At 41.2% G+C, this 58664-nt stretch overlaps 1 protein-coding gene across 1 annotated transcript; it reads left to right on the top strand.

Moving 5' to 3' along the window:
* The first annotated feature begins 33060 nt into the window (after positions 1 to 33060).
* Positions 33061 to 44249, top strand: FGF6 (fibroblast growth factor 6). Its single transcript, XM_016150137.2, has 3 exons — positions 33061 to 33659; positions 34634 to 34737; positions 43580 to 44249. Exons 1-3 carry the CDS (start codon positions 33314 to 33316, stop codon positions 43754 to 43756), a joined length of 627 nt encoding a protein of 208 aa, XP_016005623.1. The 5' UTR covers positions 33061 to 33313; the 3' UTR covers positions 43757 to 44249.
* Positions 44250 to 58664: the final 14415 nt, after the last annotated feature.

The following is a 58664-nucleotide window of genomic DNA, read 5'->3' as shown; positions in this document are numbered from 1 at the left end:
TGGTTTCTTGTTATCAGGAAATCTATGCTCAAAACTCTTGACAGTACAACATCAGAGATGGAGAGCACAGTCCTTAGACAAACTGATTCAAGTACAGCCTCCCTGATTTATTCACTATGGCTGTTACATTGGGCATATTACTTACCCCTCCTAAGCATGTTTCCTCATCTGTAAACCAGAAAAACTTAATAATAGTATCTACTTCACTCGGTAGTTGGAAAGATTAAACAAGAAAGTACACACTACCTGGCATACAGTCATTCTATAAATATTTGCCGGTGTTATCCTTCCTTCCCTCTTTCCTTCCTGTCTCCCCTTCCTTCCTTCCCTCCTTCCTGTCTGACCTTTCTCCTTCTTTCCTTCTTTCCTTTCACTAGATAGTAAAGATACTGAGTTGCTTAAAACACTGCGTCCTTAAGGAGTTTACAGCCTAATTGAATTGGGAAAAGAACACATTGCAACTCGCAGCACCAGCCAGCATATAATAAGGGTGTACAGTTGTACAGAATAAGGTGGCCATAGAGTGCTGTGGAAGTCAAAATAGAAATATGAGCAGTGCATTGGGCCAAGAGGGATGTGAACCCCTTGAGAACAGACTGCTTAGCCCTGCCTTTCTCTGGCACTGAGTGGGTATCCCCTGAGAGCCCTTGTCATTCTCAGTAGGTCAAGCACAAATCTTCCTGTCGGAAAGACGGCAAGTAGCAGTGACTTCAGACAGAAACGACAGGACAGGTTAGAACGCCAGGAGGAAGTCACGAGGTAGGTGACTAACCCTGTATTTGAGTGGAGCAGGATGGACTATCACATTTTTATCAGATGAATCTATATTTTAGACAAAACAATAGTATAAAGTAGCTGTGAAATTTAAAATCTCCTTCCCCATGTAGAAGCTATATAGAATTCATCCTTGTAATGCATCCCTAGCTCATCTCTTGTGACTCTTGTTAGTAAGCTGATTAGATGCTTACTATTCTTACAAATGACTAAGGCTAGAGGATTAAATGCTTGGAAGGTACATGGAAGATATCCTGGGGATGAGAGAAGAGGATTAGAACTCAAATCACTCGTCTACTTAGTCTGCTGTGTGCACGTCATGTGTGTGTGTCAGGGGAGGGCCGGGGGTGGGGGGTAGCAGTGAGAGGGGAAGGAGTAATAGGAAAAGTACGTCTTTTTGTTTTTTAAAATCATTTTGGCTGTCTTGTCTAGAGTAGCACATTGATGCATTTATTATTCTGTCTGAATTTTCTTTTATTGTGAAATACTTCAAACATACAGAAAAGTTAGGAGGATTATATAACAAGCATCTATCCACTACCTATACTTGTTAAGTTTTAACATTATGCTATATTTGCTTCAAGTCTCTATTTTTTTTAAGACATAAAACATCAAAGCTATAGTTGAATCCTCCCTTCGTCCCTCCCCAGTTCTGTTCACTCTCCTTGTATCAACTATTTCTGAGTAATAAACCACTCTAAAACAGTGGCTGAAACAGTAAGCATTTATTATTCGTCATGACTCTATGAGTTGCCTCAGCAGTTTTTCTAGTCTTACCTGAGCTCATTCGTGAGTCTTTAGATCTACATTAGTAGGCTACGTAGGTGGCTCTGATGATCTTGGCTAGTCTCTTTTACCTGTTTGGGATTCGGACTAGGATAATCTCAGCTAGGACACCTGGACTTTCCTTCACTACTTCTCAACCTCCAGAGTAGCATCAATGTGCTGCTCTAGACAACCTCCAGGAGAGTAGCCCAGACATGTTCATATGGCGGGAGCAGGGTTGGAAAAGAGAAAGTGGAATCGTGCAATGCCTCTTGAGACCTAGACTCAGAATTGACCACCTGCCATTCCATGTTCAAGAAGTGTGGTAATAGACTCCACATTTTGATGAGAAGTGCTGCAAAAGTCACATTGCAAAAAGAATGGACACAGTATGGGGAGAAGAATTGGGAATATTTTTGTGATCAATCTATTATACTCTCCTCAGCAGTAACTACTATCTTAATTTTGTTGTTCTTTATTCTCATGGGTTTATTTATAGTTTCAGTGCATACCTATATAGTGTATACCTATATATAGTATAGCCATAAAATGTGTCATATTGAAATGTGCCATAAGTGTCACATTGAAAGCATTCTTTTCTACATATAATTTAACAACTTCTTTTTGAAAATTCAGTACCATACTTTTAAGAGTTAACTATGTTGATATAGATAGAGCTAGTTCATTAATTTTATGTTAAATATTATTTCGAATACTCTGAATTTATATATATATATATGTTTGTGTGTGTATATACTCATATATACACACACAAACATATATATAAATTAGGATATATATGTGTGTGTGTATATATATACATGCACGCACGCGTGCGCGCGCGCGCACACACACACACACACACATATATATATATCCCAACTTATTGATGGACAATGAGGTTACTTTCCCTTTTGTGCCATTTTATACTGTGCTACAACAACCACATTCTCATAAATGCATCATTGTGCACATATGTTAGAGTTTCTCTAGCATATATCTATGAGTGTAATTTGATAGTTTCAAATTTAACTGCAAAGTGGTTGTACCAAATTCCCCTTCAACTGGCAGTATATGAACACTCCTTTTTCTCCATATCCTCATATAAACTAGGCAAAAACTTTTAGAAATTTAAATTTTGCCATTCTAATAGGTATGATACAGTAGTATCTCACTGCTGTTTTGTTTCACATTTCTGTTGTTACTGGTGATGTCAAGAAACACAGAATATAGTGGCCATTTTGCTTTTCCTTTTCATGAATTCTCTGAATCCTTTGTCTGTTTTTTTTTTCTGTTGGGTTGTTTGTCTTTTTCATATTGATTTGTAGACATTCTTTCCACATTCTTGCACGTCTCTTTCCCCAGTTTATAGTTTACCTTTCATTTTTTGTTATGTTTTATTTTTCACAGAGGTGTTAAATTTCAATTTAATACAGTTTATCACTCTGAAATCTGAGCAGGGAAGCAAAAATAAGACAACACTGAGACCCTTCATAGTAAAATTGCAGAACATCAAAAACAAAGATAAAATTCTTCAAAAAACTTATTTTTTTAATCAAGCAAAGACAGATTTGAATTACAATTTCAAAGACAGCAGAATTCTCGACACCAACAACATATGTCCAAAAATGCTGAGAAAATAATTGCCAACTTATATTTTATATCCAACAAAGTATCGTTCAAGCCATAAACACACACATTTAATTTAAAGGAGATGTTTTTAACTAACAGAAGTCACTTAAAGATCTTTCCAAAGATTAACCTCAAAGGAAGAGAGGATGTCTCAGGTGAAAGAACATGTGATTAATTCATGCAGAACAGTAAAAAGCCGAGAGAGAGTTAACCAGGGCATCAGTGAAAATGTTTAATTATTTATGGATTTTCTGAAATACCTAAAGATTTTAGTAATGGAGCACACATGGCATACTACCTCCATGTAATGCCTGCTGGTATCCTTCTATTGGCACATCCATGTTAGCTAAATCAAGATTGTATCATTTCCCTCATCAGAATTTCTCGGTCTCTAAACCTTTATGTCATATTTTCTGTTTATGTTACTTTCTAATTCAATGTCTTTTATCTACAGTTCACTGTCCCTCTGAACTTGTATCTAATTTGCTATTTAATTCCAATTCCATTTTACTTCAGTGTCAAGGACCATATTTTTCATCTAGAAATTCTATTATATAAATTCTGTTATTTTCACTTCTAGAAATTCTTTTTAAATCTACCTGGTCTTATCCCATAGTGTCTTATTCTTTTCTTATCATTTATAGTCCTTTGACTTTAATCATTTAAGGTACATTTATTATATTAGACCATTAAATTATCTTTTTAATTTTTTTGGTAGTAACATGTAAGTTCAACTCTCTTAGCAAATTTTAGTTAAATAATACAGTGTTATCAACTATAGTCACTATCTTTTACATTACATCCTCGAACCTTACTCATTCTATAGTTGACAGTTTGTCTCATTTTACCAACCTTTCCTGATTTTCCCCAACCCCCAGCCCCTGGCAACCACTTTTTTTACTCTCTGTTTCTATGAGTTTTATTTTTTAAAAAATATTTCACATGTCAGTGATACCATAGTGTCTTATTCTTTTCTTATTTATAGTCCTTTGACTTTAATCATTTAAGGTACATTTATTATATATACACACAATGAAATATATATCACAATGTGATATAGTTATCTCACATTTTTAAGTTTCCATTTCTTGGCTGTTGTGAATAATGCTGCAATGAACATGGGAGTGCAGATATCTCGTTAATATCCTGTTTTCATTTTCTTTGAGTACACACACACACACACACACACCCGAAGTGGGATTTCTGGATCATATGGTAGTTCTATTTTTAATATTTTGAGGAACTTTTATGCTCCTTTTCATAGTGGCTATACTAACTTACATTCTGACAATGCACACTGTTTCCTTTTTCCACATTTTCACCAATACTTATTATCTCTTGTCTTTTTGATGAAAGCCATTCTAAGAGATGTAAGGTGGTATCTCATTGTGGTTTTAATTTGCATTTCTCTAATGATTAATGATGTCGAGCACTTTTTTAATGTACCTATTGGCCATTTGTATGTCTTCTTTGGGAAAAAATGTCTACTTAAGTCCTCTATTCATTTTTAAATTACATTGTTTTGTTGTTGTTGTTGTTGTGTTGTATGGGTCCTTTATGTATTTTGGATATTAATCCTTTATCAGATATCAGGACCCATTTGGTAGGTAGTCTTTTAATATGTTGATGGTTTTCTTTGCTTTGCAGATTTTTTTTAGTTTGATTTAGTCTCACTTATTGATTTTTGCTTTCATTGACTTTGCTTCTGGTGTCAAATCTAGAAAATTATTGCCAAGAGCAATGTCAAGGAGCTTACACCATAAAAGGTTTTTTTCTAGGAGTGTTATGGTTTCAGGTCTTACATTCAAGTCTTTAACGCATTTTGAGTTGATTTTTGCGACTGATGGAAGACAAGGGTCTAGTCTCATTCTTTTGCATTTGGCTGTCCAGTTTTCCCAACCATTTATTGAACAGACTTTCTTTTCCCCATTATATATTCTTGACAACTTTGTCATAAATTAATTGACCATTTATGTGTGGGCTCTATTTTTGCCATAGATCTATGTATTTGTTTTTATGCCACTACCATAGCGTTTTGATTACTACGACTTTGTAATATCACTTGAAATTAGGAAGTGTGATGCCTCCAGGTTTTTTGTTCTTTCGCAAGATTGCTTTTTCTATTTGAAGACTTTTGTGGTTTCATACAAATTTTAGGATTATTTTTTTCTATTTCTGTGAAAAATACTATTGGAACTTAGATAGGGATTGAACTGAATCTGTCAGTTACTTTCAGTAGTAAGGACATGTTAACAGTATTAATCCTTCCAATCCATGAGCATGGAATATCTTTTCATTTATGTGAGTCGTCTTCAGTTTCTTTCATCAGTGTCTTATAGTTTTTAAGGTGGAGATCTTTTACCTTCTTAGTTAAATTCTTTCTCAAGTATTTTATTTTATTTAATGCAATTGCAAATTGTTTTCCTAATTTCTCTTTCTGATAGTTTGTTGTATAGAGATGTAACTGTTTATAGAGATGCAAGTGATTTTTACATACTGATTTTGTGTCCTGCAACTTTACTGAATTTATCTATTAGTTCTGACAGTTTTTTGCTGGAGTCTTTATGGTTTTCTATGTATAATCTCATGTCATCTGAAAATAAAGACAATTTTACTTCTTCCTTTCTGATTTAGATTCTCTCTCTCTCTCTCTTTCTCTCTTGTTACCTAACTGCTGTAACTAGGACTTCTGGTACTATTTTGAATAAAAATGGCAAGAGTGGGCATCCTTATCTTGCCCTGGATCTTAGAGGAAAAGCTATCAGCTTTTCACCATTGAGGATGGTGTTAGCTGTGCACTTGTCATGTATGGTCTTTATTGAGAGATGTTGTCTCTATACCCAGTTTGCTGAGAGTTTTTATATGAATGAATGTTTAATTTTGTCAAATGCTTTTTCTGCATCTATTGAGATAATCATATGGTTCTTATCCTTCATTTTGTTATTGTAGTGTATCACATTGTTTTGTGGATGTTGAACTATCTCTGCAATAAATGCCACTTGATCATGGTATATGATCTTTTTAATGTTTCATTGAATTTGGTTTGCTAATAATTGGTTGAGGATTTTGTATCTATGTTCAAGGATATTGGCCTGTAAATATCTTTTCTTGTAGTTTTCTTTTCTGGCTTGGCATCAGGGTAATTCTGGTCTCATAAAATGAGTTTTAAAGTATTCCCTTCTCTCTCTCTCTCTCTCTCTCTCTCTCTCTCTCTCTCTCTCTCTCTCTCTCTCTCTCTCTCTCTCTCTCTGTGTGTGTGTGTGTGTGTGTGTGTGTGTGTGTGTGTGTGTGTCCAGAAGAGTTTGAGAAGAATTGGTATTCGTTCCTCTTTAAAAGTTTGGTAGAATTCACCAGTAAACCCATCTGGTCCTGGACTTTTCTTTGTTGGGAGATTTTTGATTGCTGATTTAACCTCCTTAATAATAATTTGTCTGTTCAGGTTTTCTATTTCTTAATGATTCAGTCTTGGTAGAATGTATTTTTCTAGGAATTTATCGTTTTTTTTAGGTTGTCCATTTTTTGGTATATTGTTCACAGTAGTCACTTATGATCTTTTCTTTGTGTTTGTTTGGTATCAGTTGTAATGTCTCCTCTTAATTTCTAATTTTATTTCCATTCTTGTTAAGTCTAGTTAAATGTTTATTTTGTTTATCTCTTTTAAAAACCAGGTTTTTGTCTCTATTTCATCTATAGTGACTCTCATCTTTATTTCCTTCTACTAACTTTGGGCTTAGTTCTTATTTTTCTAGTCTCTTAACGAGTAAAGTTCAGTTGTTGGTTTGAGCTCTCTTTCTTAATGTAGGCATGTAAGACCATTTAATCTTCTGAAGTTCTTTGGAACCTCTTCTATTTCTATAGTCTGCAGTACACAGTAGATAGTGTTCTTGTTTACTTTGTAATTTTTTATTATGAGGTTAAGTTCATTCAATCTTTCTAATAAATCTATATAATCTGAGTTGAAAGTATGTCCCTCCAGCAAGGTTTAAGATATGTTTCTTTTAAGCTTTCTAAGGGTGTTCTTGGCTTAGTACCAAATTTTATGTTAATTTGTTAAAATTGGCCATTTCCAAAACACATGGATAGTATAAATTTGAACTCTAAACTTACACATGGCATGAACTCCCCCACCCACACACACACACACATACATTGATCTTAAGCTATATTTATGTTAATGGATCAGGTTTTAACAGTTACATGCAGGTGAATACTTACCAGTATAATTAAATACTTATACTCTTCTAAGTCCTATGCTCTTGACCTACTGCATAAATTTAGGATGCGGGTTCAACTTCTGTAACCAAGTCTCAAAATTACATTGGTGAAAGTATCATAAAATTTTAAAATTCAAGTCCAAGGTAAAATGTCAGCTCTACTCTGAAAAGGTATTAGGGTTCCAGAATTCTATCTTTTGTTTAACCATCATTGAGATATTGCTATCATTTCATAATCTGAGATGTCCTGCCACTATATCTGCATTCCAGTCAATAAGAAGGGGAAAATGAGAATAGGACACAATCTAAAATTTGTATACATCAGTACCACTCACACTCCATTGGGCTAGAACATAAGTTATATGTTCACACCTGGCTGCAAAAGAGGCAGAGAGATGGAGTCTCTTTTCTGGGTTCCATGTCTCAGCTGAAAACTAGTGTTCCTATGTCTAGAGAAAAAGAGGAGAACAAATATTAAAGGCAACTAGCAGATTGCCATGCCCGCATTATATCATTTTAATCTTTACAGCAAGTCTATGAAATAGATCAAAGGAAAAGCAATTTGCCCAGGGTATTACAGTTAGTAGAGAGGAGTTAAGACTCAAAGACAGATCTCTGTGGCTCCAAAATTTATCAGAACACTGTTGAAGATGAGATCTAAATGCATAACGTGGTTACAGTTATTCAGAGCTCTCTGTCAAAGTAGTAAAGAAGACTTTGGACTCAGACAGATCTTAAATGAACCACCAGTAGGGCCAAGCCTAAGAAGAGGGAAATGAGATGCCAAGAATGTGACATTTAAGAAGGCATTCACTCTCAGGGTTGTGCAAACATTTACAACCCTGAGAGTAAGTACCTCCTTAAATTTTGCTCTCTATGCAACTCACTTGCTTCACCCTACTGCCATCCCTACCCGTTACCTTCATTACTAACTAGCTATGAGCTTGGACAAATTATTTTATTTCTTTGACTCTCAGTTTACTTGTCTATACAGTATGATTAATACCATTTTCCTCTCAATTTCATAGAATCAGGCAGGAAAAAAAATGAGATATGAGCATGATTTACAAATTATAAAATTACAAAAAGATAAGATTTAATTTCATTCTTAAAAGTCAGGGCTATATTTGGATATGAAGGTCATATTTCGGAAGGATGAGGAAGGACATGGATGGGTAGGTAGGTAAAGAGAAGGTGAAATTATCCATTAAATATTATTGAGTATCTGTTGTGTGCCATATTCTATTTTAGATACTAGAAATTTACATAATGGTGAACAAGAGAAATATTATTCCACCTCCTGCCTAGTAGGAGAGATGTATTAAATCAGTAAACAAATTCATATGTAATTATGATGGCTCCTATGGGGCAATAACAAGGAGAATATAATTGATATGAGAATACAGGGAGGCTTTTAGGAGGAAATGATATTTAAGATAAGACTGAAAAATTAATTAAAATTAACTAGACAAAGAGTTGAGGAAGGTGTTTTCCCAGGCCAAGGAAATAAAAAACAAACAAAAAGTTTTATAAACAGCAGTATTAACAAGTACACAACCCAATGGAGAAACTAAAGCCCCAGATTTCTGGCTAGAAGACCAAAAATGGGAGGCACAGGGAAAGTACTAGGGAAATCATAAAAAAGGAGAGCTTGAAAGCTATCCTATAAAGTTGTTTACAGACTACTTGGTTTACTCCAGAGATGTGTCAGTATGGATCTGATCCTAAATATGCTAAAATCTTTGAGACCTGAACTATAAGATAGACCACCCCCCAGATTCTGGACTGTCTACTAAATAGCATACATGTGAGAAAAATTCAAATAGCATGGCAAAAACTTTGACAATGGATCTGACATTGAAGTCATAACCCATAAATAGTTGGTGTGAACTCGTGGCCTAAAAGAAAATGGATTGATTGCCAGCTAAGAGAATATTATCAGCATTCTCCATAGGATTTTAACAAAATCTAGAATCTCATAATATTTTTAATTCTTGGATACAGTCTAAAAATATTTGTTACACACAGAACAAGAAAAATCTCAACTCCCAAAAGACAATCAACAGAAGCCATTTCTGAGATTGTTCAATGCTGGGATTATTTAACAACTTTAAAACAGTTATTATAAAAATGCTTCATGAAATAAGTATAGACTCTCTTGAATAGAAAGAATTCTTAGCAAAGAACTAGATATAAAGGAGAACTACATGGAAATTTTGGAGAGAAAAAATGCAATTACTAAAATAAAAAAAAAATTATTAGATAGGATCAGAAGCAGAATGGAGATGACAAAGGGAAGAGTCAGGGAACCTGAAATAGATCAATAGACATTCTCCATGCTAAACAACAGAGAGAAAAAAGATTGAAAAAAAAATTGAGCCTCAGGACCTGTAGGAAAATACCAAAAGCTCTGACATTTGTGTTATCGAAGTCCAAGGAAGAGAAAGAATACGGTGCTGAAACAATATTTGAAGAAATATTAGCTGAAAACTACTCAAATTTAGTGAGTGATATAAACTAATAGATTCAAGAAGTTCAACAAATTCCAAAAAGTAAAACTCCATGAAATCTATACCCAGACATTATAATCAAACTACTGAAAACTAAAGACAAAGAAAAAACTTTTGAAAGCAGCCAGAGAAAATCAATGTATAACCCATAGGGAAACACCAATTTGAAAGACAGGTTTCTTATTAGAAACCTTTTGGAGGCCAAAAAGAAGTAGAACAACTTGTTTAAAGTGCTAAAAGAAAATGCTATTAACCCAGAATTCTATATCAAATATAATGAAAATATATTCAGGAATAAAGGTGAAATAAAGACCTTCTCTAATGAAGGAAGACTAAGAGAATTTGTTACCAGCAAACATGCTTCAAACGTATTGCTAAAGGAAGTTTTTCAGATTTTAGAAAAATAACTTTTAAGAGGAAACTTGGAATATCAAGAATGAAGGAAGAGCAAAAGAAATGGTAAATGTCTGAGTAAATATAATAGGCTATTTTCCTCTTGAGTTCTTTAAAGTATATTCGACAGTTTAAAGCAAAAGTTATAACATAATCTAATGAGGTTTTTAACGTATGTAGCTGGAATGCACAAAACAACTACGACATAAAGAGAGATAGGTAAAGGGGCCTGTATGGTGATAGTTTTCTACATTCCACTGAAGTGGTAATATGGAGTCTAGACTGTGTAAACAAGCAAACATAAACAAAAATCCTGAGACAAGAAATTTGTCTGATGCATTCAAGTAAATAAGAAGTCAAAATGTACCAAAGGGCTATTGGGTCATGACTGTTTCTTCCTCATCTTAGAAAAATTCCAAATGAAAATTTGTCTTCTGGCCTATCCCTCTCACACACTCCTACATCTAAACAATTTTCAAATACTTTTTATTCATTTCGAATTGGTCTATTTCTCTCCAACCCTCCAGTGCCTTCATAATCCAGGGCATCATTTCTTCTCTACATAAACTCCCCCCCAGCTCGTATCCCTAACTCCAGTTTTGCATCTTTTGCTATCTTCATCCCACTCCAGTGATCTAAAAATCAAATATCATCATGTTGTGTTCCTGCTTAAAACACACCAGTTACTCCCTTCTTGTTTTTTAAAATAAAGTGTAAACTTCTTAGCCTGGTTACAAGACCTTTCATAGTCTGCTTCCTGATTACCTCACTAGCTTCATTTCTTGCCACTCTCCAATCCTTTCCTCCTAACTCTGTTCTTTACACCTGCATAGTAAATATTTTAGGCTTCGAGGGCTATATATCCTCTGTTGCAGCTACTCACCTCTATAGTTGTAGCACAAAGCAAACAGACAATGTGTAAATAAATATTGGAACTATGTGCAGATAAAACTTTAATTACAAAAACAGGTGGCTGGCTTGTTATGGCCCATGGGCCATTATGTGGTGACCCCTGCTTTACACAAGTGTACAACCTACATATCTGGACATGGCATTTTCTTACATCTCTTGAGTATTGAACAATCTACTGTCTGTTTTAAATGCCTCTCTCTGTTGTCTGGCTGCCTTCAGTTCATCACCAGGTCTCCACCTGGTTACAACTACTTCAAAGACTCTTTTCTTGGATTCCCTATTCCTCTACTTCCATTGTTGCACTTACCACTAACGTATTTACCTGATAATGTATTTACCTATTTACTCATCTTTCTTCTTCCACTTGTATACAAGCGTCTGGAGGGGAGAAACTACGTCACGTCCACACTTTAATTCCTAATGCCTAGTCGAGTACTTGGCATGTATAACCATGCAATAAAACTTTTATTCTTTCCATTGAGTGAATGGAAGGCCAGTAGCCCCCGGCTGTCCAGTCCCAGTCTTAAAACTTGAAGACTGAGAAAATGTTGCCTGACTAGGTGATTGTATCTCTGCGGAAGCTGTGACCTGTTTTGGGCAAGTGGTCCCTTTCCTTTGGCCTGGCTTCTCCTTCCAGGGAAGCAGAGGTCCAAATTAAGGACCAACCACTGTATCGCCTCTCAGGCAGCACCCATCCTATCCACCAGGCAGCTCAGAGCTGTCTGACCCCTCTTCCGGCAGGCATTCTGAGCCACTGATTTTAAAAATAAGCCCTGAGGGGGAAATTGCTACATCTCTTTCCAAAGGCTGCCGTAGATGCCATTTGTGGTTAAGGGTGGAGCAACCACCATTCAGCCAGCCATCCTTGGGACTCTCCCTGCCTATTCAGTGTTCTCCCTTTCCAGCCGATTACCAATAAAGTGGGAAAGGGGCAACTTTCTCTGCCAAGCCATTTGATAATTAAGTCGCTGATGGGTCAACTCTGTGTCCTATTCTGAACTAGCGATGGATCTCAGGTAAAGAAAGCCCTTGGCTTTTCCTGCAAGACCTTACAGTATAGTTGAAAAAACAAGTATGTATGAGCCAGTTAGAGATTAGCAAAATACATCTAATTTATTCACTTATTCACTTTTTAAAGCGCCTACTCAATGCCAGTCACTGTGTGCAATGCTGAGTCACAAAGATGAAAAGTTCACCCAAGGAACTGTCAGTCTACTAAAATTTACACCAGTGTAGGAATATATAATACAAAAAAGGGCTTAAAGTTGAAGATATCAGTAAAAGCTAAAGTTGTCAGAGAAAGTTCCACCAAAAAGATGGAACTTGACCCGGTCTTGAAGAAGGAATGAGATGAAGGTTAATGAATGGAAAGAGAAAAGGATTTTAGTTAGAGGAAATGATGTGACCAAAAGTGTGAAGAGTGCAGTGAGTAAATGAGGCTGGGGAGAAAATGAAGGACCACATTGTGGAACACCTTAAAGATGAGGCATTTAACGCCAATGAGTTGGATGGTATTAACTTTCTCTCTTTTTAATTGAACTTTTATTCAGATACCATAAACCTCACCCTTTTAAAGTGCAAAATTCAGTAGTCTTTAGTATATTCACAAAGTCATGCAACCATCACTATAATCTAACTCCAGAACAGACCCTATCCTTTTGAATATTTATGAACAGTTTTATCATGGGATAAAATTGTATTTCAAACAGATTACCCCAGCTACAAAAGGAGGAATAGTTGCTGGGGGAAGAAACTGGAACACAGAAGCAAGCTACGAGGCTCAGAAGCTAAGAGACCTGGACCAAAATGGGGCATAGTGGCCTCTCCTGTCAATGATCTTAACACCACCCATGATAGTGGGATTTATGGCAGGATGATTTGTTAATAATAATCTATGTCTTTTAACCTTTTATTTTTCCTCCTTCCAAGGAGGTGGCAGACATTTGTGTTCCCTGGCCTAAGCAGTTTGGGAGTTTGGGCAAAAGAAAGTTGCCTGTGGACAAGCCCCCTTCCTGACTTCTGTTTTAGAAATTCTGAACTCAATGCTGGGATTATGTTGGGGGAGGAGAGAGGAAAAAAAGACCCTTTGGAGGGAGTGGGAGCTAAAGCTGAGAGAACAGAGTAGGGAGGGAGGTTCCCTAAAACTTTAAAGAACCAGTGATATCTGAGAGTAGTTGAGACTGCAAATGGGGTGACAGCATGCTACCTTTTGGATTCTTGAGCTCAGACCACAGAGCTCCAAGGCTCCAGGCCACCAAAAGGACTCCTGCACGCAAGCGTGACATGGCAAGCATATCAACTCCAGGTGGATGGAAGACCGGAAGAGCCTCTCTCCCTAAGCATTCTATTTTGCATAGACTCCTGGGATTTTTCCCTGTCCCGGGGCACAGGGAGCCCCAGTAATGATGAGAGTGCATTTTAACCACCAGCTTGGCAACCTCAGAGTCACATTTAATGAAGCTAAAGTACTGTGGACCTTCTGGAAAGGCAGTATAACATAGTGATTAATAGCACAAATTCTAGAGATCAGCTGTCTTGAATTGAGCCTTGGCTCAGCTGTTTATTCGCTGTAGGACCTTGGGCATGTTAATCTCTCTGCCCCTAGGTTTCCTCAAAATGCAGATAAAAATCAGTACTCTCATAGTGTTGTGAGGGTTAAATGGATGAACATAAGAAATGCTTATATAGGGTTTCCTGTTATTATTAATTAATGAGAGGAAAACAAATAGTTGGGGCAAGGGAGATGTGTTGCCCTGTTAAGGAAGAGAACTGTTGGGCGGAAATAAGGGTGGGTAAAAAAGTAGAGGGAATGAAAAAGAAAAGTAAGGAATATTAAGGATGAAAGACAAGGTAACCATTTAGACATGAAGGAGAAAGGACGGTAAAATAAAAGCAGGTGAAGAATCAGAGGGACAGAGAAATGATAGATGACAGGAAATAAAAAAGATTGAGAAATGGACTACATAATGAAAACAGGTAGAAAAATGGTGGCAAAAAGTAATTGATAAAATGATATAAATGAGAAAGATGAACTGATACAGAGAGATGATAAACTCAGAATGAAATAATAAAAAGTAGTGTCAGATGAAAAATGAGAAATAAAAGCACAAAGGGAAGATGAAAAGGCTAGTGGTGAAGACTGAGTCAGGATAGATCGAATGACTTCTAGTCTTTAGGATGGAGGGTACTGCTGTTCCCCTGCCGAGCCCTGCCCCCTCCTCTCGCATCTCACTCCCACGCTGCTCAACTCCATCGTCTCTGACTTCCAGACCATGTTCCTCTACTTGGGAACTCCCTGTCCTCTGCTCTGTACAGTTCAGAAGTGTATTTTCTTTTGTCTGGTTTTCTAATTGCTTTGTGTATGCAATTCCTGTCTCCGTCCCAGAAGACTGTGTTCCCAACGAGAGTGGGTCTAGCACTCTTTCCCCTTTATTGGTATCCCACGCATTGTGGAGCTGAGAGAAAATGTGTTGAAGGACAGCCCTGGTATAGATGTGGGAATAGTAGGGGCACTCCAATCTCCAAATACCACCATTACTACTCTGTAGGACATCAGCAGTCACCACTGGAAGGTTCATTTCTAAAAGGTTAACCTAGAAGGAATTGGTCCAGCCTTCCTTGGCACAGAAAAAAAATGCATTTTCTGATGATTCCTCCCCCTTGTGCTTCTCAAGCGTCCAGAGCTCTATGTCAGCATTTTCATAAATTGGTCTCACCTACAAAACTGTGAGCTTCCAGAGGGTAGAAACTATGTGGATAAAGTTGCAACGATGTTATAGAATGACTAAAGAGTTTGTATTCTGTATCCATCACTTCCAAACATCTGAAAATTTCCACCACCTTATGGTTGATATGCTTAGGTCTAAGAACAGAAATTGTGTGGTAAGAAGGGAAATTTTGATATGAGACATAGGAATCTCTTTACACAGATCTTGAATGTACAACCAGGGGCCTCTTAAGATCCAGAGAGAGAGTTCCGGTCATTCGGCCAAATGATACTCCCCCAGACTGATCTAAACCTGTTCCTTTCCTCCTAGACAAGAGGAAGGAAAAGTGCCATTCATAACCACGGAGAAATAAAAGTCTTCCTCACTGATTATATACAATTTACAGCAGTGTTTCATTTGGTGCCCAGGAGCCTGTAATAGCTGGAATTACCCTTGTTTCTCTTCCTCTTTGAAGGGACAGAGCTGAGAAGTGCTCTGTGATTATGGGTCAGGGTATAGCATCTCCATGCCAAACTGGCTCGTCCTAGTTTGGTGTGTAAGTGTGTGTGTGTGTGTGTGTGCGCGCGCGCGCGTGCGTGCATGTGCATGTGCGCACACACACACTTATATATCTGCTTTCTGAACAAAAATTTTCCCATCTCCTTGCATGGTTTTTCGATCCATAGTAATGAATCTAAGATGTAGGGAGGGAGGGAGGGAGGGAGGCAAGAGGAATGGAAAAGAATGGGAAAAACAGAAAACCATTCCCCCACGCCACAACTTCACATGTGGATTGAGAACTTCAGTATCAACAAAGCAGAAAAACTGAAGTTGGTGGACTAAGATGTACTGATATTTACAGTACAGGAAATGAGAACCTGAGAGTAATAGATTCTAGATTGTAAAGGTGAATGCTGCCTCCTGAAGACATGTTGTGAGAGATCCTCCCCTGGAGTTTTGCAACAAAGAAGCCTTGGAAAAAATGGTACACAACATAAAATATTAGAAACCCTAAGTCTGCATTTTTGTAAAGGGCCAAATAGTAAATAATTTAGGCTTTATGAGCCATATGGTTTCTGTTACAACTACAGAACTCTACAGTGCAAATGTACACTATATGTTGACAAATGGGCTGTGTTCCAATAAAACTTTATTTACAAAGCAAGCAGAAGGTCAGATTTGGGCAGTGAGATGTAGTTTGCTGACTCCTACCAAGTGATTTAATACTATGAAGAACTATTTCGAAAAATCTTGATGCTTTTAGAGTAAAGATTAAAAGACAGACTAAGAAAGAATGGAGAAGGAAAAGAAGAAAAGGAAGAAGTAAAGAATGAGTAATAGTTGTTTTTAGAGTAGAGACAACTTGGAGCATATGGACTTAAGACTGGGTACAAAGGGAAGAAAAACCTCACTCTTAGTCATTTGTGAATGAAATTTAGCAAATCATCAAGTGGAGCTTTGAGCATTTGCAAGGAAAGCAGTTGTGACCAAGTATTGAGTAGAATTTGGGTCCTAACATAAAAAGACTTTTCTTCCTAGTTATCTATTTTTGTGTAACAAATCAACCCAAAATTTAGTTTTTTAAAACAAAAATAAATATTTATTAAATCATAGTGTCTGTGGGTCAAAAAGTCAAGAATGGCTTTGTCAGGTGTTCTGGCTCATGGTTTCTCATAAGGCAAGTCAGAGGTCAACTAGAGCTGCAGTCATCTGAAGACTTGACCAAGGCTGGGGGACCTTCTTTACACATATGCTAGCTGTCAGTGAGAGGCCTCAGTTCTTCTACGCATGGGCCTCTCCAAGGGCTGCTAGAGTGTCCTCCCAACATGGCAGCTGGCTTCCTCCAGAGTAAGCAAACCAAGAAACCAAGACGGAAGCTTCAATCTTTTTATGACGCGGCATCAGAAGTCATACACCATCACCTCTACCATACTCTATAGGTCATGGTGGCCAGCCTTAATTCAGTGTGGGGAGAGGCTAACTAAAGATCTGAATACCAAGAGGCAAGGATCAATGGGATCCATCCTAGAGGCTGGCTACCTACCACCTAACAACAAAGAAAGCTAAAAGATGTGTCTCTGGTCTCAGTCTACGATCTGCATATGAGGATGGCCTAGATGTACTAGAATGCATCTGACTAGAGAAAGAGGACAAAACACAACACCCAACTTAAAGTTGCTTTAGTGAAATAGGATTTATTTCACTTACGAAAGTGTCTAGAAGTGGGAGGTTTCAGGGTTGGTTAATTTAGCAGCTCAGTGATATCAGACTTATTCAACGTTTCTGCAGTTTTCTTGGCTAATAGTCACAAGATGGTTGGCACAGCCCATATTACATATCACATGCTTACACAGTTGCATGTCAAAGCAGAAAGAATTATCTGTTAGGTAACCAGCTAATAGTACTTGCCTGTGTGTGTATGTGTGTGTGTGTGTGTGTGTGTGTGTGTGTGTGTGTGTGTGTGTGACCCTCTTAATTGACTAATATGAATGGTGTGCTTGTAACTTTCCTGGAACCACTAGATCTTAGAGATCACCAAGTCCAGCTCTCATCTGATGCTTGCATTCCTTCTATTGAATCCAGGGAACATAGCTGTACACCAAGATTTCTTTTCACTGTAGTAAATTAGCTTGGGCACCATGAATATATGACACAGCCTTTTTGGTTAAAGTACATAATTGTAAAGAATATAAAAAGTTGAAGTCATGCTATTTTGGGGGAAATCCCTATGCCCCTGACTGGTTGCAGGAACTATGCAAGCACTATTGGGTCTTTTATTAGGGAATTGGCTCAGCAATCTCTAACCACCATCTGTGTGGGTAGCTTTCCTCCCCTTAAAACGAATTCCAGGAGAGACACATTCTTCCAAATGACTTTTGCTTATATTGGCAAAACTCAAAATTGGTAACTTAAAGCCCAGGAATGAAAGTTACCAGGAGAGAGATGTGCAGTTCAATACTAGCAAGAATTTTTTCAATAGAATAGTACAAAAATGGCTCGACTTTGCAGGGTGTAATCTGCAAGCAGAGGCTTTGTGATAAACTATAGAAGATTCTATTAATAGGGATTTCTATAGGATGAAAAGTTGTATAAGCTTTTAACTGAAAAATCAATTATTTTTCTACACTTACATTTGGAATTTCTTCCTGATATCAAGCCTAAACTTCTTTTGTTCAGCTTTCAATCTATTTTATGAAGTCGCAGAATCTGGCAGTTGATGTGACTTTAGAAACTGTCTTCCATGGATTTCTCTACTCTCTTGAATCAGTGTTCCCATTCAATTAGAATTAACATTTTATGACCTTCCTTTTATTATTGAAATTTCAAAGTCATATTTAATCAACTCTCTTAACATGTAATTTACATAGAATAAAATATAGTCATTTTAAATATATTGTTCAGTAAGTTTCAAAAAATGTGCAACCTCCACCACAGTCAAAATAGAGAACCTTTCCATCACCTCAGAATGTTCCCTCGTGGCCCTTTGAGGTCAGTCCCCATCACTGCTGGCTCAGGGCACCACTACTCCGCCTTCTGACATTACAGATTACTATTTTTCGTTTATTCTAGCATTTAATTCAAAATATGGAACCATTAGCTGTGTGTAAATTGTCTGCCTACCATACCCACATATTGTTCCAGCACCACAGGTTGAATTGCCTTGACATCTTTGCAGAAATCAGTTGTTTATATATGTGTGTGCCTATTTCTGGTCTCTATTCAGCTCCATTATGCCTTGATTTCTGCAGCTTTTTACAAGTGTTGAAATCAGATAATATAAATTTCCAACTTTATTCTTTTCTTTCAAAAAAAAATTAGCTCTTCTAGGACCTTTACATTGCCTATAAATTTTAGCAGCAAATCATTAATTTCTGTGAAAAGTCTTTTTTTTTTTAACAGATTTACTGAGGTATAATTTGCCTACTATAAAATTTACTCATAAGTATAAAATTCAAAGAATTTTAGTACAAAACTGTGCATCCATCACCACAATTCAATTTTACATTTCCACCATCCGAAAAAGAGCTCTCATGTACATTTGAATTAACTCTCTTTTCCCACACCCTAGCCCTCAGCAACAACTAATCTACTTTCTGTCTTGATAAATTTGCCTTTTAGAGACATTTTAGGTAAATAGAACCGTATGATATGTGATTTCCTTCATCTGGCTTCTTTTATTTAGCATGTTTTTTAAGGTTCTTCTATCTTGTACCACATATCAGTACTTTGTAACTCTTTGTAATACTAGTGCCAAATAGTATTCCATTGGAAGAATAGACCACATTTTGTTTATGCATTCACCAGTTGATGGACATTTGATTGTTTCCACTTTGGGATTACTGTGAATGATACTGCAATGAACATTCATATGCAAGTGTTTGTATGGATATGTTTTCATTTCTCTCTATGCTTAACTTTTGGAGGATCTGCCAAGCTGTTTTTTAAGTCTGCATTATTTTACATTTCCACCAGCCATATATGTCTAAATTAAGCCAAGCAATTCTCAGACACCAGCTGGCCAACTTACAATTCAATTCAATTCTGACACTATCTACCTAGAGATAGTCTCAGATCTCTCGGGTTTAGTCCTACAAGATTGCCCCACCCAAACACAAGCACTTCAGATGCCAATCACAGGTCCAGGTTGTCACCCGGGCTTCTGACTGAATAGTTACAAATCAGATGTTCCTACGACTAGATTACCAGTTTGTTATAAAAGGTTATAACTCAGGAACAGTCAGATGGAAGAGATACATAAGGACAGGTTGGAGGAAGAGTACAGAGCTTCCATGCTCTCTCCAAGCAAGCCATTCTCTCCCCAAATATCCAAGCGTTTACCAACCCAGAAGCTCTCTTACCCTGTCTTTTGGTTGTTATGGTAGTTTCATTTCACAGGCATGATTGATTGCAATTTATGATTGAACTAAATCACCAGTCTCTCTCTACTCCTGAGAGGTCATATGATTATCATATGGTTGACTCTACTAGCAACCAGTCTCCTTCCTTAGGTGGGGTCCAAAATTCACCTCATTCACATAAACAAGAAACACCTTTGCTATTCTCATCACTTAGAAAATTCTAAGAGTTTTAGGAGCTCTGGAAACTAAAAGAAGACCAGATATATTTTTCTCATTATGTCACAATATCACAGTGAGGGTTCCGGTTTTTCCACAATCTCACAAATCCTTGTTATTTTTTGTCCTTTTTTTTTTTATTATTATAGTGTCATCCTGGTGTGTGTGAATGCGTATCTCATTGTAATTTTAATTTGCATTCTCCTAATGACTTATAATCTTGAGCATCTTTTTCATTTTCTTATTGGCTATTCTTATATCTTCTATTTACATAAATCTTTTGCCTTTTTTTTTTTTGCTCATTTTTTAATTGGGTTATTTGTCTTTGACTTTTATATGAGTTCTTTATAGACTCTAGATATAAGTTTTTAATCAGATATATGATTTGCAAACATTTTCTTCAAGTCTGTGACTCCTTTAACTTTCTTATTATTTTTAAAAAACTTTAATTAGTTTCAAGTATACAGTACACTGGTTAGACATCTATATAATTTGTAAAATGATTCCCTCATTTGCTCCCTCCCTCCCTCCCCTGGCCCTCCACTTAACCAACGTATTAATGCTAACTTCATTCCCTATGCCATGCTCCCCATCCCCGTGACCATCCATCAGCTATTAATTTGTACTTCTTTAACCCTTAACCCCATTCTCCCAGCCCCCCAAACTCCCTGCCCCTCTCTCCATCACCAAATTGTCCACTATATTTGTGAGTCTGTTTTTGATTAGTTTGTTCTTTTTATTCCTTAGATTCCACATATAAGTGAAATCACACAGTGTTTATCTTTCTCTGTCTGACTTAAATACCTTCTAGGTCCATCAAAGCAATATCTTTTGCCATCCCCTTCCTTTTTGTATATAGGGGTTTTGTTTTCTTATCCTTTCATCCCCTCTATCTATTGGTTGGAGCACTTAATTCTTTTCTATTTAAGGTACTTATTGATAGAAATGTAGTTGTTACCATTCTTTATTCCTGTTTTGATACATATCTTTTCTTCTTTAAAGGAGTCCTTCTGACATTTCCTGTGATACTGGCTTGGTGGTGATAAATTCCTTTAGCTTATTTTTGTCTGGGAAGCTCTTTATCTGTTCTTCAACTCTAAATGATAGCTTTGCTGGATAAATTATTCTTAGTCGTATATCCTGGGTCTTCATCCTATCCAATATTTTGGGCCAAGCCTTTCTGTCCTGCGTAGTTTCTTTTGAGAAATCAGCTGCCAGTCTTATGGGTGTTCCCTTATAAATAATTAATTCTTTTCATTTTGCTGCTTTTAATATTCTTTCTTTGTATTTAAACTTTGGCATTTTAATTTTTGGAATTCTCTGAGCTTCCTGAGGTTGTATGTCCATTTCCTTCACCAGGTCAGGGAAGTTTTCCATCATTATTTCTTCAAACAGCTGTTCAACATCTTGATTTTCTTCAGTTATGCCAATCAGATGGATATTTGGACCCTTAATAGTGTCCCATATGCTCCTTAAATTATTTTCATAGTCTTAGCATCTCATCTTTTGCCATTCTGATTGAGTGTCCTGATTGGCTTTCCTGTCCTCTAGACAGGGCATTTGATAATCTTCTTTATTCACTTTGTTTATTCCACTTAATATACTCCTCATCTCAGATAATGTGTTCTCCATTTCAGACTGGTACCCTTTTATAATTTCCATTTCCATTTTTATGTTTCTTATCTCTTTGTTGAAGTTCTCACTGAATTTATCTACACTTCCCAAAAGTTCATTGAGCATCTTTATAACCAGTGTTTTGAACTCTGCATCTGTTGGATTGCTTGACTCCATTATATCTGGATCTCTGTTCTCTTCTCTCATATGGTTTCTGCTTCTTTGTCTTCTCATTGTGGCTGCTTTTCTGTGTTTGTTTCTATGTACTAAGCAAAACTCCTAAGTCTTCTGGTCTTATTAGTATGGATTTGTGAAGTAGGTGTACATTCTCACAGTCCTGAGAAGGGTTCAGCTACAGGCCAAATTTAGCCCAAGCTTCTACCCTCCAGGGCCACCTGTTAAGATTCAGCAAGCAATCCACAAATCTTGTGCTTATAGTTGCCTCAAAAGGCCACATCAGAAACCCAGGCCAGCTGCTTCCACTAATGTGAGTCTCAACAAGGAGCACCTGACTCACTGAGGACACACCCAGATGGCTCAGGTGGGGCTGTGAGTTGGGGGAGGCGGAGTTTCAGAGACTCCTCTGGGCGGAGCGACCTCTGTTATCCAGTTTGATGATGGCATGGCTATGGTGGAGCTGTATCTGTGAACTGGTAGCGGGGAGGGCTCAACATAGAACAATCGATACCACCAGCACTTCTGTGCAGAGTTAGTCTTGCCTCGGCCCTCACTCCAACAATGCCTGCTTTTAAGTCCCTGGTACGCCCTGCATGTGCCCGAATGGGCACTGGTACTCAGGGCGAGCAGGTCCGTTACCCTGAAAATCCTCTCACAGATGCAGCCCCTTTAAGAGGCGTCTGCTGCTGCTGTTGCCGCTGCTGCTGCCGCTGCCACAGCCTCCATCTCAGCTGCTCTAGAGGGGTATCCCCGCATCCTCGCCCCGTCTTATCTTCTGCCATTGCAAGGTGATTTCTTGGATTTCTCCATAGTTGTTCATCCCAGGTGATTTTTGCTTGCTGCTGCTCCTTGTTTCCATCACAACTTTGCTTTGGTTGCCAGAGGATAAACAGAGCCTCTATCATCTATGCCATTTTTTTCCTCCTCTCTTTTTCACTTTTTTAATGGTGTCTCTTGAAGCCCACTTTTAATTTTGGCAGGTTAATCAATTTTTAAAGTTAATTTTTGTATATGACATGAAGTAAAAGTCTTATGTTCTTATATATGGACATCAAACTATCTCAGACCCATTTGCTGAAAAGACAATCTTCCCCCTATTTGGATTTCTTTGGCACTTTTCTCTAAAAGCAACTGACCATAAATTTACTAATTTATTTCTAGACTCTCAATTCTATTCTATTGATTTATATTTCTATCCATATGCAAATGGTCTAGAAAAAAACTTACTAAAAAGCTAATCTTGTATCAAGATGGTAAGTTTTAAAATCAAGAAGTCCTCCAATATTGTTATTTCTCAAAAAAAATTTTTTGGCCATTTGGGTCCTTTGCATGTTTATTTTGTTCAAAGTACATTTTTTGGCTTTCCATCAAAGTGGCAAATTCAGAGTGTAAAGATTAAGTGTGGCCTTAGGAAAAAGGTCTTAGAGGCAACCTACCTTTGACCAAAGGCAGAGAGAAAAATTTTCCCTATAGTCCAAAACACTTGGCATGTTAAACTATCTTAGTCAATGTGTACAAGCTACAGAAGTGACATTTAAAAGAAGTATACCAGCCATTCCAGATAACTGTGCCCTAACATGATTGTTGAATATTGGACCCCTAGAAGTTCGATTCTCCTGCAGTAGTTTATTGATACTCTAGCATTAGGGAGATTAAAATAATGGAAGTTGATAGTATCCTGCTCTTCTGCATACTTTCTCATCCTACTTAGAACAGAACTAACACTAATATCCCCATGAATTCTGTTTCATTTGCCAAACGACCAGTAACTAAACCTCAAATTCCATTCTGAGAGTTCTGTAGAAAGCAGTGGCCCTCAGGAAGAAAGCTGTGCAGTGCACATTTATATATAAAAGCAGGCCTGAGACTAAAAAGGATGGTTAAGTTGTTAAATTCACAACATGGAGGATTTGGAAATGCACTACCAGATCCCACTTCAATGAAAGAGACTACTTTATATGACTCAGATCCCATCAAGATTTGTTTTCTGGCCCATAATATAATCTATCTTGGTAAATGTACCATGTGCCATTGAAATTAATGGGTATTCTGCTATTTTGAGGTGGATAGTTTTATAAATGTCAGCTAGGTCAGGCTAATTGATAGCATTGTTCCGGCATTCTCCAGCCTTACTGATTTTCAGTCTACTTGTTCTGTTAATTGTTGAGAGAGGGTATTGAAATCTTTTTTCTTCTACCAAAAGGTATTCCTTTAACACTGATCTTAGTGTGGTTCTGCCAGTGATAAATTCTTTCAGCTTTTGTTGGCTGAAGATGGTGTTATTTTACCTTTAAAAAAAAGATATTTTGCTGACTGTAGAATTCTAGATTGACCGTAATTATGGGTTTGTCTGTTTTTCTATGCAATTTTATCAGTTTTGCTTCATGTTTTCTGAAATTCTAATTTCAGGTGCATAATTATTTATGATTATTTTGTCCTCTTAATTAATTGCTCCTTTTCTGTTATGAAGTGAACTTATTTATTTTTTATTCATTGATCTGAAAGTTATTTTTTTCTGGTGTAAATATAGATGATCCAGCTTTGTTTTTATTTATTTTTAATGTATTTGTATCTTTATATTTACAGTGGTTTTCTTCCAGGCAGTATACATTGAATCATGCTTTTTAAAAAAATTCTACCTACTCTCTATCTGCTAATTGACATATTAAGATTATTTTCATTTAATGTGATTACTGACACAGGTTTAAATCTAGCATTTTGCTATTTATTTTCTTTGTTCTTTTTCCTTTTTCTGCCTTTCTATTTAACTCATTTGTTAACTTGTTAGCTAACTCTGAATTTTTTTTAGTGGTTGCTTTAGGGTTATAGGGTACATTTTTAACTTAACATAGTCTACTTTCAAGTGATATACTACTTCATGTATAGCATAAGAATCTTACAACATTTCTCTCCTCCTAGACTTTCTGCTATATTTACTATCATATTTACCATATTTTGTGCTCTTCATTCCTTTATGCAGATCCATACTTACATATGATATCATTTTTATTTTCCTCAAAGGTCTTCCTTTAACATTTATTTATATGTGTCTGCTCATGATAAATTCTTTCAGCTTTTGTTGGTTGAAATGGTGTTATTTTATCTTTAAAAAAAGATATTTTGCTGACGATAGAATTCTAGATTGATAATGTTTTCTTTCAGTATTTTAAAAATGTTGGTTCACTATCCTCTCATCCTTACCTTTGTGTCTCCATACATAATATATATTTTTTTCCTTTGGCTACCTTTAAGGTTTTCTACTTGCTACTGTTTTTCAGTAATTTGATTATGATTACCTCATAGTTATCTTTCTATTGGGGTTTATTGAGCTTCCTGGACTTTTGACTACAGTGTTCCTCAAATTTTGAAATTTTTCAGTCATTATTTTCTCAAATATGTTTTCTTTTTCTTCCACTCCAATTGCACATATATTAGGTTGCTTGAATGAGACACTATTGTTGTTATTGTTTTAATTATTTTTTTCCTCTGTGTGATTCATTTCAGAATGTGATGTCTTCAGTTTTACTAATCTTTTCTTTTGCAACGTCTAATCTGTCTTTAATCTCATACTGTGTATTTTTCATCTCAGGCATTGCGGTTTTCATCTCTAGAAATTTAATCTGGGTCTTTTAAATATTATCTGTCTCTATTTAACAAGATTGATATTTTCTCTAGCTTTTCGAAGATATAAAATACAATTATATTATAATAACTATTTTCATGTCCTCGTCTGATGATTCTTACATCTGTGTCACTTCTGGGTTGACATCTACTTTTTAAGTTTTTCTCCTTATTATGACTCCTATTTTCTTGCTTCTTTGTATGACTGGTAATTTTTTATTATCTATCAGACACTTGAATTTGGCTCTATTGCAATGTGGGGTATTTTTTGTATTTTTATGAATATTCTTGAGCTTTTACCTATAGTGACTTTAAGTTACTTAAAAACAGACTGATTCTTTTGGATTTTCCTCTTAATATTTGTTGGGTGGCACCAGAGTAGCATTTGGTCTAAGAATATTTATTCCCCACTTTTAAGGCAAGATCCTTCTGAATACTCAAACCAATGTCTAATGAATTAATATTTTTCAGTATGTCTGATGGGAACAGGCACTGTTTCCAGTCCTGTGTGAGTACCGTTCTCTCTATATTTGGTAGCTCTTCCCCAGCCTCAGGTAGCTTACACATATGCTAATCAGAACTATGCTAACCAATCAAGGGGGTTGTCCCTCACATCTCTGAGTTCTCTCTGTGCAGTTCTCTCTTCTCTGGCACTCTGTTTGCCTTAATCCTCACCCGACCCCCACCCCCACCACCAGTCTGCTTCATCCTCCATTCAAGGTGTTTACCAGGCTCCACCTAGGTTTCTCCTTCCTGTGCCATGCTTGAAAACTCTCTTAAGACAGGAAGCCAGGGCAGTTGTTGGATTCAGCTTGTTAATTTCCCATTCTTCAGGGATCACTGTCTTTTGTTGCCTGACATCGAATATCTTGAAAATATGTTTAGTATATCTTTTTCAGGTTTTTAGTTGTTTTGAATAGGAAGGTAAATCTAATTCCTATTATAGTATCTTAGCCAGAACTAAAAGTCTTAAATTTGGGAGAGAAATGGTCCAGAGCTTTACTCCAGGGCCTCTATATTGCTATTACTAAGATGTAACTTCTGGAGTCTCTACTGATTGTTCTCTACTGAGAGAATCAAGTTCTCTCTTCTCTAACAGGTCTGAGCACAAAGATCCCTGTGCAAGTTCTGGAAATTGTGCAATTTACAGCTCCTTGGTAGTGCTTTTCCTGATCTCATGGAGTTTCACACCATACTGGTGTGACTTAGTAACTTAAGGGCAAAGGTATACAGATTTTTGGAGCTCTCTCTGTTCATATACGCTCTTTGGTACCCTACCCTACAAATTCTGTCTGCCTCATCCTCCCCAAACTCTGATCTCTGTATCCTCAACTCACTTTGACCACGGAGCCCCATTCAGGTTCTCCTTTCCTGCTTTGTGGTCTGGAAAGTACCTCCAAGTAGAAAGAAAATGGGATCATAGGGTCTGTTTCATTTGGGTTTTTTTTTTTCTTTCAGGGATCACAGTCGTATCTGTTACCCACAGTCCTATATGTCTGAAAACAGTCATATCATATATTTGTCCAGTTTTCTTGTTATCTCTAATGGCAGTGCAAGTTCAGTACAATTTTCTCCAACATGGTGGAAGCAATGTCACCAATGTAACTATATTTTTAATGACAAAATGCAAACCATAATATTGAAAGTGGTTTTTTTTTTAATTAATGTGTCCTACCACCATCAAAATTCTGATCACCTCTTAACAGAGAACTTGGCCCTTCTTTGAGAATCACTTGTCTAATGAAATCCATAGATTCAAGGCCTTTAATTCAACAACATATATTCAAACATTTTATAAACCTTTTTTCATGGCAGCACTGTGCTATGTTCTGAACATTCAGAAATGAATAAGATACCATTGCTGCCTCAAGGCTTTCATTATCAGAGTGATAACCTAATCAGATTATTATAATGTAACCTGGTGAGGACAGTGATAGAGATACATGCAAAGCATCAATGAAGCAAGGCAGGGAGGGGAGACAGGGATACCAGATCCAGCTTAGATCCAGCTTAGAGGGGGAAAGTTGTCAAGAATTGCTTCCGGAGGTGACATTTAAGCTGACTCTTTTAAAGATGGGAAGCAACTTACCAGGCAAAGAGAGGGCAGTTAAAGCAAAGACATGAAGGCAGAAGCAGCACAAAATATGCCTGAGAACAACAAGCCATGTAAGGTTGCTGAAGAGGGAGAGGCAGAGGATGGAGCTGGGGAGGCCGGCAGAGGTCAGGACATGAAGGGCCTTTCATGCCACACTGGGGAGCCTGCCATTAGGCCTGAGTCTTTTACATAACTCTGCATGGTGGCTGGCAGGGTACATGACTGCCTCAGCACGCAGTAGGTATTATTAGATGATGATCATGAAAGGCAAATCTGAGAAACCACAGAACTCTGAGCAGAGCCAAAATCTCTTATGTTCTGAGGCTCCAGAAAGTTATATGACTCTTCTGCCCCTTTGCAAATTCAGCTGAGATGTGTAGCCCTGGTGGTCAGCCAACCCTGAGGTGCTGCCTCCTTGGCATGGTTACTCTAGGCTTGTCTAGGTGGCTGGAAACAAGTAAGGGAAGAGAGTAGGGAGAAGAGAGAGTGAGTGAGACAAAGAGAATAAAGACATAGCTGGGAGTCAGGAAGTCATGCTGAGATAGCAAGAGGGGAGCTCAGACTGAAGAAATAGATCGTGAAGAACTTTAACTCAAGAAGATGATTTCTGGAGTGGAAAGGAGAATATGGCCTCCTCCCAGAAGACTGAAAATCCTGGGACTACCAGGCCACAAAGCTGATTAGGCATGGCCTCCCCTCTTCCCAAGTGGAGGGAATTCTGGGAGTGGAGCAGGGTCTCCCTCTGAACTTATGTCAGCATTCAGACATATCTAGACAGCTGGTGGGCTGGCCCCAGCAGAAGTCTATCTGCCTGAAAGTGGAGGAGCTCCTGAGAAAGAATCCATCCTGAAGGAAGAGGGACTCTGACCTGATGACCTTGACCCGAACAAAGATTTAGACCTCTGCAAGCAAAGTGTCTGAGAATAAAATCCAAATGAGTCAATCACCAAGGCACAAGTAGTACTGGTCAGGAATTCCTTTAACAAGCATCACTGTGAGGAAGGGGACTAAGATATTCAACCTTGCTTTGAAACAGAACATAAAGCATCTTTGGCTCCTCGAACTCTCCAGGCCCTGAACTATCATGGCAAATGTAATAGAGTAGTCCCCCATTTTCCACAGGGAATAAATTCCAAGACCTCCAGTAGTTGCCTGAAACCACTTCTTCAACTCTGTCAGAAATGTGGCAGCAGCTTCTTCTTTGGCAGATGCAACCCCTCAAGTAATTTTTATAGTTTTTAGTCCAAACCTATTCCAGAATCTGTGTAAACATCTCATTACTTACAGTAAATGGTTTGATGTCACTCATTTCAGAGGAGCCATTGCTGAAGTCTCCAGCATAGGCTCAGTGCTTTCTGGCACAATGTGATGCCATCAATCAGAATACATTTTCTGTTCATGTCTTCCACCCACAAATTAATGTTTTTTCCATCCTAACTAAGTACTTATGTACTATTGCCATAACGTTTGCAGTTTGAGGTGTGACAGCAAAACTAGAATGAATTTCCTTTTCTTTCTTTACAATTTCATGAATATACTTGTTTTTACCATAGATCTTAGCAATCTCAGCATACAATTTTTTTCTTTCCTTATTAAATCAAGAACTTTTACCTTTTCACTTAAAGGGAGCACTTTATGGCTTCTCTTTGGCATATCCAAATTGCTAACATCACTACTCTTGCACTTCAGAGCCATTATTAAGTAAAATAAGGGTTACTCGAACACAAGTGCTACAACCACTGGGATGGCAGGGAGCATCTCCATCATGGATATGCTGAACAAAACAGTGATTCACATCGTAGGCAAGATAGAGTGGGATGGTATAAGGTTTTGTAACACTACTCGGAACGGTGTGCAATTGTGCAATTTAAAACTTATAAATGGTTTATTTCTGGAATTTTCCATTCAATATTTTTGGACCACGGTTGACCATGTGTAATTGAAAACCACGGAAAGTGAAACTGTGGATAAGGGAGAACTGCTGTACCCATCAACTACCTGTCAGGAGGTGGAAGGCTGGTGGACAGGGTGGTGCATGCAGATTCACTGCAATGGTCCCAGGAGCAGTCTTGTGTTCACCAACACATGTGAGACATGCTCTGGAACTCCAGGAATAACCTGGGAGCAATTTACAGTGAGGCAAAGTTCTATGTGGGCTTGGAGAGGCAAAAACTAGGAAAATTTGGATCATTACTGCTAATGGGCTCCCACTTACATGGGGAAAGTTGAGTTCCACTAGTAAAGTGCAAAGTCTGGATTCTTCCATAGGCCAGCTAGCGAGATAATACCTGACTCCTCCCTGCAGAAGTCCAACCTGGAGACCTTTGTTCTAGTAGAAACTAGATCAGTCCCCTGATGTCTAACACTAAACACTTGTGTAGGTACACAGGCACTTGTCTGAGCAAGAGGGAGGGAGAGACTAAGGGAGGCAGCCAGGCCCCTGTGCGAAGGTAGCCCCAAGAAAGACCAAGGCAAAAGATAGAAAGACACTAAACAAAACAGCTATTTTATTTTCTACCTTATAATTTTCTGCATTTTCCAAATTTTCTACAAGAAAAAAGCAAATCTTTTTCAAATTCAAATGTAAAAGTGTAAATAAACAAGGCTTCTCACAATCTACATGAGCTTTATGTGCTCTCCTTTATGGTCACTCCTGAGGTGTTCGACCTCTATTATGTAATAAACAAGAGTCATAGAAGGCAACCTGCCGGCTGCAACAGAGGCAGTTCCACATGCAGGTAGAATTTGACCAATCTAGACTGTGTGGTACCCCAATCAGGAGCAAGGATCCCATCGTGGGAGGAGATAAACATTAACATTTTTTCCCACTCACCTCCATTAACTCTTGGCTCATCCAGACAAAGTGATTGACAACCCCAAAGGCTGCTGGGCAACTATTTGAAAGAGGGGTCCACAGAGAGGCCTCCACCTGTTACTCTTTTCTTTATCACTTCACATCCATAGGGGTCTCTAAGCCCCAAGAGAAGGGTCAAGTGCAAGTCTGGTAAACCAAGAAGCCCTAGCAGTTGTCAACTTAATTAGCCTTCAGGAAAAATATATGGATATATGAGCACAGTGGAGTTGCTATAGAGACAGGCCCAGGAGGCGCATTTAGAACAGGGCCTCATCACATCACCCGATAAAAATAAAACCCAGGCTTTTTAATAGAATGAGTTACTTAAGTTTTATATTTAACAGTGAACGATACCAGGGCTATTACTGGTTTTTAGAATATTTTAGGAATTTGAGCTGCCTGCTTCTGCATATGTTAACAGCCATCACAACATATGCTCTGGTGGCCGGCAGTTAACAACTTGAAGCCTCTATATCTCTCCCACCCCTTGAGATGAGAGAGAGTGCTTCTCACTTTGAGTTTGGCCTCCTTTAATTGGGTAAGAGATTTTCAATGCGTTTCAGAGAAAGGCTAGGGAAGAGCTCTATTGTGCTTTGCACTAGGCCCTTTGCATATATTATCATTAATCACTAAAAGAACCCTATGAAATAATGATCTCATTTTGCAGTAGAAAAAAAACTGAGGTTTGGAGAGGTTCATTTTCCCAAAGTCACACAACTAATAAGTAGTAGAGTTGAGATTCAAATCCAGGTGTTCTCCATTCCAAAGCCCATTTCTTTATAAGAAATCAATCACAATCTCTGCATTGAGAGGAATCTGAGATGAGGTGAATTTAAAGAGATTTACCATTTTTATTGCTACATAGCATGGACCTTATTATAGTTTAATCTTTCCTCTAAGGAGGTCCCAAAGTGGATAGGTTCCAAGAAGAATCCACAGAGTTTTTGACCTCTGCTGATTAGTGCCTCTCCAATTATCCAAGGCAAATGTTAATTTCAGACTAACTTCTCCTGACCCTCCTACATGCTTCTGGGGTGCCTCCTCCCTAAGTCAGTCCGGCAAGCATAATTAACACAAGATTTCAACATGAACATCCTTGAGAGAGTGTCTCCACTGCTCTGGCATACATGAGAACTTAAGTACATGAAATCAAACTGGAAATCCAAAGTGAAGGTCGTCTTTTTTTTTTTTTTTTTTTTTTTTTTGGTGAAGAGAGGAGTGACAATTTTGTCTTTGCATTATTCACAACTCTCCTACTCTACACAGAGATGCCCTCCTTCTTTTTTATTTATTTAACAAATTTTCAACAAAGGCCCACATAGTAGACTCAACCTGTGCCCACAAGGTGCCAGTCTTTCCTTGTTGTGGGAAATTGTGATGCTGGTGATGATAAGGTTGTGTATAAGGCAACAAATGTGGCAGGGAGGGGAAAGATGATCAGAAGCTGGGGTGCCCGCTGGTGAGGATGATACTAAGTAAGGGTACACATATCCCTCCCCACTCCCTATTCAGTTTTCCAGCTGAGAGTAGTGACAGAGGATGTCTGGGCACCAAGGGATAGGACAAAATGGAAACGTTTGACTTGACAGAAATTCTAACCAAAGCACCATCTAAATGAACTAGGCAGAGAGGCAGAAGACATGTAGAGACCACAGACTGGAGGCTGAGATCCAGGCCAAAGCAGGAGACTTGGAATCAGAGAGGTGGGAGTGGTATCTCAGAAGAGTCCCTGAGAGGTGGGACTCATCCTCGGTGCTTTCCCCAGGTGGTCTGCAGCATCTGGCCTATGTGCATAGGTGAATCATTTCGTGCTACTGAAATAATTCTATGATGTATGCTTGGCATATAATGAGCTCAGTAGACTTAGTGAGCCAGACTAGAACTCTAACTTCTACCACAGGCAATCATATGGAAGTTAAAAGCATAGGCTCTGGACTCCAGTTGACTTTATCGATTTCTGGCTTTGCCACTTATTAGCTATGGTAACTCAGGCAAGTCACTTAAGCTCTGTATGCCTCAGTTTTCTCATCTGTAAATTGGAAATATATCAGTGAAATGACAAGGATGAGCCCAGGTAGGAAAATGACCAGTGGGCCATGTCAAGAGCCAGAGACAACTCCCACCCAACTGGCTGGGAGAATGCTATGGCCAAGACAGTGAGCAGAAGCCAGACTCTAGCCCTCCCTCCTCTATGACACTAAAGCTCTGTGGATACACACATCCACACCCAATCTCTGTCCTCTCCTGCTAAAAGGGTCCAGACTTTCAGTGCCCCCATAGCTTCTCTCACCTTCAATTGTGAGCTCTTTCCATGAAAAGTTCTGTAGAGTAACTCAGGCCCAGTCATCACCTGCCACAAAGCCTTCCCCTATCCCTGTCTTTACCCTTTGCCCTCTAAATAAGGAAGCCAGCACTGTCAGGCCAAGAACTCCTGCCCATGGTAGCTTCTTGCCCCCTGCTTCCCCTGGGCCCACAGCCAACTCCTCCCTCCCTCAGAGATGCTCCTCCTCACTTCATTCCTGCCTCATAATTGGAATGACAGTGGCTCCCAGAATCCCTCGGGCATGGGGTGGGTGATAGGGGTCTGGGGAGGCAGCCAGCCCTGGAGCAGGTTAATGTTACAGCCCTGGATAAGTGAGCTGGGCCAGTTGACGTCAGGGTGATGAGCTGTGGAGGGGAGGGCGGGTCTGCTGAACTATAAAGATAGGTCAAATCAAATATAATCAACTCGGGACAGAGCAAGCAGGAGAACTGGACAGCGTCCCCAAGCCATGGTCCCTACCAGTCGCGGCTCAGCCTGGGTCCTTCTGCTCCCAGCCCGAGTGCCCGAAGCAGGCTTTGGTTTCATGTCAGCAGCCTTCATCTGCCTTCCAAAAATAAGCCCCTGCCGCCATGCCGAGGGGAGAAAAACAAGAAGGGCGGTATTTTTAGGGCCATTAATTCTGACCACGTGCCTGAGAGGCAAGGTGGATGGCCCTGGGACAGAGGCTGTTCATCACTATGTCCCGGGGAGCAGGACGTCTTCAGGGCACGCTGCAGGCTCTCGTCTTCCTAGGCGTCCTAGTGGGCATGGTGGTGCCCTCACCTGCGGGCACCCGCGCCAACAGCACGCTGCTGGACTCCAGGGGCTGGGGCACCCTGCTGTCCAGGTCCCGAGCTGGGCTAGCTGGAGAGATTGCCGGGGTGAATTGGGAAAGTGGCTATTTGGTGGGGATCAAGCGGCAGCGGAGGCTCTACTGCAACGTGGGCATCGGCTTTCACCTTCAGGTGCCCCCCGACGGCCGGATCAGCGGGACCCACGAGGAGAACCCCTACAGTGAGTGCCAATTGCAGCCAGTTGGGAAACTGGGAGCTTGGGCTCAAGCAGAGCTAAAAGATGAAGGGAACTTGCTCTGCTGCATGGGGTCCTATTATAAAGGGGGGAGAAATCTTATTCTCCACTTGGATGCCCATAACAGAGCCACCTCCGCCTGACTCACCTTGACCCAGCCTAGGAGCAGGTTCAATATACTGAGGCTCAAGCATCCCAGTGTGCTTTGCCATCACCCCCATGGAGCCCCTGTGGCACTAATTACTTCAGCATTATGGGCTCATCTGTGGCCATATAAGACCACTGGGAACCTGTTAGGCAAGAATGGAGAAAATGAGTAAGGATATTTGGACCAAATGAGACACGAGCTTATTTTTACTTAGCTTCCCCCTTCTCGAAGGAAAGGCAAGTGGTTTGCAAAATTTCTAGCTGAAGCACATTGTTCATTTTACTTCAACCTACCCACTCAGTCCCTAGGTCTGTGTCCTACAAATCGATGGGTTGCTACAAAGATAGGCTATCCCATCCAAGAAGGAGTGGAGGCTGTAGGATCTAGGCAAGCCCTCAGCTTCTGTGTGGCTGCAGCGCTTGCAAGATTAAATGGGCTGAGAGTTGTTGGACATGTAGAATATACATTTTTAACAAAACTGATCAGGATTCTTTTTTTTTTTTTTTTTTACCAAAGTCAAGGACCTCATGTCATTAAGTTAGTGAAACTCAGATACCTAAATGGCCACTGTGATCCCTAACTTTGATGCCACAACATTCCCTTGCAGAACTGGGATTTTGGCACTACGGTGGCAAGATTTGCCAAATCCAGCTGCTGGAGCCCCTAAAATTAGAGAGATTAGGGATGGATGGGATGGAGGATTTGACTTTCTTACAAGCAGGGGGATGGATGTGGATCACCTTTAGACTGATGGTCATCCCACTCTGATTTGCACATGCCTCAGGTAATGTGGCCCCTATTTCCTTGTCAGGCCTGCTGGAGATTTCCACAGTGGAACGCGGTGTGGTGAGTCTCTTTGGAGTGAAAAGCGCCCTTTTCGTTGCCATGAACAGCAAAGGAAGATTATACACAACGGTGAGTTCATCAGTTGCAGGGGAAGCTACAGGTTGCATAAGGCCTGTAACTTACGTAGTTGAAGAAAGTAATACAAAATCTGAGTAGAGAAGTGAATATTTGTCTTGAATGAGAAAAGAAGGGTGCCGTGGAAGGAGCCGGTGCAGGTGAGAGACCTTGAAGCTCAGGCTTTGTAAACTTCACAGTCCATCGATTGGCCTCTGCACTGGCCTCTGTTTTTCTTCACCCTACCTGCCAGAGCCTTTGTAATTAAACGGGAACCATATCTCAGAGGGCTAGTGAGTCTGAGGGAAACCCGCATTCTGACATACAGCTGCCATCAGGCTATGCTCAGGCTTGATTTCCTGAACTGGACAAGCCCACAGAAGCAAGCCTGGCTTTCAGGCTGGGTATTCTCCACAACCCATCCTCCAAGAGGCATCTCGAACCTGAGCGCAGTGAGGGGAAGGCAAATAGAGGCTCTTTCTCTCACCTTCATCAGTGTGTGGACATTTTAGTGCGAGGTTTTAAGTACTCTGGTCCCTGATGCCATAGGCCGGAGAACCATCCTCTGGATTTTCTCCCTTGGTAGACACCAGGCCCACCTCTCCTCCTTTCCATCACAGACCACCCCTGCGAGGTTAACCTCGCCAACTTCTGAGCACATTTACCAAAATCTCAGGCCTCTCTAACCCCCTTTAGCCAGGATCTCTTAGTCCATGATTTGGCTTATTCTAAAATAAGAGCTAAGAAAGCATCTCTATGATGTTGAAGAAACTGAGAGATCTTTTGACAGAAATAAGAAGGCTAAAAAGAAAGACCTCTGAGCCATAGTCAAGGAATACCAGAGTTATTTATGGGGAGGGTGTGGAGGGCTATTCTACCTCTCTTTGGAGACAGACCGAGGATCAGGAAGTGAACGGAGAAATCTGGGATTGGTGCCAGCTACCGGGGAGGCTACCCCAACCAAGGTTGTCTTTTACAAACCTGAATGGGGTGCCCCGGTGGCTTCTGCCCTTGAATTTTGGCACCAACACCTCTCATTCTGGCCTGGTTTATGTGGAGACAGGGTATGGATTAAGTTCAGTGGACTTCTCAAATAAGACAAATAGCTGGAGGGTAAGTGGGGCTGGAACGCAGGTCCCAGTCTGTGCACCAAAAATGCTTCTGCTGCAGGCCTTACATGCATTACCTACAGAACTGGGACAGTTCCACACACAGCAGTGATTTACATGAGACCTTGGGGATAAAGATCAAATGCGCCTCCCTGGGGTGCTGGAGGATAATGCTCAGGAGGCACTCCACAGGGCAACTGACAATCAGTAGGTGCTCAGTGTGGGGTAGCTGTTGATATTGTCCAAGGAGGCCGAGGCACCCTGCTGTGAGGCTCTGCAGCTCTCTCTCCTGGAGATGAGACACGTGGGAGGACCATCTGCATCCACATCATAGTAACTTGTTAAAAGTACAGATTTCCAGGGGCCTCCCCCAGAGATCTTTATCCAGTAGGGCTGGGCTGAGGGGCCTGGAAATCAGTTTGTTTTAAATTTCTCAGGCATTTCTGAGGCACAGACGGGCTTGTGAACCACCAGGCTACATGGCCTCTGCCTTGCCCAAGGGTCTCCTCAGCCCTGAGGGGCTAGGTCGATGAAACATGCATGGAATTATCAGACACCCTTTACCATTCTCTGTAAAGGTGATGGAGAGAACAGAAAGCAGCTAGGAGCAGCCTAGATTTTCGTGGAGTAGGTGCCCCTTCTGTGGAGGGAGTCATCCCTAAGAGCCGTTCTCAGCAGCCTGCATGATGCCTGGAGTCCCACTGGTCGAAATGCCAGGAACACGGAGTCTATGCAAGGGCCTCCTTTGGCGGCTAAATCTCCTGGAAGGAAGCACGCATTGCAGAAGCCCTTATCCCTTCACCTTTATTAACGAGCTATTTAGTGTTTCTCCTTACGCAGAAACCAGTTATATTCACCGGTGAGGCAGGGAAAGGGCACAGATGTAGGATAAATTTATCCACTTCCCACTTTAAGTCCATGGTCTTTACCCAGTTAGGGGAGGATGAGACATACAACAATCAGGGAACTGGCTGCAAATGGGTAAGCATTCAGAGTAACCAAAGCAGGGGAACCGTCTCTCTGAAGTGTGGGCTGACTCCTAATGTAGGAGACACCACTCGTCCTTACTCAGGCCCATGACTCAAAGGGGGCCAAGCAGGTCTCATTAAATGAACAGAGTCCAGGAAGAGGGGAACTTTTCTGAGAGAAGCCTGCCTACTCTTCACAATCCCCCAAACACACACACACACACACACACACACACACACACGCCAACCCCCCCACCTCACCCCACCCCACCCCACCCCCGCCCAACCCAGGAGCCTTTGGCCCAGGAGCACCTTCTCCAACATGGTAGAGTCTCTTCCCTGGAGCCCAAGGCCAGGCAGTCCAGGGTACAGAGTGGGGCTGGATCAGGGAGTTGGCTAAACTGTGCCCCAATCCTGAGCGCCTGAGGCTTTTTGCGCCTGGGCACCAGATGCACCAAAACCACCTCCCCCCTCCCTCAACAACCCGCAGGGCCTGTTATCACAGTCTAAAAAAACAATTGCCAACTGATCCCCGGAGCCAGGAAGACTCCTGCTGGGTGATGATTTCATTCACACTATTTCCCTTTAAGCCCCCTGAGCTGCCTCATCTCCCGGCAGCTCAGCTGCTGCTGCTGCTGCTGCTGCTGCTAAATGGGATTTCTCATGGGGAGAGGGGAACCATGCTGGGGCAAGGGACAGGGAACACCCCATGGTCGGAGAGTACATGCCGGGAAAGCTCACCTAAGGAAAAGTCTCCTCCCACGTGTCTCATCTCCAGAAGAGAGAGCTGCAGAGCCTCACAGCGGGGTGCCTCGGCCTCCTTGGACAATATCAACAGCTACCCCACACTGAGCACCTACTGATTGTCAGTTGCCCTGTAGAGTGCCTCCTGAGCATTATCCTCCAGCACCCCAGGGAGGCGCATTTGATCTTTATCCCCAAGGTCTCATGTAAATCACTGCTGTGTGTGGAACTGTCCCAGTTCTGTAGGTAATGCGTGTAAGGCCTGCAGCAGAAGCGTTTTTGGTGTACAGACTGGGACCTGCGTTCCAGCTCCTGCCCCACTTACCCTCCAGCTACTGCAACGTCACTGACCTTCTCTGGGCCTGGACCTCTTCTCTCTCAGATGTAGACTGAGGCAGAAATCAGTGAATTACAATCTCCTTTTTAAAATTAAAAAAAAAAAAATCAAGGATCTCCACGTGACAGTTGTTCTATTAGAATCCTTTAGCTGAGAAAAATACATAGTGACAAAATGGTACTAGTAATTCAGTAATACTTTTAAGTGATTTTAGTTTTACTAATTATAACTGTCTATATCCTTTTAATCAATAGTAGTAGGACAATGTGCAAAACCCACTATTTACTTCATCCAGAGAGGCCTTTGAGAATTGTCTGGACGAGGGGAGAGCTAAGCCTTTCCCTCACTCAGTGCTCAGTTAGCTGGTTCTCTCGTCTATCAGAGAACGGGATTCCTCAGGGATGGGTCAAAGGAGCCCCAAGCATTAGCTCCTGAGGAAGTGCCTGGAGTTGGGACTGGGGTGCAGGGAAGGCCCGTGCTGTATGAGGAGGCTGGAAAGCTCTGCAGAGGAGTCTCACAAATGGCTTTATCTGTGGCCTGCCAGCTACAGAGAGCTGTGTAGGAATGAGAAGAATGATGTGCCTGGTGAAAACATTTTCAAACACTCGTAAATTATCAATGCAATTCTGAGTTAGGAAAGAGGGTTGGAGACTACAGTCCTCTTCAGAGCTGAGAGATGTTTCTTCGTTTCATCTAAGGACAAAGAAAGGAGCAGTCAGGGGACACAGGCGAAAAGGTCTCAGGACAAGGAATTTTCTATTTTTTTCTCATTGCCTACTTCCTTAAACCATAAACACAGCCAGGAGTAATAAAGGCAAGTGGCCAAGGAAGCCCTAAGAGGAAGAACTTTAAAGGCAAGCATACACCTCCACCAGTCTGGGTGACTTAGCTCTGCCTAACGACAAGAGATGGATGTCTGGTCCACCCCAAACTTTAAGGGACATTTCTGCCACAGGTAACTCATGCCAGAACATTCACATATTTACCCCTCTGCAAATGGACTTCTCTGCAGTAAGAGCTAAATGCTTTACAGTTTGGTTCCACATAAGTCTGATTAGACCTATATGGAATTTAAGACATTGTCACACTGGGGCTTGAGGCCTGGCAGACCCAGGAAATGTGATCCAGTGGAATTATTTTCATTTGTTCAAGTAATAATCTATGGTAGCTGCTCTTATTATCACAACATTCACTTGGCACGAGTGCTTTTCTCACCAGAGCTAAGGAGCCAGCATTCATTCCTAAGCCATGAGAACTCAGAGCTCAGGCAAACGCTGAAGATGAATTAGGAGTTGGGTCGTGATACCAGCTTGAGCATCATTCTGGGCAGCAGGAAAATCCCACCAGCCTCAAGCATTGGCCACATCAAAAAGTTTGGGAAAATTGTCTTGCCCTCTTGCCACAGGCCTTGTAGCTATCCGAACCCCAACGATGCTGCTGCGGTCGGGGTGGCGGGGAGCGGTTGCCGAAAGGAATGGTCAGCTATTTCTCTCTTTTTTCTTTAGATTTGTACAAAATGCTGAGGAAAGCTAGGAATATGAGATAAGCTAGACAAAAGGAATAGAATGGAAAAAAAAACAAAAGTCAGAAACTAAAAAGGGGTGGGGATATTTAAGTAATCAAAAACTGATGAGCAGAGAACAAAACACAGTGCGTGTTTAAACGAATGCATTTTAAGAGATCCAGTCACTAGGGAAGGCTGGAACCTTAAACTGAACGTATTTTAGAACGGAGGATATGAGTGAATGCCCTCAGTTTCTTGCCGAAATCACTCAATTCCTCCCCCTTTTCCTCCTCTTACCCCACCCTCTGCCCCAAGACTTGATTTCCTCTCTAGAGTATGCAAACCACACATGAAACCTCTCGCCTAACCACCATCCAGATCAGAAATGAATTCTCCTGGAAATCAAGGAGGCGGTTACTCTCCAGGGACATATAAAGTTAGAACAGAGGGGAAAGCGGTGGGTGGAGAGGGGGCTGTGACAGGATGAGGAAGAGACCACCAGTTTCTGATTCAAATGTATTCTCGCTCCATTTCCTGGCTCATCTTCTATCCCAGATTCCTTTTCCATTTTAAAAGATCTACATATATGACTAGGTAACACATGAACTTGGTTTAAGGGGGAAAATAAAAAGGCAAAAGAATATGGCATGGAAATTAAGTCTCATTCTCACTGTTGTCTTGAAGCCACCTACTTCCTCCCCAGAGAGCGCCACTGTTACTCGTTCCTTGTGTACCATTCCAGGAAAAACCCCTATACCCCTGTGCGTATGCACTTGCTGGTATCATTTTTTTCAAACACACAAACAGGAATGTACTAGACACACTGTTTGGAACCTTGTTTCTTCACTTAACAATGTATCTTTGAGACCATTTCAAGTCAGTGCACAAAGAGGTTTCTTATTTTTTCACGGCTTATCATATTACACTGTGTGGTTTTTCCGTAATTGAGTTAACCACTCCCCTCCTAATTGACTCTTAGGCTGTTTTCAGTCTTTTACTGTTTTAAGTAATGCTGCAGGGAGTGACACATGTGAGAGTTTACCGGTAAGATATATTCCTAGAAGTGGAATTACTAATCAAAGCTATAATTGTTTTTTTTTTTAAATCTAATAGATATTGTCAATAGCTCTTTACAGAGTTTCTAATAATTTACACACCAGTGGACATTAAATGAGAATTCCTAAACTCCATGCCCTCACCAATGGAAAGATATTATCAAATATTGTTCTCTTTGTAATCTCACAATTAAAAATGTGCTCTCACAATTATGATTTACATTTCTCTTATTAGGCTCATTTCCTTATGTTTAAATGCTATTTGTGTTTCCTTTTCTATGAATTGTCTGTTCATAAATGTCCATTTTTCAGTGGGTTAAGGGTTCTGAATATAGTAACAAAATGTCCTCTTTGAAATATATTACAAAATATGTTACAAAAGATAATGCATTGAAAATATTTTTATACAGTTTTCTATTTATATTTTTATTTTGTTTAAGGGCTTAAAATTATTTTTCGGGCAGAGTCAAATTTAGTTGTTTTGTTTTGTTTTGTTATGTGATGGCTTCTAATTTTCTTGTATCCTGTTTAGAAAGATCTTCCTGACTTAAAAAATTTTTTTTCTGGATTTTTAAGGTTCTCTTTTTTACATTTAAACCTTTACTCCTTAATTTTAATGTAAGGAATGCAGTTATACATCGAACTATTATTCTTATTCCAACATCATGTTTTCTCCAGTGATTTGCAATGCCACTTTGATATTCATGTATGTTTGGGTTTACTTCTTGACTTTCTATTTTGCTTGCACCAGGCTTTAAACCAGTGTAGCTTCATTTCTATTTAACTTTCATAATCAGTCCTGAGTTTATTTTCTCCTAGTGTTGCTCCAAAGCTTTGCCCATCAACAATCTTAGATCCTGCGGCTGACTCTGCACCCCATGCACAGGTAAAGACACATTGGTCCCGAGAGGCCCTGAAGGGCGCAGCGCCAGAGCCAGCCTCAGCCTCCGCTCATCCTCGCTCTGTGCTTTCTCGTGCACGCTCACTGCCTCCCAGTCGTTTAGGCAGTAAATGCAGGGCTTAAAGGCTAAGTTGTTCAATAACTCACAGCAATTTTACAGAAATGATGATCCAGCTTAAGACAAAGTCTTTTAGAACTTTTACTGAAGTGTAGTTCGTGATTTAGTTGGGGAAGAATAATTATAGTGATAGCAATTATTTTTAATTTTACTATGTGGCCGGCATTATACTAAGGGCTCTGCATGTGTCGTTTCAGTTAATGCTCACTCCAGTTCTGTGGTGTAGTTATTCTAACGGATCCCACTCCACAGATGAAGGAACTGATTTCCCCCACTCATTCTGCGGATACCAAACACCCATAACCAGGAAAGGAAAGCTTGTGCAGACTCCCAAAGTGGTATCAAGGAACCAGTTGACACGGTTAGCTGGTGAGAGCTTCCTCATTCACTCAAGCAAATTTAACATAATGTGAAAATTCTCTATAAACAATCAAGTAGGGGCATGAGAGAGGAGGTGGGCCATGCACCCAGCAGTGGGCGAAGGGCAGGAGGGGTGTGTTCAGTACATGCCAATAGACCACGCCACCTTCTTGCTCACGCCCATCTTGCATCGTCCATGCAGGGGTTTCTGTATGCTTTACTGTTGTCCCTATTAAGTCATCATTCATTCAGTATCACATACTCAATAAGGCACAGTCCTTGTCTCAAGGGTTGTACATTAAGAAAGAAGAGCCTGTCCATAGGGATCACACGTTGTTTTAAATGCTGTCTGAGAAGCGAACTCAAAGGGCTGCGGAAATCTGAGAGCCCTGGTGGGCAAGCCCATCACCTTCTGTTTAACGGGAAGAGTCACTCATCCAATCCCCCAATGCCGGCCAGGTCCGGGAGCTCATAGTACACAGTTCTTTTAGAAGAGGTCAGATGATACCTCTGGCACAGCGGTCAACCACTGAGTAGGGTTTTTGTTTGTTTGTTTGTTTGTTTGAATAGCCAATGACCTCAGTCAGCAGGAAGAAGTCAGAAATCATACTCCACCTATTTCTGTTTCATTCTTTAGTTTTTACAGGCGAGATCCCAGGTCTCCTGGCTCCTACCTTGCTCTCTTCCTTTAGACCCCACAGATTTCCTTCCTATCAAAAGCACAGAAATCCCTCTAGCCCCCTCAGGGCAGGGACCCAGGCAGGCTTGGGGAGGAAAAGGGCCTCTTTTCTAGGAATAAAGGAGGTCTTGGGTGATTTATTGAGAATGAACTTGTTGATGTGTGAAAGGAAGTCCAGCACTCATTTTCTGAACAGGTGGTCCACATGCAATCCTCCAAATAAGGGATTCATCGCTGGCCCCAGACACCATGGCACCATCTGTCACACAAGGAACCCGGTTCTTTTCCCCATAAAAACCACTGCCCTTCACCGTCTCTGTCCCTGTACTTTCCTGGAGAACTATGACTGTCTAGGAGGCACCAGGCATCTTCTGGGCTCAAAGTCAAAATCCCTCTTTAAGAGACTGCAAACTCGAGATTTAACCTGGGGAAGACCGAGTGTGGAAACACAAGTGGAAAGACTTCCGAAGTGGTATCAAGGAACCAGTTGACAGGGGTAGCTGGTGAGAGCTTATTCAACAGACAGTGATGGAAAGATTTAGGAAATCATCTGTCTTGACCCCTCCACTAACCACTCCCCACCACACAGTTTGCAGAAAAGGAAACCAAGGCTGAGAAGAGAGGACCCTGCTCAGGGTCACACAACTAGAAAGTGGAAAAGCCACCAACTAGAACTCCACACTCTCCGTCCTGCTCCCCTAGACTACCTCTCACAGTGGACTTGAGAAAAATAGCTTATTTTATCCATTTCTAATCCTTTCTCTGAGTGGAATAAATTATCATCGAGGTGCTTAGAGGAAATTGCCCTAAACTGGAAGTCAGGAGACTCACCCCATGTGACACAGACGATCCATCTATGTCTCTGGGCCTTGGCTTTCTCATAGTAAAGGAGGGAAGGTGAGAGGGGACCGTGAGAGTCCTGAAGTCTCTTACTGTTCAAACCTTTCATGAGTCTGTTAACCTAGGATGACTTACACCTCACAGTGATTGTCTTGCAAAGGGGAGGGGAAGGACACCCGGCAGAGGGACCTACAGGGCCTCATTTATAATGGATGCTCTGCTGTTTGTCCATTCTTTCACAGCCCAGCTTCCAAGAGGAATGCAAGTTCAGAGAAACCCTCCTGCCCAACAATTACAATGCCTATGAGTCAGACCTGTACCGAGGGACCTACATCGCACTGAGCAAATATGGACGTGTAAAGCGGGGCAACAAGGTGTCCCCAATCATGACCGTCACTCATTTCCTTCCCAGGATATAAGAACCCTGAAAGAAGGCTCACAGGTTGAAAGCGACATATTTTCTGTTGGAATTTTGCACAAGTGAACAATTTCCCGTACCCCCCATGACTCCTGAGTCGGATTTCTCTTGTGCTTGAGGAGACCTCAGTTGGTTCCCTTGGCCACCAGACCCCATGCCAGGTAACGCTCCCAAGTGAGGGGTTGCAGCTGGCATTCTAGAATGGCAATGGAGCCCATGCTCTGACCACACCTGAGGAAAGAAGGTGCAGATGACACTTGTAGAATGTGACCTTGTGCACAGGAAAAGGCCAGGGTGGAAGTATGTGTGTGTGGATGTATATCCATGCATCTTTGTATATATTGTCAGAGCAAAGGCATCTTGGAGCATCGGGTTTCTTTCTTCCAGGATCATAGCTGCAGGCATCTGCCTGCAAGAATGTCCCTTGTCAAACCAGCAGGATTGATGGGTACTCCCATTCTGCCTCTCTGCAATCGTCTTTCCATTCAGAGGCCACTGACAGCACGGGTTGCACGGGTGGCGGCAGCAGCTGTCCTCTCAGTACAGAGGGAGTAGGGCCTGCAAACCAGAAAAACAGCGAGCAGGCCCTCCAACCTGCCTGTGAGGGCTCTGGGGACACCAGGTGCGTTGTCAGGGCAGCTGGGGGGAAGGGGCAAAGCAGTGTCTTGGGCATTTGGGGAAGGCCTGCTGGAAGCAGCGGAAGGGACTGTTCCGTGGAGAGCCATCGCGCTTGGAGGATTTGGTGCTGTGTGTGGCTCCAAGAACAAGCGGGGCCGGGCAGCCTGCCCATAACTTTTCCTCACTGTGAACCGGGTCTTATTTTAACCTCAGATGACAAGGATCCTAATAATGGCAACCTCTTTGGCGAGGGGTGAGGGGTGCAAAATAGGGCATGAAGAAAGTAGAGAGGCTTTGGACTCCAGATGATAATTCTTCTCCAGCTACATCCAGGAAACTCACCCAAGTTCTCATCTGATACTCGCACTTCCTTCTTGGTTGTCCTCGTCTCACATATACACTGGTGCCTGGATGCAGGAGAATGGGCACCATGACGTCCGGAGTTCCCCCCCTGTCCCCCTACAGTAGGAGAAGAGTGATAATCCTGTGAAATCGAGCAGCCAAGCTGAAGCAGCTCCTTGCTGTACGATGTCTTCTTGCCTCCTGTCCTTTGAGAGTATTTAAATCAGAGGTTCCCCAAGTGACTATAAATGTTGTCTGCCTGGAGCCTACAGATTCCTGAACCATCGGAACGTTCCTAAATCTGAAACCAGAGAGAGCCGTATCAGAGTGCAAATATTTTCGGCATATGTGAACCATCAAGTTACAAAATGACCTGATACCCTCTGCTACTCTCAGGGGCCCCTGCCTGCAAGACAACCCCTCATCTGCTGCAAATGCCTTCATCTTTGGCATACCTCTCTATATGTAGATGCATCATCTATAGATAGGTCTGATCTGAATGACTGCAAGCTGAAGATGGAGGTTGGCGATCCAAGGGAGAGGCACCTCACTGGCCACCTCCTCTGCCCAGCAAACATCAGGGAGGACATGTGCTGGGTGCGAAGGAAAAGGCCACATCAAGGTGAGTGAAGACTGAACAGATCGTAAGAGCAAAAGTAGACATGGCCAAGCCTCAGGTAGAAAATGGAAGGAACTGGGGTCCTGGATCAAGTAGAAAGGAGAGAAAACTGGTCCATATCGACTCTTTGGAATATTTGAAGTGCAGGCCTGCTTGGTGGCAGGGGACAAAGCTGATCGTTTTTCAGGAGATCTTGTACAGAGTAATCTGTCTCTACAACAGGGTTCATCAGAAACTGACGCTCTCAGAGCCTGAAGTGTGTATCAGTTCCCGATAGAACATGGTGGGAGTGTAGGAAGGTTGGGTGAACAGATGGATTGCTGTCTGGAGAAGAGAAAAAAAGTTTTAGGTCCAAAGCATGAGTTCCTTTCTGCCTAGATCATTGCGTTAACTTGGTATGAGAAAGGCTTCAGGCTTCAGGACCTTTCCTGCATCGCTCTAGTGGTTCATAAAACTCCTGACAAGGAGTTTCCCCTAATGTCCGCTCCCATTTTTTACATTAGGAGTGAGAAGGAGAAGCTATGAAATGCCCACGGTCAGCAGGCTTGATATTCAATTACTGCATAGCAGCACCAGCGCACTGATTTGTCTATGACTAGAATCGGTTACAAGCAGCTGTGCATCTGTTCCAACTGGTCCCAGGACTATGCTGTGCTAGCTGTTTAGTATTTTGAATATCACCTCTGGATGCAGGGATGCATCCTTGACTCTTTGAAATCCTTCCCATTCAAAGGAATCCTCCCGAGGGCTTTCTCTTTGACCTATAAGTGCCTTAGGCTTCAGAAAAATCAATCCCCAACCACAGAAGTGGGTAAAGGGGAAGGAACAGGGTAAGATCAGCAAAGGGCTTTTTGGCCCCTTCTCTCCTGCTACTGCGTCTGTGCACAGGTGTGCAGAGTCATGGCCTATCTCACCATCATGTGCTGAATCCTGAACTCACCTGTCAGCCCCAGTGGATCCAAAAGGCTTCAGAAGGTGTTGCATAGGCAGGGAACAAGAGTGAACCCCACCTTCCTGCTGAGGCTGCACCCGAGAATGACTTGGGTCCTCCCTCCCCCAAATCCTGAGTTATGCCTCTAGTTTAGAGAGGTCTGTAGCTAATTGGTCTCTCTTCTATCCTGGACCTTCTCTGGCAGCTCCATGCAAACCTGCAGTTCCGGGAGCCCTGAGGCAAATGATAAGAGAGCAACTCACTGCACCCCTTTGAAGACAGACTTCTCAGCTGGGAAGAGGTTAGCTTAGAAACAACGGGAGAGCCCCAGGTCCATGTGAAATCTGCACCCTTCTCAGGGTAACAGATGGACTTCAGAGGAAACCAGAAAACTCCAACTGTCTTGTTCAAACTGTTGATTATGTTTGTTTCATCATTCACTGCCTTCTAATACCCTTTCCCTTCCCACTTCCCATACATTTAGAACCTCCTTTGGAAAGCAGCATATAATTTTGTAATTAATACCCTATCATTATCCTTCACAGCCTTCCCTTTCTGTCACCACATCCCACAACACCTCCAACACACATATACACATTCTCTCTCTCTCTCTCTCTCTCTCTCAATGTCTCTCTCTCTCAATCTCTCTCTCTCTCTCAATCTCTCTTTCTCCCTGCCTCCCTCTCTTCCTCTCTCCAAGCCCCTGGCCAGGGCCACTCTATGGCTTAAGAATGAGAATATTTTCTCTCTCTTGTCATCTGATCCAGACCAAAAACCTCTCCCTTTTAGACATGAAGATTTCTCCCCAGGCCAACAACTCAGGCTTGAAATTTTCTCCCAACCCCAGTCCTGTCCTGGACAGTTTGGAATTCTCTTGCTCATGCTGGCTCTTGGCCCCTGCCTTGTCCTAGGCTTGGATCCTTCAAGTTCTCATGTATACAAGTCCTGAGGAAGAGAGAAGTACAAAAGTCCACAAGCCAGAGTTCTCCTGCCTCCCGGTGTTGGACATCCACTACCAATGCCACAGTCATTGGTGCAAACTTATCTAACTTATCCGCCATATGCAATCACTGGCCTCTAAACACCGTGATATCATCTCTGCCCTCGATCCCCTTTTGCCCCTTTTCATGTAGAAACACACTAGAAAACTCCTACATCTTTCTATCCCAATGCTTTTCCCTCTAAGGCTCTGGGTCCTTTGTCACTGACGATATTTTCTGTCACTTGCCACTCCCGTGCCTATAGAGTAGGTCTCTAATATCTGACCCCTCTCCTCCCAGCAAAGAAAGGCTGCTCATTCTGCTACTCCCAGGAAAACCCCAAAGGTAGAAACATCTGGGACAAGGCCAGAGAATAGACAGAAATACTCCAGTCTGCACTTGCTCCTGATTTGGGGATTCTTCCTAGAAGTTCACTCGAAACAGACCCCGAATCTAGTCCGTCACAGAGAGCCAACACAGAATCATGTTTGTATACCTCATGAACTACTGAAATTCCAGTATTCAGACAGCTGTTCCTCCATGTGGTTTTTCCTTTCTATAAATCAATAAGTAACTCAGGCTGGGTCCCAGTGCAGAGCTGTCCTCAAGCTTGGGTCTAGCGAGTAGGAACTCAGAATTTGTTCAATCACGTGCTTGTAAAATGTGATGCTTCTATTTTTTTAATATGTATGTGCTATGCACAAACCATATCACGTTCCAGCAAAAAGTAAAAGGTCTTTTTATACGTTCCTCAAAACTGTTTGACTCCATCCCTCCTATTAAAACTGACAACAAATCTCTGGATTGTGGTTGATTTTCATCTTAATTCTTTTCTACCTCTCAAGGAGACAGCGAAGGGAAACAGAAAGCATAGATTCATGGTGCTGTGGATTAGTAAGGCAGGAAGAAGTCACGTGGGCCACTCAGTTTAACCACCATGTTTTATAAATGGAGAATTTGGCCCAGAAGAGGAATGAAGCTACTAAAGACCGTAGACCACAGTGGGGCAGCCACCTTCTTCCTCTCTTCCCTTGGGTAAAGCCAGATACCCACTGTCCTGTGACCAACACATTCACTCCTTCACTGATTCACTCATCAAGAAATATCTATTGAGCACCCGGCTTCTGTGCTACATGGGGCTAGGTCTGGGGGATATGCGAGTGAACGAGGTAAGCAGTCTCCATCTTCTCACAAACGTGCATTACAGAAAAGTCATCCAGGAGGGGGTTAAAGTGTGGATTCCCCAACCTCACTCACAGAAGTTCTGATGCAGAGGCCTAGTGCTGTTCGAGATCAGCTCCCTGGGTGATGCTGATCCTAAAAAGCCCTGGCCTAGCAGAATGCCTGAAATTGTAGAACTTTGAGCTAAGAGAGACTCTATACATTATAAAAACTCTTTTATAGGTTAAAAGAAGAATAAGAAGACCAGGGAGTTTCAGTCTTTCACCCAAGACCGCCCAGCCAGACCAGAATTCATGACTGCTGGGTTTACTCTCTCATGTCCCACTTCCTCACCCACACCTCCCCATCGCTAGACCTGCACCCTCACCCCACGTTCCTCTTCTACTTCCTCATGTCGTCTCAGGAGAGATTAAAATGTGCCTTCAGTCGAGCACCATGGGTTCTGAATAAATCTATGTGCTCTTGGAAGAGCTGCCTGCTCCTCTGCACCTCATTCCTGTATTTATTCACCCCATTAATATTTCTAAAAGCCTACTATGTGCCAGAAATCATTCTGTGACAAATTATATATGGGCTTATGTCCTGGCAAAGAAGACAGACATTAGACAAATAGTCACAGCAAAGTATAACGAGTGGCATGAAAGAGGAAGTTCAGGTGTCCTGTGGGGGCACAGGGCAGGGTCCCAGCCTCATCTGGGTGGATAAGGGAATGCATTTTAGAGAAAGCTAAGCTGAAGGGGGTCAGCCAGATTTAGGGTAGGTGGGTGGGGGCCTGCAGGCAGGGGAGGAGGAGTGTTCTGGGGGAGGGAAGGCACAAGAGGTGTTTGAAGGGGCAGGTGGGGGCCAAGGAGGAGAACATGGCACCTTGGAACATCCTAATGAGGGCCAGTATTGCAGGTACTCAGAGTGAGAGAGAGTCGGGCAAAACGGGGCTTGAGACGGGCAGTTAGGAACAGTATCATGAAGCACCTGGTGTGTATGTTAAGGGGCTTCAATATTTAAAAATTTTTCATATTATATAATTCACCCTTTTCAAATACACAATTCAATGAGTTTTAATTAAAACTTCCAAATTGTGCAACCATCACCATAAATCAGTTTTAGAACATTTTCATTACTCCAATAAGATGGATCCTTCATGCATATTTAATCTTACTTCCCACCTCCCCACTTTCACCCCAGACAACCATTGATTTACTTTCTGTCTCCATAGTTTTGTCTTTTCTGGAAAGGAATTCCTTTTATGCAAAGGAATTATACAATATGTGGTTTCTAGTGTTTGTCTTCTTTCACTGAAGGAGCTTGAAGTTTAATCTTAAAACAATGAGAGGTCCTTGCTGAGTTTAAGAAGTAGTAGAGCCAGACAAGGGTTTTAGAGAGACCACTGAAACTGTCTTGTGCAAAATGACTTAGAGGAGGCAAGCCCTGTGCAGGGAGAACACTTTGAAGGCTGTTGGAGTTTAGAGCTAAAGGAGACAGCAGCTGGAAAGAAGGCTGGTCATTTCACACAACAGTCTGGGCCCCAGAAGGCTCTCTGTAGGCTGAACCTGATTCTTCTAGAATGCAGGAACTTGCCTCTACCATTTTCCAAGGTGAATCTCTAGAGATTTCATGTTCTCTCTCTGACTGCTCACATCCCTAGATGGACCAACTAAGAAGCTACTCTGCTGGTATCTGTGTCTGTCATCAGAGACCTAAGGCCCCGCACGATGGCTTACAAACGAGGCTTGACCAGGACGGCTGCTTTCCCTCAGTTCCTTGGGTTTTTAGAGGAAAAGCCAAAATGTCAGAGAAACAAGCTAATAACAGGGGTTGAACTTCTTTTATTGCAAAACGATATTCCAAAGATATTCTGGAATCTGTCTACATTCAATCAAAACTTCCATACCATATTCTTCTACAGTCTCATACAACAGAAAATGATGCTCAGTGTGAAAACTTCAAGACCTCTGAAAACCTCTGTTGACAGATGTGTCCATTAAGTAACAAATGCATCTTTTTAAAAAAAGATTTCAACACAAAACTTTGGACACTCTTCAAAAAAAATGTTCAATGCTCAGTTAAAAAAAAAAAATCAGTCAATCAAAATATTCCATTCCTGAGCATTCCTCCTGGAGTCACCCAGGAAAAGAAAAGTCAGGCTGTTGACCATGGCCATTTGGGAGGCTGAAGGGTCACTCTTCTGGCCAGTTACAGTGTTTATTATATATCAATGATTAATCACTTATTTTTATGAGAAACACAAGAGCCATCCCACCTGGTTTTAGTGGGACACTTTCCATTTGCCAGGCCATATTATGTCCCCATGAGGCAAGGCTACTTACAGTTTCAAGGGACCACAGGGGACTGCCTCTCCTTCCCTCTTGGAGAAATGCACAAAGCGCTTCTCTTAGTCGGCTCAGGCTGCATTCACAAGATACCACAGACTGTGGGCTTAAACAGCACTTACTTTCACACAGTTCTAGAAGCTGTGTGTCCAAGATAAAGGTCCAGCAGGGTCAGTTTTAGGTGAGGCCTCTTTCTGGCTTCCAGACAGCTGTCTTCTCATCATGTCCTCACATGGCCTTTCCTCTGTGCGCGAATGTGGGGAGAGAGATGAGTGATGCTTCTTTCACTCATTACAAGGACACCAGTCCTATAGGATTAAGTTCTTGCCCTTCTGACCTCATTTAACCTTAATTACCTCCCTAAAGGCTCTCTCTTCAAACATAGTCATATTGAGAGTCAGGGCTCCAACATATGAATTTGGGGAGGACACAAACATTCAGTCCTCAGAGGTCCCCACTGCCATCTGTGGAAGGCTGACCTCAGACCTGACGTCATTCTAACAACATTCCAAGAGGAAAATCATCAGTCGGCCCATTTACCAGACTTATAAGGAGTCTGCTATAATCATAAGTAACTCAAATTTGGGGACTTTATTCTTTGGCATGGATAAAAAAAGTAGTTACCTCTAAGGTAATGGTTCTCAACTAGGGATGATTTTGACACGTAGAGGACACTCGACACTATCTGAACACATTTTTGATTGTTACAAATGGGATTGAGGAGTGTGTACCACTAGCATCTGATGAGTAGTGGCCAGGGATGCTGCTAAACATCCTACAATTGTGCAGAATAGCCTCTTACCACAAAGAATGATCCAACTCCAAATATCAATAGTGCCAAGGTTAAGAAACCGTGTTCCAAAATAATACCTTATTGAAAATCCAGATTACAGAGTAAATGCCGGAAGAGATGTTTCAAAATAAATAAATAAGTAAATAAAGGCTGGATGCCATTATCAACCCTTACACCTAGATCCTGATCCCCAGGAAGTCCCCATGAGAATGTGATCAGAGCAATGGGTTATCAAGAACTGTCCAGACAAAGAGTTGGCAGATGAACACTGAAGAACCCTAGACATGGGTATCAGGTAAGAGTTACTGGGTCAACAGAGCAGCATGGGGACAGATGACTAGGATCAAAGGGAAATGACGTGAAGAAACGCAACAGTCACTTACTCTTCTTTCTCACCATCATCTTTCAGCTTCTCACACCTAGATCAGGCTCCACCTTCAGCTCCTATACCGCCCCTTCACAGCCAAGTGGGACTTCTCTTCAAAACTTTAGCTTTAAATTATTTTTACCTATAAAATTTTAATTTCTTCATTGCTTTTTCAAAGAATACTGTTTATTTTAATTTTTGAAAGATTATAAAAGTGAAACCTGTTCATGGTAGAACATTTAGAAAATCCAGGAAACGAACAAAGCATCTCATCACTCATAATCTCACCACCCAAACATCACTGCTGTTAAGATTTTATTGTATCTCCCTTCAGTCTTTCTTGTATAAAACTAAGTACATGGAACAAGGACAGCCGATCGGATGCTACTGCAAAGCAATTTTATTTTTGTTTCTCCCTGCCCCTTTAAACTGGTTCCATGGAGCAAGTGTCCCTGGAGGAAAACTCAGTCACTCCAAGTCTTTTTTGGTCACCCTTAGCTAATACAAAGCCATATGGTCATTTAAGGTCATAAAACACAGCCACAATTCAGAAATCACAACACCAGGCAACACAGAGTAATCGGCACTTTGGTCTTCAGTCAAAGATAAGAGTTCTTTCCCCTCAGGCCTAGAGCAGGTTATGGCATGATCAGTTTCTTCCCTCTTCCTTTGTCACCTCCTCCCCTGATTTGCTACCTGTTGCTTCTCACCCTTTCAGGATGCAGAAGGGGGATGAGGAAGAACAGTAAGGTGAGCAGCAAAGTTCTCACCTGATTAGCCCTGTTTTAAATTGTACCTTCTGAGTAAATATCTAAGGCCAACTCTTCTTGCTCTTGCTCACATTCTCTCAACCTTTTTCTTTTTCTCTTATTAGGGGCTGCTTTAGATTTTTCAGTGACCCTCTGTCTCTGGAGAACTCTTGCTTATAACATCCAGGGTATGGTGAGTTCACCTTTTTGGGGGAAAGGAGGGCTTTTGCCTACTCCTTTCCCAGGTCCTTAGAAACCCAGCAGTCTACTTGCAGATTTTCTGCCACGTGCCATGACCTCTCTAGGCGGCTATATTGGACAGAGTCTAAGTCACCCCCTTTCTCATGTGTGGCCCACATCTGGTCCCTGGGAAACATGCAGACAATCCTGGGCCCTGCAAACTCCAGGAGTGAAGATTAACCCCAGAACAGCAGCCACCCACCCTTCACTCTTATCACTAAAGCAGTGCTGAACCTCGATCTCTCAGAATCTGTGTGGCTCTTCTATTCATTTGTAATTGGAAAAACCCAGAACAAGAACAACAACAACAACAAAAATGAAAAAAAAATAATCCAAAATTCTCTATTAAAACATTTTAAATCCATAGATAACAATTAAGAGGGTGGAGGGAGAAAGGTAGCGAAATTTAGAGTAGAATAATAGAAAGTAACATTAATTGTATTTTTAGCTCTCTTTATAAATCCGTATGTTTTCCTTAATAGAATGTGTTAACATGTGTCTTGATTTGTTAATAAAATTATGTTTGGGAAACTAAAGATGTAAATACTTTCTTGAACAATAAATATTTAGCAAAAAAACTATTACTTCATATTTTCCAAATTTTTTAAAAGTCTGAAAGTTAAAACTCCCCAAAAATTGTTCTCTTTCTAACTTTCTTTCAATTTTTCTCCTACATTGTTGTTTACTTTTTTTGTCTAAGCACATTTCAGTTATTTTATACCTTGGTTCCTTTATCGCTCAGGGCCCCTTACATAGAACACCTGTTTCCCAGAAGGAAGTCAGAACAATCAGACTCTTTGTAACTGCCCTCTTGTGGTTACTTCCTTAATAGTGATGATTTCATCACTAGATTTCATTCCTAGATGTTCAGGAAAGACCCACTTAATACTAATGGCGAGTTGGGACCTGGATGCTGATTCCACAAATTCATAGACCACAGTCCTTTCCTAGAAAGAGCTCACAGTCCTGAGTGGAGGACAGTCACCTGCTCAGCTAACGCTGTTTTGAATCAGAATACATTTGTACTTACAAAGGAAAAAGTGACTTACTGTGTGGATGGGATGGGAATACTCATAAAGAAAATGACCCTAGGTCTGGAATTGCAAGGATGAAAGTAACATGGAGAAGAGGAGGGATATTCTAAGCTGGAAAGGGCATGAGCACAGGCCTGGTTAAGACATGAAAGCACAAGTGAAGTTCAGCTTAGTGAGGGGGTTCAGAGTATAGGCTTGGGTGGCAGACAGCGGGCAGGAGGTCAAGTCGTGGATGGGCCATTCACGAGCTGCATCATCTTAGGTCAGCTTTTTAAGCTTCAGTTTTCTCTTCCATAAAAATGAAGATAAGGGGTGGTATGAAGATAGTGTAGTGGTTAGCACGTCTGCTTTACACGCAGAAGGTCCTGGGTTCGCACCCTAGGTGGAGCCACGGACCATACCCCAGGTGCGTCAGGCCCCTCCAAGTATGCCTGGGGCACCAGGCCCTGGGTGCACCTGGGAAGAGATGCTCCACCTTCAGAGATACAGTTCTTAAGGGGAGGCAGCAATATCCGTAGGTCAGGGGTGGAAGGAGTGGGGGAAGTAAAGAGGGGAGGAAAAATGAGAATAAAATAGTGCCTATTCATAGAGTCCTTGTGAAGATTAAATGGAAAAATATACATAAAGTGCTTTGTGCAGTACTTGGCCTGCAGTACTTGGCCTGCATAAGTGTTCAATAAATGTTAGTTGCTACAGGCAAGTAGCTGCAGGTGTTTTAGAGTGTGGGTGGCGTAGTGAGCTGTGTTGGGAAACTGAAGTTGTATCAGATCTTGAACACCAAGCTATGGAGCTCAAGGAAGTGGTGTGATGAAATCCTATTTTAAGAGGAGAATTCTGTGAAGAGGGAAAAAGATTAGAAGCATTTATTAAACAAATATCTATTTAAAACCTACGAGCTTTAAATGACCATGGTAGTACTTGTGAAGACCAGTGAACTGAAGAGATGGTGGGCTCCTGCCTACTGGGGGCTTTCATTCCAAAGGGGGCTAGACAGTTCATTAAGTCACCACTCAACAATATAACATTATTACACATCATGGGGAGGGCTGGCAAGGAAGCAAATGCAGGGCTAAAATGGAGAATAACGTTGGGTCGGTGAGTCACCTAAGATCTCTGTTCCTCAGTTTCTTCATCTCTTAAATGCTGCTTACCACCCGGAATTGGTGTGTAGATTCAAATGAGATGACATGCTAGAAAGCATTATATGAAGTGCAATCACTGTAGAAGTAAGAATGACGTGATAGTTCTTTCTTTGCTCATGCTGAGCTCTTGGGGAGATGTCTGAGGCCTTTGCCCTCAGGGTCCCTGGCAGTTGACTCAGCTGGTCCTTCCTTAGCCATTTCACACAACAAGACAGATATAGTTCTTTTTTCCTTTGTCCTTGCTCCCACTTCTTGGAATCATATAGAAAGACAAAGAGAGGAAAAGGAAAGGAAATGAAGGAAGGGAAGGAAGAAATATTTCTGTAAGTGCCAAGCACTTTAGAAATGTTATGACCATGGTTATCGATGGGAACTTTCTGGAAACTGGGCAGGGTGTTTCGTTGGCACAATAATTGGGTATGCTGCTGGCATTAGTGGGCAGAGGCCACAGCTTTGAGATGTCTGCAACATGCGGGACAGTCTCCCATGATGGCGAAGTGTCCTACACTTTACTTTAAAATGTTATGTGGTGTTCAACTTTTCCCATCTGGCTTATTTCGCTTAGCATGATTATCTCAAGGTCCATCCATGTTGTTGCAAATGGCAGTATTTCATCTCTTGTTATGGCTGAGTAATATTCCATTGTATATATGTACCACAGCTTCTTTAGCTAATCATCTATCATAGGAAACTTTGGTTGCTTCCATGTCCTGGCCACTGTGAATAATGCTGCTAGGAGCATCAGTGTACAATTATCTTTTTGGATATGGGTTTTCAAGTCTTTGCGGTAAATATTCAGTAGTGAACAGGACAAACAGAGACCCATGGACATGGACAATAGACTAGTGGTTACCAGAGGGTGGAGGTGGGGGGTGAAGGAGGGAGGCAGACGGGGTAAAAGGGGTCAAATATGTGGTGACAGAAAGAAATCTAACTATGGGAGGTGAACACACAGTGTAAATATATACATGTCTTCCTGTAAACTTATCGGATTTTGTTAACCAATGTCACCAAAAAAAATAAAAATTTAAAAAATAAAATAAAATTGGAAGGGTAACTAAAAATAATAATAAAATAAAATGTAAGTGAAACACTTGTTTATAACTCTGAGTCTAGAATCAAACTCTGTTTTACTTATGCAAAAAAGTGTTTTTTCCATGAGTTTAATACACACTGAATTTTTCAACTAGGACGTAAGTCCAGGGAAGACTGCACTTTTTTGTTTGGAATTTTTCAAAAGCAATTTACCATTTTGGAAAATCGTCTCATGACCATGCTGCCGGTGGTACCAAGCTGTTAGCACTCTGCATTTGTGGCTTCCACATTCACAGTGGTCCTCTCTCTGTCTCTGTCTCTGTCTCTGTCTCTCTGTCTCTGTCTCTCTCTCTCTGTCTCTCTCTCTGTCTCTGTCTCTCTCTCTCTCTGTCTCTCTCTCTCTCTCTATATATATATATATAGATATATATATATACATACACATAGAGATAGAGATAGAGATAGAGATAGAGATAGAGATAGAGATAGATAGAGATAGAGAGGTATATACACACACAGAGATATACTTATTTAACCCATATGTCAAATGTCAAAAAGGCAAATAATTTTTATTAAGAAAAAATTTTAGGCACATAATTTTTAGTTGAACATTCTCTTGCTGCTCTTAAATCCAAATTCATCTGTTATGACTAGGTACAAGCACCTGAATACTTCATAAGTCTATTAATGGAGCTGTGCCTGAGCATATAATTATTGAACTTTGAGTATTTTATTTTCCTTTTATTTCTCCTATTACATTGATTTTTTTCATGCTGGTTGTTAAGTTATATTAACTATGAGTTTCACTTTAAGATAGTAAAGACGGTGTTATAAAATATTTGTTGTTACATGTGCTGTTTTGCGTGACGGGCTAGAGACCCATTCTGTAAGCTCATTTAACTAGAGAAGGTGAAGCGACAGTTCCAGATCCCCTGGTGAGCCGTTGCTATGGCAGATGGAGAACTGTCGCTATTTAGCTCATACCTCTCTGGTCTTGAGGCTTCCATGTAAGGTCTGTCTGAGCAGTAACTCTGGTCTGAATTTAGCAAAGCCTGGGCACCTTACAGCAAGAACCAGGGAGGATGTCCTAATGTTGGCTCATAAAAATTCATACTCTGTATCCAAAACTCCGTATTAATCCATTATGCTCCTAGGTTGTGAGTGGGAGCAGGCAAAGCCCCCAAATTTCAAAGAATGAACAATATCCTCCTGATGGCCCCTCTTGGAGGCAATGCATAGGGCTTTCAAAGCCAGTGACCTGAGCTGAGTTGCCAGGACTAAATTTAAGTCCCCCAGGGACCGTCCCCCATCTGGATCCTTCTGGTGATCCGTCCGTGACTTCTGGAGTCCTGATTAGCTAGAAGTTGCTGTATTTATAGAGCACCCTTCTGAGAAGAGCTCCAGGCTCTTTTGGGATATTAGCTCACAGGGGCAAGCGTGGAAGGAGGAGAGGGAGCAGGATGCCGGTGTTTTCCTCTCCCTTTAAGGCAGAGGAATGGCCCCACATTGGAGACTGAGAGACTTGGGCTCCCTGAGCCTCTGTCCAGTGTGACCTTAACCGAGTCATGTAAACCTCCCCTGCTGGCGGGCCCCTACGGCCTGGATGTTGAGTGTCATCTATATTTTCCATGTCTGGAGCAACCCAAATGTGAGCTGGCTTCATCCCTCTGGAGCTCTTTTAAGGACATGGCAGGATCTTGGACTTAGTTCCTTTTTTTTTTCAGTTGCAGTAAACTATACAAAACATAAATTTTACCACCTCAACTATTTTTAAGTGTAGAGTTCAGTGGCATTTAACACATTGACATTATTGTGCCATCATCACCACCATCCATCTCCAGAACTTTTTCATCATCCCAGACTGCAACTCATTTTAACTGGATATCCTGTATTACCTGTTAACACCAGCTCCCCATTTTTCCCACCCTCAGCCCCTGGTAACCACAATTATTCTTCCTGTCTCCGTGCATATAACTCTAGGTATCTCATACAGCGGCATCACACATTATTTTTCTTTTGTGTCTGGCCTATTTCACTGAGCATAATATTGTCAAGGTTCTCCCACGTGGTAGCCTCAGACTGAATTCTTAAACCTCTCTCTCCTCCTTACAAACTTCCTCTTCTCCCCAGCTTACCCCTTCCATCCAGGACATACAGTTGTCCCTTGGTATCCCCAAGATATTGGTTTCTAGACCCCCAGAGACACCAAATCCTTGGATGTTCAAGTCTCTTATATAAAAAGGCATAGTATTTGCATATAACCTACACACAGCCTCTCGTTTACTTTGAATCATCTCTAGATTACTTAAAACACCTACTACTATGTAAATGCCATGTAAATAGTTGTTATACTGTATTATTTAGGGAATGATGACAAGGAAAAAATGTGTACATGTTCAGTACAGACGCAATCATCATAGGCCTCGCCACATAATATATGTCAGCACAATGTGACATTTTTAAAAAATATTTTCAATCCACGGTTGGTTGCATCAGTGAAAGCAGAACCCACAGACACAGAGGGCCAATTGCATATCATCCTCTTACACA

This window comes from Rousettus aegyptiacus, unplaced genomic scaffold (assembly GCF_014176215.1).
Source record: "Rousettus aegyptiacus isolate mRouAeg1 unplaced genomic scaffold, mRouAeg1.p scaffold_m13_p_2, whole genome shotgun sequence".
Lineage (NCBI taxonomy): Eukaryota > Metazoa > Chordata > Mammalia > Chiroptera > Pteropodidae > Rousettus > Rousettus aegyptiacus.
This window is presented reverse-complemented; position numbering and strand designations above follow the sequence as displayed.

Coding starts and splice junctions, on each gene's coding strand:
- FGF6 (XM_016150137.2), top strand. CDS start 33,314: ATGGCCCTGGGACAGAGGCTGTTCATCACTATGTCCCGGGGAGCAGGA. Junction 33,660..34,633: donor CCACGAGGAGAACCCCTACA/GTGAGTGCCAAT, acceptor TTTCCTTGTCAG/GCCTGCTGGAGATTTCCACA. Junction 34,738..43,579: donor AAGGAAGATTATACACAACG/GTGAGTTCATCA, acceptor ATTCTTTCACAG/CCCAGCTTCCAAGAGGAATG.